At 59.0% G+C, this 67,971-nt stretch overlaps 9 non-coding genes across 9 annotated transcripts; all 9 read left to right on the top strand.

Moving 5' to 3' along the window:
• The first annotated feature begins 29,984 nt into the window (after positions 1 to 29,984).
• On the top strand, positions 29,985 to 30,058 carry TRNAN-GUU (transfer RNA asparagine (anticodon GUU)). The gene has a single exon. It is a non-coding gene; the product is annotated as a tRNA-Asn (tRNA).
• A 3,549-nt stretch (positions 30,059 to 33,607) lies between these two features.
• On the top strand, positions 33,608 to 33,681 carry TRNAN-GUU (transfer RNA asparagine (anticodon GUU)). The gene has a single exon. It is a non-coding gene; the product is annotated as a tRNA-Asn (tRNA).
• A 3,537-nt stretch (positions 33,682 to 37,218) lies between these two features.
• TRNAN-GUU (transfer RNA asparagine (anticodon GUU)) lies at positions 37,219 to 37,292 on the top strand. The gene has a single exon. It is a non-coding gene; the product is annotated as a tRNA-Asn (tRNA).
• A 3,549-nt stretch (positions 37,293 to 40,841) lies between these two features.
• TRNAN-GUU (transfer RNA asparagine (anticodon GUU)) lies at positions 40,842 to 40,915 on the top strand. Its single transcript has one exon. It is a non-coding gene; the product is annotated as a tRNA-Asn (tRNA).
• A 3,549-nt stretch (positions 40,916 to 44,464) lies between these two features.
• On the top strand, positions 44,465 to 44,538 carry TRNAN-GUU (transfer RNA asparagine (anticodon GUU)). Its single transcript has one exon. It is a non-coding gene; the product is annotated as a tRNA-Asn (tRNA).
• A 3,537-nt stretch (positions 44,539 to 48,075) lies between these two features.
• TRNAN-GUU (transfer RNA asparagine (anticodon GUU)) lies at positions 48,076 to 48,149 on the top strand. The gene has a single exon. It is a non-coding gene; the product is annotated as a tRNA-Asn (tRNA).
• Positions 48,150 to 51,686: 3,537 nt separating this feature from the next.
• TRNAN-GUU (transfer RNA asparagine (anticodon GUU)) lies at positions 51,687 to 51,760 on the top strand. The gene has a single exon. It is a non-coding gene; the product is annotated as a tRNA-Asn (tRNA).
• Positions 51,761 to 62,531: 10,771 nt separating this feature from the next.
• Positions 62,532 to 62,605, top strand: TRNAN-GUU (transfer RNA asparagine (anticodon GUU)). Its single transcript has one exon. It is a non-coding gene; the product is annotated as a tRNA-Asn (tRNA).
• A 3,546-nt stretch (positions 62,606 to 66,151) lies between these two features.
• TRNAN-GUU (transfer RNA asparagine (anticodon GUU)) lies at positions 66,152 to 66,225 on the top strand. Its single transcript has one exon. It is a non-coding gene; the product is annotated as a tRNA-Asn (tRNA).
• Positions 66,226 to 67,971: the final 1,746 nt, after the last annotated feature.

Here is a 67,971-nt window from a genome sequence, read left to right as displayed (position 1 = left end):
TCAGGACCAATGGCACGCAAATGAATGGCATTGGACAGGCGGGGCGAAAGAGCCCACCAATCGAGCCGATGGTGGCGTGCCCTTGGCATGCCAAAGGAGCCCTGATGGAAAATGGGCAGAAAGAGGGCCTGTGCTTCCCCTTTCTGGCCTCGAGCTCCCAGAGCCTCCCTCCTTGGTGCACTCCCTGTGCAGCCGCTCCCCCTTCTGCGTGGAAAAAGGGGATGAGGCAGCTCTCTTGCTTCACGACGCTTGAGGAGACGGAGACGGCGACGGAGACGGAGAGGGAGACGGGAGGCCTTCATCTCTCACGGGTGCGCTTGACTTGTGGGCAAGCAGCCACACCACTTCAGGGCCTCGGGCAGTGCTTGACAAGCTGTGTCCCGCCGGTCACAAGCCGCCCCCTGGGCTTCCACGCGCGTCCCATCAGACCTTCTCTTTCCAATTGCCCATGCGCAGGATGGCCAGAGTCCACTGGTTTCCGTCAACCTCCTCTTTCTTCCCACCTTTCTTAGGCAAGCGACACGCACGTAAAGCAAGGACACGTCGAGAGAGATGCACGTTCCTTGCGCACCACGCTGAGGCTGAGAGCCGTGTGCTCCCTCCGCCTCCATTCTAGGGGCTGCTATGGAAGAATGGGCACACCCCACAAGTCCTCAGGAGGCAAGGGCATTGAGCAAAAGTAGCCTCTGGCAGGAGACCACCTGGCTTCAAAGCCTCTTGTGGCTCACGCAGACGAAGGAGGGTCACTCCCGCGTCCTGTTTGCTCGCCTGCAGTGCCCAGCGCTGGGGCAAGAGTCTTGGCCGCCTGTGGGCTTCAGCCTGAATCAAAAGGCCACGAGAGGCAGGGCTAGCAGAGAATGGTTTCGATCCATCGACCTCTGGGTTATGGGCCCAGCACGCTCCCGCTGCGCCACTCTGCTCAGCGCAGGGGCTGGGGCCCAGCGGGCAGCCTGGTGCTTCTCCTGCACCGATTGCCTGACGGCAAGGCGAGCACTGTGCTCGGAGGTGGCGCAAGCTGCCCGCAGGTGTCTCTGTGGCGCAATGGGTCAGCGCGTTCGGCTGTTAACCGAAAGGATGGTGGTTCGAGCCCACCCGGAGGCGGCGCGGTTAGGTGCCTGATGCTGTCTGCCCCTGTCTTACTGCAACCCCCCTCCTTTTGCCGCCGCCGCCACCACCACCAGCCTTCCCTTCTGGCCTCTTCCCCAGAAGAGCATGCTGGGCCAGTCCTTCACCATCTAAACTGCACAGCGTTCTTCAGATAAAAGAGCGGGAGAAAAGGTCGACAGTCAAACGGTTCCAGCCAACAAATGAGAGACCCCAATTGCAAGGATTTTGGTGCAGGCTTGTAGAACAGACAGAGTAAACAGCCCGCTTGCTAAACAGGTCTCTGACCTCCTCCTCCTCCTCCTCCTCCTCATTTAGCGTGGCTCCGAAGATCTTTTGGGCTCAGTTGAGAGCACAGAGCTTCCACGAGACAGGAGCTGGAATGAAGAGCAATGTGGAAGCCCAGACAGGGCCTTCCTCCAGCTCTCGAGCTCGTGTGGAGGGAACTGCCTCGTTTTCCTTGTGTGAAAGGAGGTTCCACGAAGGAGTTTCTCCACGCATGACACAGTCCTTCGGAGCGAGCAGCCATTGTTTACATGCTCATCTCAACGTTCCCAGCAAAATTCCTCAGAAGGGGACTGGCACCTCTGGAGGCCTTTGCCAGTCGCTTGAGCAGCAGGCTTGTGCAAAGAAAAAGTCAGCCAAGCCCTGCCAAGTCGGCCGGAAGCAAACCTTTGAAGCGCTTGTCCGCAGCCAAAACTCAGAACTTCAGCTCCAAAAATGAGACGTGCCTGGAAGGAGTGGCAAGAAAGTCAGCAAATCGTCAGGCTCTTTCCTCTCCCGCTTCCTTCAGCCACTTGGTCCAAGATTTGGTGCAGACAGAGGAGTTGCGGCAACGATGTGTCTCTCCCTGTGACAATCGAAGAACGTCATCCCTGTCTCATGCCTTGCCAGGGAAGCGCGGCCATGCCGCCCAAGCCTGAGTCCCCTCCCGGCTGAGCCAGCGCACAGCCAGGCGGGCCAAGGGCAGAGTGAAGGGGGCGCCACATCCCGTGCCCCTCAGGGCCAAGCAGAGCTGCCTAGCACCCCAAGAGCCAGTGACAAGACACAAGAAAGCAAGCGCATCCGACTGCAAGAACAAGACGACGAGTGCCCTAACCGGCCATGTACCCGAGGGGCTGACAAGGATACCGAAGGCGAGATGGAGAGCGCAGCGCGAGGAACTGCTGGCGGACGAGCAAGCGGGACTCGGGAAAGATAGAAGGAGCAGACAGCCGATATGGCAAGCGAGCCTGAGAGCGCAGAGAGCTGGACGAAAGGACCGGCACGTCGACAGTCGCCTCGTCCCTTCTCGGAAGGCGTTTGACAGGAGAGATGAGAAAGTCACTCGTCAGGTGTTGGGGTCGTCCGGAGTGGACGGCAGACTGATACGGTTGCTGGAGGATACGGAGGAGGGTGAGGCGGCAGCGGCGAGCATGCGCGCAGAGATGGGAAGTTGGTTTAGAAGGAGGAGAGGTACGAGAGAAGGCGCTCCCCTAGCGCCGTGCGAGTTCATCACGCCCCCTCGAGAGAGCGATGGACAAGATCAAGGAAGAGGGAGAAGGGCTATCTGTGCAGGTCAAGAAAAACACCAAGTTGCGGTCGGCGGGTGAGGTAGTCATCGTGGAAGAAGATGAAGAGAAGCTAGGGAGAAGGGTGCAGGCGCTAAGCGGGGAAGGGAAAGGGCACGGGCCCATTCTGACCATCGCTTGGTAATTGGCGATAAGGAAATAGGGAGGAAGATCAGCGGCGAGGGGCTCGAAGGAGACAACGTAGAGAAGTTCACGCATCCGGCTAGGGGCGTAACGTATGATGTGGACTGGAAGAAGAAACTAGCGCCTAGGAGCGTGAAAGCAAGAGCGAGTTTGAAGGCGACGGATCAGATCTGGCAAAGCGAAAGGCAGAAAGCGGAGCGCTCAGCAGCATGTTGTCCGTCTGGGAGAGGTGGGTGAAAAGGCAAGTTTCAGCGAGAAGGTTCGTGGCGTTGGAGAGGAGTTGTTGGAGCAGGATGCTGAGAATAGGCTGGGCGCAGAAGGTCACCAAGGAGGAATTGTATGGGAAGATTCAGCCCAAAGGGAATCTGCTCCAGAAGGTTCCCCCAGTGGAAGTTCCAGGTCTCCGGGCTTATTTGCCAGAGGAAGGACGACTTGAAAAATGGAGAGCCCGGTATTGGGCATAACGGTGGGTTCGAATAGGAGAGGCAGAGCCCAGAGAGAACAGGGAGCCGATGGATCAGCTTGGCACGGAGCTCGTCTACAGCAAGCAGGGCGCTCCACGCTCGAGAGGGAAAGATGGAAGGCGCTAGTGAGACGGGCATTGGACAGCAACGGGCGCTGAGCCCATGGTTGATGAGGACGATGGCAAGAGCCTCCCTGGTGTGTTCCCTCAGCAGGGGCCCGCCCACCTTTCTGGGCAGGAAAAGAGAGCCGGCAACCAGTGATGCTTCGGGCCGGCCAGGGAGCCAGGAGGCTGCGACCTCTCGCACATCAGCCCTTGACTTTCCAGCAGGCCATCACGGGCACGTGTCAGGACCAATGGCACGCAAATGAATGGCATTGGAGAGGCGGGGCGAAAGAGCCCACCAATCGAGCCGATGGTGGCGTGCCCTTGGCATGCCAAAGGAGCCCTGATGGAAAATGGGCAGAAAGAGGGCCTGTGCTTCCCCTTTCTGGCCTCGAGCTCCCAGAGCCTCCCTCCTTGGTGCACTCCCTGTGCAGCCGCTCCCCCTTCTGCGTGGGAAAAGGGGATGAGGAAGCTCTCTTGCTTCACGACGCTTGAGGAGACGGAGACGGAGACGGAGACGGAGACGGCGACGGAGACGGAGAGGGAGACGGGAGGCCTTCATCTCTCACGGGTGCGCTTGACTTGTGGGCAAGCAGCCACACCACTTCAGGGCCTCGGGCAGTGCTTGACAAGCTGTGTCCCGCCGGTCACAGGCCGCCCCCTGGGCTTCCACGCGCGTCCCATCAGACCTTCTCTTTCCAATTGCCCATGCGCAGGATGGCCAGAGTCCACTGGTTTCCGTCAACCTCCTCTTTCTTCCCACCTTTCTTAGGCAAGCGACACGCACGTAAAGCAAGGACACGTCGAGAGAGATGCACGTTCCTTGCGCACCACGCTGAGGCTGAGAGCCGTGTGCTCCCTCCGCCTCCATTCTAGGGGCTGCTATGGAAGAATGGGCACACCCCACAAGTCCTCAGGAGGCAAGGGCATTGAGCAAAAGTAGCCTCTGGCAGGAGACCACCTGGCTTCAAAGCCTCTTGTGGCTCACGCAGACGAAGGAGGGTCACTCCCGCGTCCTGTTTGCTCGCCTGCAGTGCCCAGCGCTGGGGCAAGAGTCTTGGCCGCCTGTGGGCTTCAGCCTGAATCAAAAGGCCACGAGAGGCAGGGCTAGCAGAGAATGGTTTCGATCCATCGACCTCTGGGTTATGGGCCCAGCACGCTCCCGCTGCGCCACTCTGCTCAGCGCAGTGGCTGGGGCCCAGCGGGCAGCCTGGTGCTTCTCCTGCACCGATTGCCTGACGGCAAGGCGAGCACTGTGCTCGGAGGTGGCGCAAGCTGCCCGCAGGTGTCTCTGTGGCGCAATGGGTCAGCGCGTTCGGCTGTTAACCGAAAGGATGGTGGTTCGAGCCCACCCGGAAGCGGAGCGGTTAGGTGCCTGACGCTGTCTGCCCCTGTCTTACTGCAACCCCCCTCCTTTTGCCGCCACCACCACCACCAGCCTTCCCTTCTGGCCTCTTCCCCAGAAGAGCATGCTGGGCCAGTCCTTCACCATCTAAACTGCACAGCGTTCTTCAGATAAAAGAGCGGGAGAAAAGGTCGACAGTCAAACGCTTCCAGCCAACAAATGAGAGACCCCAATTGCAAGGATTTTGGTGCAGGCTTGTAGAACAGACAGAGTAAACAGCCCGCTTGCTAAACAGGTCTCTGACCTCCTCCTCCTCCTCCTCCTCCTCATTTAGCGTGGCTCCGAAGATCTTTTGGGCTCAGTTGAGAGCACAGAGCTTCCACGAGACAGGAGCTGGAATGAAGAGCAATGTGGAAGCCCAGACAGGGCCTTCCTCCAGCTCTCGAGCTCGTGTGGAGGGAACTGCCTCGTTTTCCTTGTGTGAAAGGAGGTTCCACGAAGGAGTTTCTCCACGCATGACACAGTCCTTCGGAGCGAGCAGCCATTGTTTACATGCTCATCTCAACGTTCCCAGCAAAATTCCTCAGAAGGGGACTGGCACCTCTGGAGGCCTTTGCCAGTCGCTTGAGCAGCAGGCTTGTGCAAAGAAAAAGTCAGCCAAGCCCTGCCAAGTCGGCCGGAAGCAAACCTTTGAAGCGCTTGTCCGCAGCCAAAACTCAGAACTTCAGCTCCAAAAATGAGACGTGCCTGGAAGGAGTGGCAAGAAAGTCAGCAAATCGTCAGGCTCTTTCCTCTCCCGCTTCCTTCAGCCACTTGGTCCAAGATTTGGTGCAGACAGAGGAGTTGCGGCAACGATGTGTCTCTCCCTGTGACAATCGAAGAACGTCATCCCTGTCTCATGCCTTGCCAGGGAAGCGCGGCCATGCCGCCCAAGCCTGAGTCCCCTCCCGGCTGAGCCAGCGCACAGCCAGGCGGGCCAAGGGCAGAGTGAAGGGGGCGCCACATCCCGTGCCCCTCAGGGCCAAGCAGAGCTGCCTAGCACCCCAAGAGCCAGTGACAAGACACAAGAAAGCAAGCGCATCCGACTGCAAGAACAAGACGACGAGTGCCCTAACCGGCCATGTACCCGAGGGGCTGACAAGGATACCGAAGGCGAGATGGAGAGCGCAGCGCGAGGAACTGCTGGCGGACGAGCAAGCGGGACTCGGGAAAGATAGAAGGAGCAGACAGCCGATATGGCAAGCGAGCCTGAGAGCGCAGAGAGCTGGACGAAAGGACCGGCACGTCGACAGTCGCCTCGTCCCTTCTCGGAAGGCGTTTGACAGGAGAGATGAGAAAGTCACTCGTCAGGTGTTGGGGTCGTCCGGAGTGGACGGCAGACTGATACGGTTGCTGGAGGATACGGAGGAGGGTGAGGCGGCAGCGGCGAGCATGCGCGCAGAGATGGGAAGTTGGTTTAGAAGGAGGAGAGGTACGAGAGAAGGCGCTCCCCTAGCGCCGTGCGAGTTCATCACGCCCCCTCGAGAGAGCGATGGACAAGATCAAGGAAGAGGGAGAAGGGCTATCTGTGCAGGTCAAGAAAAACACCAAGTTGCGGTCGGCGGGTGAGGTAGTCATCGTGGAAGAAGATGAAGAGAAGCTAGGGAGAAGGGTGCAGGCGCTAAGCGGGGAAGGGAAAGGGCACGGGCCCATTCTGACCATCGCTTGGTAATTGGCGATAAGGAAATAGGGAGGAAGATCAGCGGCGAGGGGCTCGAAGGAGACAACGTAGAGAAGTTCACGCATCCGGCTAGGGGCGTAACGTATGATGTGGACTGGAAGAAGAAACTAGCGCCTAGGAGCGTGAAAGCAAGAGCGAGTTTGAAGGCGACGGATCAGATCTGGCAAAGCGAAAGGCAGAAAGCGGAGCGCTCAGCAGCATGTTGTCCGTCTGGGAGAGGTGGGTGAAAAGGCAAGTTTCAGCGAGAAGGTTCGTGGCGTTGGAGAGGAGTTGTTGGAGCAGGATGCTGAGAATAGGCTGGGCGCAGAAGGTCACCAAGGAGGAATTGTATGGGAAGATTCAGCCCAAAGGGAATCTGCTCCAGAAGGTTCCCCCAGTGGAAGTTCCAGGTCTCCGGGCTTATTTGCCAGAGGAAGGACGACTTGAAAAATGGAGAGCCCGGTATTGGGCATAACGGTGGGTTCGAATAGGAGAGGCAGAGCCCAGAGAGAACAGGGAGCCGATGGATCAGCTTGGCACGGAGCTCGTCTACAGCAAGCAGGGCGCTCCACGCTCGAGAGGGAAAGATGGAAGGCGCTAGTGAGACGGGCATTGGACACCAACGGGCGCTGAGCCCATGGTTGATGAGGACGATGGCAAGAGCCTCCCTGGTGTGTTCCCTCAGCAGGGGCCCGCCCACCTTTCTGGGCAGGAAAAGAGAGCCGGCAACCAGTGATGCTTCGGGCCGGCCAGGGAGCCAGGAGGCTGCGACCTCTCGCACATCAGCCCTTGACTTTCCAGCAGGCCATCACGGGCACGTGTCAGGACCAATGGCACGCAAATGAATGGCATTGGACAGGCGGGGCGAAAGAGCCCACCAATCGAGCCGATGGTGGCGTGCCCTTGGCATGCCAAAGGAGCCCTGATGGAAAATGGGCAGAAAGAGGGCCTGTGCTTCCCCTTTCTGGCCTCGAGCTCCCAGAGCCTCCCTCCTTGGTGCACTCCCTGTGCAGCCGCTCCCCCTTCTGCGTGGGAAAAGGGGATGAGGAAGCTCTCTTGCTTCACGACGCTTGAGGAGACGGAGACGGAGACGGCGACGGAGACGGAGAGGGAGACGGGAGGCCTTCATCTCTCACGGGTGCGCTTGACTTGTGGGCAAGCAGCCACACCACTTCAGGGCCTCGGGCAGTGCTTGACAAGCTGTGTCCCGCCGGTCACAGGCCGCCCCCTGGGCTTCCACGCGCGTCCCATCAGACCTTCTCTTTCCAATTGCCCATGCGCAGGATGGCCAGAGTCCACTGGTTTCCGTCAACCTCCTCTTTCTTCCCACCTTTCTTAGGCAAGCGACACGCACGTAAAGCAAGGACACGTCGAGAGAGATGCACGTTCCTTGCGCACCACGCTGAGGCTGAGAGCCGTGTGCTCCCTCCGCCTCCATTCTAGGGGCTGCTATGGAAGAATGGGCACACCCCACAAGTCCTCAGGAGGCAAGGGCATTGAGCAAAAGTAGCCTCTGGCAGGAGACCACCTGGCTTCAAAGCCTCTTGTGGCTCACGCAGACGAAGGAGGGTCACTCCCGCGTCCTGTTTGCTCGCCTGCAGTGCCCAGCGCTGGGGCAAGAGTCTTGGCCGCCTGTGGGCTTCAGCCTGAATCAAAAGGCCACGAGAGGCAGGGCTAGCAGAGAATGGTTTCGATCCATCGACCTCTGGGTTATGGGCCCAGCACGCTCCCGCTGCGCCACTCTGCTCAGCGCAGGGGCAGGGGCCCAGCGGGCAGCCTGGTGCTTCTCCTGCACCGATTGCCTGACGGCAAGGCGAGCACTGTGCTCGGAGGTGGCGCAAGCTGCCCGCAGGTGTCTCTGTGGCGCAATGGGTCAGCGCGTTCGGCTGTTAACCGAAAGGATGGTGGTTCGAGCCCACCCGGAGGCGGCGCGGTTAGGTGCCTGACGCTGTCTGCCCCTGTCTTACTGCAACCCCCCTCCTTTTGCCGCCGCCACCACCACCAGCCTTCCCTTCTGGCCTCTTCCCCAGAAGAGCATGCTGGGCCAGTCCTTCACCATCTAAACTGCACAGCGTTCTTCAGATAAAAGAGCGGGAGAAAAGGTCGACAGTCAAACGCTTCCAGCCAACAAATGAGAGACCCCAATTGCAAGGATTTTGGTGCAGGCTTGTAGAACAGACAGAGTAAACAGCCCGCTTGCTAAACAGGTCTCTGACCTCCTCCTCCTCCTCCTCCTCCTCCTCCTCATTTAGCGTGGCTCCGAAGATCTTTTGGGCTCAGTTGAGAGCACAGAGCTTCCACGAGACAGGAGCTGGAATGAAGAGCAATGTGGAAGCCCAGACAGGGCCTTCCTCCAGCTCTCGAGCTCGTGTGGAGGGAACTGCCTCGTTTTCCTTGTGTGAAAGGAGGTTCCACGAAGGAGTTTCTCCACGCATGACACAGTCCTTCGGAGCGAGCAGCCATTGTTTACATGCTCATCTCAACGTTCCCAGCAAAATTCCTCAGAAGGGGACTGGCACCTCTGGAGGCCTTTGCCAGTCGCTTGAGCAGCAGGCTTGTGCAAAGAAAAAGTCAGCCAAGCCCTGCCAAGTCGGCCGGAAGCAAACCTTTGAAGCGCTTGTCCGCAGCCAAAACTCAGAACTTCAGCTCCAAAAATGAGACGTGCCTGGAAGGAGTGGCAAGAAAGTCAGCAAATCGTCAGGCTCTTTCCTCTCCCGCTTCCTTCAGCCACTTGGTCCAAGATTTGGTGCAGACAGAGGAGTTGCGGCAACGATGTGTCTCTCCCTGTGACAATCGAAGAACGTCATCCCTGTCTCATGCCTTGCCAGGGAAGCGCGGCCATGCCGCCCAAGCCTGAGTCCCCTCCCGGCTGAGCCAGCGCACAGCCAGGCGGGCCAAGGGCAGAGTGAAGGGGGCGCCACATCCCGTGCCCCTCAGGGCCAAGCAGAGCTGCCTAGCACCCCAAGAGCCAGTGACAAGACACAAGAAAGCAAGCGCATCCGACTGCAAGAACAAGACGACGAGTGCCCTAACCGGCCATGTACCCGAGGGGCTGACAAGGATACCGAAGGCGAGATGGAGAGCGCAGCGCGAGGAACTGCTGGCGGACGAGCAAGCGGGACTCGGGAAAGATAGAAGGAGCAGACAGCCGATATGGCAAGCGAGCCTGAGAGCGCAGAGAGCTGGACGAAAGGACCGGCACGTCGACAGTCGCCTCGTCCCTTCTCGGAAGGCGTTTGACAGGAGAGATGAGAAAGTCACTCGTCAGGTGTTGGGGTCGTCCGGAGTGGACGGCAGACTGATACGGTTGCTGGAGGATACGGAGGAGGGTGAGGCGGCAGCGGCGAGCATGCGCGCAGAGATGGGAAGTTGGTTTAGAAGGAGGAGAGGTACGAGAGAAGGCGCTCCCCTAGCGCCGTGCGAGTTCATCACGCCCCCTCGAGAGAGCGATGGACAAGATCAAGGAAGAGGGAGAAGGGCTATCTGTGCAGGTCAAGAAAAACACCAAGTTGCGGTCGGCGGGTGAGGTAGTCATCGTGGAAGAAGATGAAGAGAAGCTAGGGAGAAGGGTGCAGGCGCTAAGCGGGGAAGGGAAAGGGCACGGGCCCATTCTGACCATCGCTTGGTAATTGGCGATAAGGAAATAGGGAGGAAGATCAGCGGCGAGGGGCTCGAAGGAGACAACGTAGAGAAGTTCACGCATCCGGCTAGGGGCGGAACGTATGATGTGGACTGGAAGAAGAAACTAGCGCCTAGGAGCGTGAAAGCAAGAGCGAGTTTGAAGGCGACGGATCAGATCTGGCAAAGCGAAAGGCAGAAAGCGGAGCGCTCAGCAGCATGTTGTCCGTCTGGGAGAGGTGGGTGAAAAGGCAAGTTTCAGCGAGAAGGTTCGTGGCGTTGGAGAGGAGTTGTTGGAGCAGGATGCTGAGAATAGGCTGGGCGCAGAAGGTCACCAAGGAGGAATTGTATGGGAAGATTCAGCCCAAAGGGAATCTGCTCCAGAAGGTTCCCCCAGTGGAAGTTCCAGGTCTCCGGGCTTATTTGCCAGAGGAAGGACGACTTGAAAAATGGAGAGCCCGGTATTGGGCATAACGGTGGGTTCGAATAGGAGAGGCAGAGCCCAGAGAGAACAGGGAGCCGATGGATCAGCTTGGCACGGAGCTCGTCTACAGCAAGCAGGGCGCTCCACGCTCGAGAGGGAAAGATGGAAGGCGCTAGTGAGACGGGCATTGGACACCAACGGGCGCTGAGCCCATGGTTGATGAGGACGATGGCAAGAGCCTCCCTGGTGTGTTCCCTCAGCAGGGGCCCGCCCACCTTTCTGGGCAGGAAAAGAGAGCCGGCAACCAGTGATGCTTCGGGCCGGCCAGGGAGCCAGGAGGCTGCGACCTCTCGCACATCAGCCCTTGACTTTCCAGCAGGCCATCACGGGCACGTGTCAGGACCAATGGCACGCAAATGAATGGCATTGGACAGGCGGGGCGAAAGAGCCCACCAATCGAGCCGATGGTGGCGTGCCCTTGGCATGCCAAAGGAGCCCTGATGGAAAATGGGCAGAAAGAGGGCCTGTGCTTCCCCTTTCTGGCCTCGAGCTCCCAGAGCCTCCCTCCTTGGTGCACTCCCTGTGCAGCCGCTCCCCCTTCTGCGTGGGAAAAGGGGATGAGGAAGCTCTCTTGCTTCACGACGCTTGAGGAGACGGAGACGGAGACGGCGACGGAGACGGAGAGGGAGACGGGAGGCCTTCATCTCTCACGGGTGCGCTTGACTTGTGGGCAAGCAGCCACACCACTTCAGGGCCTCGGGCAGTGCTTGACAAGCTGTGTCCCGCCGGTCACAGGCCGCCCCCTGGGCTTCCACGCGCGTCCCATCAGACCTTCTCTTTCCAATTGCCCATGCGCAGGATGGCCAGAGTCCACTGGTTTCCGTCAACCTCCTCTTTCTTCCCACCTTTCTTAGGCAAGCGACACGCACGTAAAGCAAGGACACGTCGAGAGAGATGCACGTTCCTTGCGCACCACGCTGAGGCTGAGAGCCGTGTGCTCCCTCCGCCTCCATTCTAGGGGCTGCTATGGAAGAATGGGCACACCCCACAAGTCCTCAGGAGGCAAGGGCATTGAGCAAAAGTAGCCTCTGGCAGGAGACCACCTGGCTTCAAAGCCTCTTGTGGCTCACGCAGACGAAGGAGGGTCACTCCCGCGTCCTGTTTGCTCGCCTGCAGTGCCCAGCGCTGGGGCAAGAGTCTTGGCCGCCTGTGGGCTTCAGCCTGAATCAAAAGGCCACGAGAGGCAGGGCTAGCAGAGAATGGTTTCGATCCATCGACCTCTGGGTTATGGGCCCAGCACGCTCCCGCTGCGCCACTCTGCTCAGCGCAGGGGCAGGGGCCCAGCGGGCAGCCTGGTGCTTCTCCTGCACCGATTGCCTGACGGCAAGGCGAGCACTGTGCTCGGAGGTGGCGCAAGCTGCCCGCAGGTGTCTCTGTGGCGCAATGGGTCAGCGCGTTCGGCTGTTAACTGAAAGGATGGTGGTTCGAGCCCACCCGGAGGCGGCGCGGTTAGGTGCCTGACGCTGTCTGCCCCTGTCTTACTGCAACCCCCCTCCTTTTGCCGCCGCCACCACCACCAGCCTTCCCTTCTGGCCTCTTCCCCAGAAGAGCATGCTGGGCCAGTCCTTCACCATCTAAACTGCACAGCGTTCTTCAGATAAAAGAGCGGGAGAAAAGGTCGACAGTCAAACGCTTCCAGCCAACAAATGAGAGACCCCAATTGCAAGGATTTTGGTGCAGGCTTGTAGAACAGACAGAGTAAACAGCCCGCTTGCTAAACAGGTCTCTGACCTCCTCCTCCTCCTCCTCCTCCTCCTCCTCATTTAGCGTGGCTCCGAAGATCTTTTGGGCTCAGTTGAGAGCACAGAGCTTCCACGAGACAGGAGCTGGAATGAAGAGCAATGTGGAAGCCCAGACAGGGCCTTCCTCCAGCTCTCGAGCTCGTGTGGAGGGAACTGCCTCGTTTTCCTTGTGTGAAAGGAGGTTCCACGAAGGAGTTTCTCCACGCATGACACAGTCCTTCGGAGCGAGCAGCCATTGTTTACATGCTCATCTCAACGTTCCCAGCAAAATTCCTCAGAAGGGGACTGGCACCTCTGGAGGCCTTTGCCAGTCGCTTGAGCAGCAGGCTTGTGCAAAGAAAAAGTCAGCCAAGCCCTGCCAAGTCGGCCGGAAGCAAACCTTTGAAGCGCTTGTCCGCAGCCAAAACTCAGAACTTCAGCTCCAAAAATGAGACGTGCCTGGAAGGAGTGGCAAGAAAGTCAGCAAATCGTCAGGCTCTTTCCTCTCCCGCTTCCTTCAGCCACTTGGTCCAAGATTTGGTGCAGACAGAGGAGTTGCGGCAACGATGTGTCTCTCCCTGTGACAATCGAAGAACGTCATCCCTGTCTCATGCCTTGCCAGGGAAGCGCGGCCATGCCGCCCAAGCCTGAGTCCCCTCCCGGCTGAGCCAGCGCACAGCCAGGCGGGCCAAGGGCAGAGTGAAGGGGGCGCCACATCCCGTGCCCCTCAGGGCCAAGCAGAGCTGCCTAGCACCCCAAGAGCCAGTGACAAGACACAAGAAAGCAAGCGCATCCGACTGCAAGAACAAGACGACGAGTGCCCTAACCGGCCATGTACCCGAGGGGCTGACAAGGATACCGAAGGCGAGATGGAGAGCGCAGCGCGAGGAACTGCTGGCGGACGAGCAAGCGGGACTCGGGAAAGATAGAAGGAGCAGACAGCCGATATGGCAAGCGAGCCTGAGAGCGCAGAGAGCTGGACGAAAGGACCGGCACGTCGACAGTCGCCTCGTCCCTTCTCGGAAGGCGTTTGACAGGAGAGATGAGAAAGTCACTCGTCAGGTGTTGGGGTCGTCCGGAGTGGACGGCAGACTGATACGGTTGCTGGAGGATACGGAGGAGGGTGAGGCGGCAGCGGCGAGCATGCGCGCAGAGATGGGAAGTTGGTTTAGAAGGAGGAGAGGTACGAGAGAAGGCGCTCCCCTAGCGCCGTGCGAGTTCATCACGCCCCCTCGAGAGAGCGATGGACAAGATCAAGGAAGAGGGAGAAGGGCTATCTGTGCAGGTCAAGAAAAACACCAAGTTGCGGTCGGCGGGTGAGGTAGTCATCGTGGAAGAAGATGAAGAGAAGCTAGGGAGAAGGGTGCAGGCGCTAAGCGGGGAAGGGAAAGGGCACGGGCCCATTCTGACCATCGCTTGGTAATTGGCGATAAGGAAATAGGGAGGAAGATCAGCGGCGAGGGGCTCGAAGGAGACAACGTAGAGAAGTTCACGCATCCGGCTAGGGGCGGAACGTATGATGTGGACTGGAAGAAGAAACTAGCGCCTAGGAGCGTGAAAGCAAGAGCGAGTTTGAAGGCGACGGATCAGATCTGGCAAAGCGAAAGGCAGAAAGCGGAGCGCTCAGCAGCATGTTGTCCGTCTGGGAGAGGTGGGTGAAAAGGCAAGTTTCAGCGAGAAGGTTCGTGGCGTTGGAGAGGAGTTGTTGGAGCAGGATGCTGAGAATAGGCTGGGCGCAGAAGGTCACCAAGGAGGAATTGTATGGGAAGATTCAGCCCAAAGGGAATCTGCTCCAGAAGGTTCCCCCAGTGGAAGTTCCAGGTCTCCGGGCTTATTTGCCAGAGGAAGGACGACTTGAAAAATGGAGAGCCCGGTATTGGGCATAACGGTGGGTTCGAATAGGAGAGGCAGAGCCCAGAGAGAACAGGGAGCCGATGGATCAGCTTGGCACGGAGCTCGTCTACAGCAAGCAGGGCGCTCCACGCTCGAGAGGGAAAGATGGAAGGCGCTAGTGAGACGGGCATTGGACACCAACGGGCGCTGAGCCCATGGTTGATGAGGACGATGGCAAGAGCCTCCCTGGTGTGTTCCCTCAGCAGGGGCCCGCCCACCTTTCTGGGCAGGAAAAGAGAGCCGGCAACCAGTGATGCTTCGGGCCGGCCAGGGAGCCAGGAGGCTGCGACCTCTCGCACATCAGCCCTTGACTTTCCAGCAGGCCATCACGGGCACGTGTCAGGACCAATGGCACGCAAATGAATGGCATTGGAGAGGCGGGGCGAAAGAGCCCACCAATCGAGCCGATGGTGGCGTGCCCTTGGCATGCCAAAGGAGCCCTGATGGAAAATGGGCAGAAAGAGGGCCTGTGCTTCCCCTTTCTGGCTTCGAGCTCCCAGAGCCTCCCTCCTTGGTGCACTCCCTGTGCAGCCGCTCCCCCTTCTGCGTGGGAAAAGGGGATGAGGAAGCTCTCTTGCTTCACGACGCTTGAGGAGACGGAGACGGAGACGGCGACGGAGACGGAGAGGGAGACGGGAGGCCTTCATCTCTCACGGGTGCGCTTGACTTGTGGGCAAGCAGCCACACCACTTCAGGGCCTCGGGCAGTGCTTGACAAGCTGTGTCCCGCCGGTCACAGGCCGCCCCCTGGGCTTCCACGCGCGTCCCATCAGACCTTCTCTTTCCAATTGCCCATGCGCAGGATGGCCAGAGTCCACTGGTTTCCGTCAACCTCCTCTTTCTTCCCACCTTTCTTAGGCAAGCGACACGCACGTAAAGCAAGGACACGTCGAGAGAGATGCACGTTCCTTGCGCACCACGCTGAGGCTGAGAGCCGTGTGCTCCCTCCGCCTCCATTCTAGGGGCTGCTATGGAAGAATGGGCACACCCCACAAGTCCTCAGGAGGCAAGGGCATTGAGCAAAAGTAGCCTCTGGCAGGAGACCACCTGGCTTCAAAGCCTCTTGTGGCTCACGCAGACGAAGGAGGGTCACTCCCGCGTCCTGTTTGCTCGCCTGCAGTGCCCAGCGCTGGGGCAAGAGTCTTCGCCGCCTGTGGGCTTCAGCCTGAATCAAAAGGCCACGAGAGGCAGGGCTAGCAGAGAATGGTTTCGATCCATCGACCTCTGGGTTATGGGCCCAGCACGCTCCCGCTGCGCCACTCTGCTCAGCGCAGGGGCAGGGGCCCAGCGGGCAGCCTGGTGCTTCTCCTGCACCGATTGCCTGACGGCAAGGCGAGCACTGTGCTCGGAGGTGGCGCAAGCTGCCCGCAGGTGTCTCTGTGGCGCAATGGGTCAGCGCGTTCGGCTGTTAACCGAAAGGATGGTGGTTCGAGCCCACCCGGAGGCGGCGCGGTTAGGTGCCTGACGCTGTCTGCCCCTGTCTTACTGCAACCCCCCTCCTTTTGCCGCCGCCACCACCACCAGCCTTCCCTTCTGGCCTCTTCCCCAGAAGAGCATGCTGGGCCAGTCCTTCACCATCTAAACTGCACAGCGTTCTTCAGATAAAAGAGCGGGAGAAAAGGTCGACAGTCAAACGCTTCCAGCCAACAAATGAGAGACCCCAATTGCAAGGATTTTGGTGCAGGCTTGTAGAACAGACAGAGTAAACAGCCCGCTTGCTAAACAGGTCTCTGACCTCCTCCTCCTCCTCCTCCTCCTCCTCCTCATTTAGCGTGGCTCCGAAGATCTTTTGGGCTCAGTTGAGAGCACAGAGCTTCCACGAGACAGGAGCTGGAATGAAGAGCAATGTGGAAGCCCAGACAGGGCCTTCCTCCAGCTCTCGAGCTCGTGTGGAGGGAACTGCCTCGTTTTCCTTGTGTGAAAGGAGGTTCCACGAAGGAGTTTCTCCACGCATGACACAGTCCTTCGGAGCGAGCAGCCATTGTTTACATGCTCATCTCAACGTTCCCAGCAAAATTCCTCAGAAGGGGACTGGCACCTCTGGAGGCCTTTGCCAGTCGCTTGAGCAGCAGGCTTGTGCAAAGAAAAAGTCAGCCAAGCCCTGCCAAGTCGGCCGGAAGCAAACCTTTGAAGCGCTTGTCCGCAGCCAAAACTCAGAACTTCAGCTCCAAAAATGAGACGTGCCTGGAAGGAGTGGCAAGAAAGTCAGCAAATCGTCAGGCTCTTTCCTCTCCCGCTTCCTTCAGCCACTTGGTCCAAGATTTGGTGCAGACAGAGGAGTTGCGGCAACGATGTGTCTCTCCCTGTGACAATCGAAGAACGTCATCCCTGTCTCATGCCTTGCCAGGGAAGCGCGGCCATGCCGCCCAAGCCTGAGTCCCCTCCCGGCTGAGCCAGCGCACAGCCAGGCGGGCCAAGGGCAGAGTGAAGGGGGCGCCACATCCCGTGCCCCTCAGGGCCAAGCAGAGCTGCCTAGCACCCCAAGAGCCAGTGACAAGACACAAGAAAGCAAGCGCATCCGACTGCAAGAACAAGACGACGAGTGCCCTAACCGGCCATGTACCCGAGGGGCTGACAAGGATACCGAAGGCGAGATGGAGAGCGCAGCGCGAGGAACTGCTGGCGGACGAGCAAGCGGGACTCGGGAAAGATAGAAGGAGCAGACAGCCGATATGGCAAGCGAGCCTGAGAGCGCAGAGAGCTGGACGAAAGGACCGGCACGTCGACAGTCGCCTCGTCCCTTCTCGGAAGGCGTTTGACAGGAGAGATGAGAAAGTCACTCGTCAGGTGTTGGGGTCGTCCGGAGTGGACGGCAGACTGATACGGTTGCTGGAGGATACGGAGGAGGGTGAGGCGGCAGCGGCGAGCATGCGCGCAGAGATGGGAAGTTGGTTTAGAAGGAGGAGAGGTACGAGAGAAGGCGCTCCCCTAGCGCCGTGCGAGTTCATCACGCCCCCTCGAGAGAGCGATGGACAAGATCAAGGAAGAGGGAGAAGGGCTATCTGTGCAGGTCAAGAAAAACACCAAGTTGCGGTCGGCGGGTGAGGTAGTCATCGTGGAAGAAGATGAAGAGAAGCTAGGGAGAAGGGTGCAGGCGCTAAGCGGGGAAGGGAAAGGGCACGGGCCCATTCTGACCATCGCTTGGTAATTGGCGATAAGGAAATAGGGAGGAAGATCAGCGGCGAGGGGCTCGAAGGAGACAACGTAGAGAAGTTCACGCATCCGGCTAGGGGCGGAACGTATGATGTGGACTGGAAGAAGAAACTAGCGCCTAGGAGCGTGAAAGCAAGAGCGAGTTTGAAGGCGACGGATCAGATCTGGCAAAGCGAAAGGCAGAAAGCGGAGCGCTCAGCAGCATGTTGTCCGTCTGGGAGAGGTGGGTGAAAAGGCAAGTTTCAGCGAGAAGGTTCGTGGCGTTGGAGAGGAGTTGTTGGAGCAGGATGCTGAGAATATGCTGGGCGCAGAAGGTCACCAAGGAGGAATTGTATGGGAAGATTCAGCCCAAAGGGAATCTGCTCCAGAAGGTTCCCCCAGTGGAAGTTCCAGGTCTCCGGGCTTATTTGCCAGAGGAAGGACGACTTGAAAAATGGAGAGCCCGGTATTGGGCATAACGGTGGGTTCGAATAGGAGAGGCAGAGCCCAGAGAGAACAGGGAGCCGATGGATCAGCTTGGCACGGAGCTCGTCTACAGCAAGCAGGGCGCTCCACGCTCGAGAGGGAAAGATGGAAGGCGCTAGTGAGACGGGCATTGGACACCAACGGGCGCTGAGCCCATGGTTGATGAGGACGATGGCAAGAGCCTCCCTGGTGTGTTCCCTCAGCAGGGGCCCGCCCACCTTTCTGGGCAGGAAAAGAGAGCCGGCAACCAGTGATGCTTCGGGCCGGCCAGGGAGCCAGGAGGCTGCGACCTCTCGCACATCAGCCCTTGACTTTCCAGCAGGCCATCACGGGCACGTGTCAGGACCAATGGCACGCAAATGAATGGCATTGGAGAGGCGGGGCGAAAGAGCCCACCAATCGAGCCGATGGTGGCGTGCCCTTGGCATGCCAAAGGAGCCCTGATGGAAAATGGGCAGAAAGAGGGCCTGTGCTTCCCCTTTCTGGCCTCGAGCTCCCAGAGCCTCCCTCCTTGGTGCACTCCCTGTGCAGCCGCTCCCCCTTCTGCGTGGGAAAAGGGGATGAGGAAGCTCTCTTGCTTCACGACGCTTGAGGAGACGGAGACGGAGACGGAGACGGCGACGGAGACGGAGAGGGAGACGGGAGGCCTTCATCTCTCACGGGTGCGCTTGACTTGTGGGCAAGCAGCCACACCACTTCAGGGCCTCGGGCAGTGCTTGACAAGCTGTGTCCCGCCGGTCACAGGCCGCCCCCTGGGCTTCCACGCGCGTCCCATCAGACCTTCTCTTTCCAATTGCCCATGCGCAGGATGGCCAGAGTCCACTGGTTTCCGTCAACCTCCTCTTTCTTCCCACCTTTCTTAGGCAAGCGACACGCACGTAAAGCAAGGACACGTCGAGAGAGATGCACGTTCCTTGCGCACCACGCTGAGGCTGAGAGCCGTGTGCTCCCTCCGCCTCCATTCTAGGGGCTGCTATGGAAGAATGGGCACACCCCACAAGTCCTCAGGAGGCAAGGGCATTGAGCAAAAGTAGCCTCTGGCAGGAGACCACCTGGCTTCAAAGCCTCTTGTGGCTCACGCAGACGAAGGAGGGTCACTCCCGCGTCCTGTTTGCTCGCCTGCAGTGCCCAGCGCTGGGGCAAGAGTCTTGGCCGCCTGTGGGCTTCAGCCTGAATCAAAAGGCCACGAGAGGCAGGGCTAGCAGAGAATGGTTTCGATCCATCGACCTCTGGGTTATGGGCCCAGCACGCTCCCGCTGCGCCACTCTGCTCAGCGCAGGGGCAGGGGCCCAGCGGGCAGCCTGGTGCTTCTCCTGCACCGATTGCCTGACGGCAAGGCGAGCACTGTGCTCGGAGGTGGCGCAAGCTGCCCGCAGGTGTCTCTGTGGCGCAATGGGTCAGCGCGTTCGGCTGTTAACCGAAAGGATGGTGGTTCGAGCCCACCCGGAGGCGGCGCGGTTAGGTGCCTGATGCTGTCTGCCCCTGTCTTACTGCAACCCCCCTCCTTTTGCCGCCGCCACCACCACCAGCCTTCCCTTCTGGCCTCTTCCCCAGAAGAGCATGCTGGGCCAGTCCTTCACCATCTAAACTGCACAGCGTTCTTCAGATAAAAGAGCGGGAGAAAAGGTCGACAGTCAAACGCTTCCAGCCAACAAATGAGAGACCCCAATTGCAAGGATTTTGGTGCAGGCTTGTAGAACAGACAGAGTAAACAGCCCGCTTGCTAAACAGGTCTCTGACCTCCTCCTCCTCCTCCTCCTCCTCCTCCTCATTTAGCGTGGCTCCGAAGATCTTTTGGGCTCAGTTGAGAGCACAGAGCTTCCACGAGACAGGAGCTGGAATGAAGAGCAATGTGGAAGCCCAGACAGGGCCTTCCTCCAGCTCTCGAGCTCGTGTGGAGGGAACTGCCTCGTTTTCCTTGTGTGAAAGGAGGTTCCACGAAGGAGTTTCTCCACGCATGACACAGTCCTTCGGAGCGAGCAGCCATTGTTTACATGCTCATCTCAACGTTCCCAGCAAAATTCCTCAGAAGGGGACTGGCACCTCTGGAGGCCTTTGCCAGTCGCTTGAGCAGCAGGCTTGTGCAAAGAAAAAGTCAGCCAAGCCCTGCCAAGTCGGCCGGAAGCAAACCTTTGAAGCGCTTGTCCGCAGCCAAAACTCAGAACTTCAGCTCCAAAAATGAGACGTGCCTGGAAGGAGTGGCAAGAAAGTCAGCAAATCGTCAGGCTCTTTCCTCTCCCGCTTCCTTCAGCCACTTGGTCCAAGATTTGGTGCAGACAGAGGAGTTGCGGCAACGATGTGTCTCTCCCTGTGACAATCGAAGAACGTCATCCCTGTCTCATGCCTTGCCAGGGAAGCGCGGCCATGCTGCCCAAGCCTGAGTCCCCTCCCGGCTGAGCCAGCGCACAGCCAGGCGGGCCAAGGGCAGAGTGAAGGGGGCGCCACATCCCGTGCCCCTCAGGGCCAAGCAGAGCTGCCTAGCACCCCAAGAGCCAGTGACAAGACACAAGAAAGCAAGCGCATCCGACTGCAAGAACAAGACGACGAGTGCCCTAACCGGCCATGTACCCGAGGGGCTGACAAGGATACCGAAGGCGAGATGGAGAGCGCAGCGCGAGGAACTGCTGGCGGACGAGCAAGCGGGACTCGGGAAAGATAGAAGGAGCAGACAGCCGATATGGCAAGCGAGCCTGAGAGCGCAGAGAGCTGGACGAAAGGACCGGCACGTCGACAGTCGCCTCGTCCCTTCTCGGAAGGCGTTTGACAGGAGAGATGAGAAAGTCACTCGTCAGGTGTTGGGGTCGTCCGGAGTGGACGGCAGACTGATACGGTTGCTGGAGGATACGGAGGAGGGTGAGGCGGCAGCGGCGAGCATGCGCGCAGAGATGGGAAGTTGGTTTAGAAGGAGGAGAGGTACGAGAGAAGGCGCTCCCCTAGCGCCGTGCGAGTTCATCACGCCCCCTCGAGAGAGCGATGGACAAGATCAAGGAAGAGGGAGAAGGGCTATCTGTGCAGGTCAAGAAAAACACCAAGTTGCGGTCGGCGGGTGAGGTAGTCATCGTGGAAGAAGATGAAGAGAAGCTAGGGAGAAGGGTGCAGGCGCTAAGCGGGGAAGGGAAAGGGCACGGGCCCATTCTGACCATCGCTTGGTAATTGGCGATAAGGAAATAGGGAGGAAGATCAGCGGCGAGGGGCTCGAAGGAGACAACGTAGAGAAGTTCACGCATCCGGCTAGGGGCGGAACGTATGATGTGGACTGGAAGAAGAAACTAGCGCCTAGGAGCGTGAAAGCAAGAGCGAGTTTGAAGGCGACGGATCAGATCTGGCAAAGCGAAAGGCAGAAAGCGGAGCGCTCAGCAGCATGTTGTCCGTCTGGGAGAGGTGGGTGAAAAGGCAAGTTTCAGCGAGAAGGTTCGTGGCGTTGGAGAGGAGTTGTTGGAGCAGGATGCTGAGAATAGGCTGGGCGCAGAAGGTCACCAAGGAGGAATTGTATGGGAAGATTCAGCCCAAAGGGAATCTGCTCCAGAAGGTTCCCCCAGTGGAAGTTCCAGGTCTCCGGGCTTATTTGCCAGAGGAAGGACGACTTGAAAAATGGAGAGCCCGGTATTGGGCATAACGGTGGGTTCGAATAGGAGAGGCAGAGCCCAGAGAGAACAGGGAGCCGATGGATCAGCTTGGCACGGAGCTCGTCTACAGCAAGCAGGGCGCTCCACGCTCGAGAGGGAAAGATGGAAGGCGCTAGTGAGACGGGCATTGGACACCAACGGGCGCTGAGCCCATGGTTGATGAGGACGATGGCAAGAGCCTCCCTGGTGTGTTCCCTCAGCAGGGGCCCGCCCACCTTTCTGGGCAGGAAAAGAGAGCCGGCAACCAGTGATGCTTCGGGCCGGCCAGGGAGCCAGGAGGCTGCGACCTCTCGCACATCAGCCCTTGACTTTCCAGCAGGCCATCACGGGCACGTGTCAGGACCAATGGCACGCAAATGAATGGCATTGGACAGGCGGGGCGAAAGAGCCCACCAATCGAGCCGATGGTGGCGTGCCCTTGGCATGCCAAAGGAGCCCTGATGGAAAATGGGCAGAAAGAGGGCCTGTGCTTCCCCTTTCTGGCCTCGAGCTCCCAGAGCCTCCCTCCTTGGTGCACTCCCTGTGCAGCCGCTCCCCCTTCTGCGTGGGAAAAGGGGATGAGGAAGCTCTCTTGCTTCACGACGCTTGAGGAGACGGAGACGGAGACGGCGACGGAGACGGAGAGGGAGACGGGAGGCCTTCATCTCTCACGGGTGCGCTTGACTTGTGGGCAAGCAGCCACACCACTTCAGGGCCTCGGGCAGTGCTTGACAAGCTGTGTCCCGCCGGTCACAGGCCGCCCCCTGGGCTTCCACGCGCGTCCCATCAGACCTTCTCTTTCCAATTGCCCATGCGCAGGATGGCCAGAGTCCACTGGTTTCCGTCAACCTCCTCTTTCTTCCCACCTTTCTTAGGCAAGCGACACGCACGTAAAGCAAGGACACGTCGAGAGAGATGCACGTTCCTTGCGCACCACGCTGAGGCTGAGAGCCGTGTGCTCCCTCCGCCTCCATTCTAGGGGCTGCTATGGAAGAATGGGCACACCCCACAAGTCCTCAGGAGGCAAGGGCATTGAGCAAAAGTAGCCTCTGGCAGGAGACCACCTGGCTTCAAAGCCTCTTGTGGCTCACGCAGACGAAGGAGGGTCACTCCCGCGTCCTGTTTGCTCGCCTGCAGTGCCCAGCGCTGGGGCAAGAGTCTTGGCCGCCTGTGGGCTTCAGCCTGAATCAAAAGGCCACGAGAGGCAGGGCTAGCAGAGAATGGTTTCGATCCATCGACCTCTGGGTTATGGGCCCAGCACGCTCCCGCTGCGCCACTCTGCTCAGCGCATGGGCTCGGGCCCAGCGGGCAGCCTGGTGCTTCTCCTGCACCGATTGCCTGACGGCAAGGCGAGCACTGTGCTCGGAGGTGGCGCAAGCTGCCCGCAGGTGTCTCTGTGGCGCAATGGGTCAGCGCGTTCGGCTGTTAACCGAAAGGATGGTGGTTCGAGCCCACCCGGAAGCGGCGCGGTTAGGTGCCTGACGCTGTCTGCCCCTGTCTTACTGCAACCCCCCTCCTTTTGCCGCCGCCACCACCACCAGCCTTCCCTTCTGGCCTCTTCCCCAGAAGAGCATGCTGGGCCAGTCCTTCACCATCTAAACTGCACAGCGTTCTTCAGATAAAAGAGCGGGAGAAAAGGTCGACAGTCAAACGCTTCCAGCCAACAAATGAGAGACCCCAATTGCAAGGATTTTGGTGCAGGCTTGTAGAACAGACAGAGTAAACAGCCCGCTTGCTAAACAGGTCTCTGACCTCCTCCTCCTCCTCCTCCTCCTCCTCCTCATTTAGCGTGGCTCCGAAGATCTTTTGGGCTCAGTTGAGAGCACAGAGCTTCCACGAGACAGGAGCTGGAATGAAGAGCAATGTGGAAGCCCAGACAGGGCCTTCCTCCAGCTCTCGAGCTCGTGTGGAGGGAACTGCCTCGTTTTCCTTGTGTGAAAGGAGGTTCCACGAAGGAGTTTCTCCACGCATGACACAGTCCTTCGGAGCGAGCAGCCATTGTTTACATGCTCATCTCAACGTTCCCAGCAAAATTCCTCAGAAGGGGACTGGCACCTCTGGAGGCCTTTGCCAGTCGCTTGAGCAGCAGGCTTGTGCAAAGAAAAAGTCAGCCAAGCCCTGCCAAGTCGGCCGGAAGCAAACCTTTGAAGCGCTTGTCCGCAGCCAAAACTCAGAACTTCAGCTCCAAAAATGAGACGTGCCTGGAAGGAGTGGCAAGAAAGTCAGCAAATCGTCAGGCTCTTTCCTCTCCCGCTTCCTTCAGCCACTTGGTCCAAGATTTGGTGCAGACAGAGGAGTTGCGGCAACGATGTGTCTCTCCCTGTGACAATCGAAGAACGTCATCCCTGTCTCATGCCTTGCCAGGGAAGCGCGGCCATGCCGCCCAAGCCTGAGTCCCCTCCCGGCTGAGCCAGCGCACAGCCAGGCGGGCCAAGGGCAGAGTGAAGGGGGCGCCACATCCCGTGCCCCTCAGGGCCAAGCAGAGCTGCCTAGCACCCCAAGAGCCAGTGACAAGACACAAGAAAGCAAGCGCATCCGACTGCAAGAACAAGACGACGAGTGCCCTAACCGGCCATGTACCCGAGGGGCTGACAAGGATACCGAAGGCGAGATGGAGAGCGCAGCGCGAGGAACTGCTGGCGGACGAGCAAGCGGGACTCGGGAAAGATAGAAGGAGCAGACAGCCGATATGGCAAGCGAGCCTGAGAGCGCAGAGAGCTGGACGAAAGGACCGGCACGTCGACAGTCGCCTCGTCCCTTCTCGGAAGGCGTTTGACAGGAGAGATGAGAAAGTCACTCGTCAGGTGTTGGGGTCGTCCGGAGTGGACGGCAGACTGATACGGTTGCTGGAGGATACGGAGGAGGGTGAGGCGGCAGCGGCGAGCATGCGCGCAGAGATGGGAAGTTGGTTTAGAAGGAGGAGAGGTACGAGAGAAGGCGCTCCCCTAGCGCCGTGCGAGTTCATCACGCCCCCTCGAGAGAGCGATGGACAAGATCAAGGAAGAGGGAGAAGGGCTATCTGTGCAGGTCAAGAAAAACACCAAGTTGCGGTCGGCGGGTGAGGTAGTCATCGTGGAAGAAGATGAAGAGAAGCTAGGGAGAAGGGTGCAGGCGCTAAGCGGGGAAGGGAAAGGGCACGGGCCCATTCTGACCATCGCTTGGTAATTGGCGATAAGGAAATAGGGAGGAAGATCAGCGGCGAGGGGCTCGAAGGAGACAACGTAGAGAAGTTCACGCATCCGGCTAGGGGCGTAACGTATGATGTGGACTGGAAGAAGAAACTAGCGCCTAGGAGCGTGAAAGCAAGAGCGAGTTTGAAGGCGACGGATCAGATCTGGCAAAGCGAAAGGCAGAAAGCGGAGCGCTCAGCAGCATGTTGTCCGTCTGGGAGAGGTGGGTGAAAAGGCAAGTTTCAGCGAGAAGGTTCGTGGCGTTGGAGAGGAGTTGTTGGAGCAGGATGCTGAGAATAGGCTGGGCGCAGAAGGTCACCAAGGAGGAATTGTATGGGAAGATTCAGCCCAAAGGGAATCTGCTCCAGAAGGTTCCCCCAGTGGAAGTTCCAGGTCTCCGGGCTTATTTGCCAGAGGAAGGACGACTTGAAAAATGGAGAGCCCGGTATTGGGCATAACGGTGGGTTCGAATAGGAGAGGCAGAGCCCAGAGAGAACAGGGAGCCGATGGATCAGCTTGGCACGGAGCTCGTCTACAGCAAGCAGGGCGCTCCACGCTCGAGAGGGAAAGATGGAAGGCGCTAGTGAGACGGGCATTGGACACCAACGGGCGCTGAGCCCATGGTTGATGAGGACGATGGCAAGAGCCTCCCTGGTGTGTTCCCTCAGCAGGGGCCCGCCCACCTTTCTGGGCAGGAAAAGAGAGCCGGCAACCAGTGATGCTTCGGGCCGGCCAGGGAGCCAGGAGGCTGCGACCTCTCGCACATCAGCCCTTGACTTTCCAGCAGGCCATCACGGGCACGTGTCAGGACCAATGGCACGCAAATGAATGGCATTGGACAGGCGGGGCGAAAGAGCCCACCAATCGAGCCGATGGTGGCGTGCCCTTGGCATGCCAAAGGAGCCCTGATGGAAAATGGGCAGAAAGAGGGCCTGTGCTTCCCCTTTCTGGCCTCGAGCTCCCAGAGCCTCCCTCCTTGGTGCACTCCCTGTGCAGCCGCTCCCCCTTCTGCGTGGGAAAAGGGGATGAGGAAGCTCTCTTGCTTCACGACGCTTGAGGAGACGGAGACGGAGACGGAGACGGCGACGGAGACGGAGAGGGAGACGGGAGGCCTTCATCTCTCACGGGTGCGCTTGACTTGTGGGCAAGCAGCCACACCACTTCAGGGCCTCGGGCAGTGCTTGACAAGCTGTGTCCCGCCGGTCACAGGCCGCCCCCTGGGCTTCCACGCGCGTCCCATCAGACCTTCTCTTTCCAATTGCCCATGCGCAGGATGGCCAGAGTCCACTGGTTTCCGTCAACCTCCTCTTTCTTCCCACCTTTCTTAGGCAAGCGACACGCACGTAAAGCAAGGACACGTCGAGAGAGATGCACGTTCCTTGCGCACCACGCTGAGGCTGAGAGCCGTGTGCTCCCTCCGCCTCCATTCTAGGGGCTGCTATGGAAGAATGGGCACACCCCACAAGTCCTCAGGAGGCAAGGGCATTGAGCAAAAGTAGCCTCTGGCAGGAGACCACCTGGCTTCAAAGCCTCTTGTGGCTCACGCAGACGAAGGAGGGTCACTCCCGCGTCCTGTTTGCTCGCCTGCAGTGCCCAGCGCTGGGGCAAGAGTCTTGGCCGCCTGTGGGCTTCAGCCTGAATCAAAAGGCCACGAGAGGCAGGGCTAGCAGAGAATGGTTTCGATCCATCGACCTCTGGGTTATGGGCCCAGCACGCTCCCGCTGCGCCACTCTGCTCAGCGCAGAGGCAGGGGCCCAGCGGGCAGCCTGGTGCTTCTCCTGCACCGATTGCCTGACGGCAAGGCGAGCACTGTGCTCGGAGGTGGCGCAAGCTGCCCGCAGGTGTCTCTGTGGCGCAATGGGTCAGCGCGTTCGGCTGTTAACCGAAAGGATGGTGGTTCGAGCCCACCCGGAGGCGGCGCGGTTAGGTGCCTGACGCTGTCTGCCCCTGTCTTACTGCAACCCCCCTCCTTTTGCCGCCGCCACCACCACCAGCCTTCCCTTCTGGCCTCTTCCCCAGAAGAGCATGCTGGGCCAGTCCTTCACCATCTAAACTGCACAGCGTTCTTCAGATAAAAGAGCGGGAGAAAAGGTCGACAGTCAAACGCTTCCAGCCAACAAATGAGAGACCCCAATTGCAAGGATTTTGGTGCAGGCTTGTAGAACAGACAGAGTAAACAGCCCGCTTGCTAAACAGGTCTCTGACCTCCTCCTCCTCCTCCTCCTCCTCCTCCTCATTTAGCGTGGCTCCGAAGATCTTTTGGGCTCAGTTGAGAGCACAGAGCTTCCACGAGACAGGAGCTGGAATGAAGAGCAATGTGGAAGCCCAGACAGGGCCTTCCTCCAGCTCTCGAGCTCGTGTGGAGGGAACTGCCTCGTTTTCCTTGTGTGAAAGGAGGTTCCACGAAGGAGTTTCTCCACGCATGACACAGTCCTTCGGAGCGAGCAGCCATTGTTTACATGCTCATCTCAACGTTCCCAGCAAAATTCCTCAGAAGGGGACTGGCACCTCTGGAGGCCTTTGCCAGTCGCTTGAGCAGCAGGCTTGTGCAAAGAAAAAGTCAGCCAAGCCCTGCCAAGTCGGCCGGAAGCAAACCTTTGAAGCGCTTGTCCGCAGCCAAAACTCAGAACTTCAGCTCCAAAAATGAGACGTGCCTGGAAGGAGTGGCAAGAAAGTCAGCAAATCGTCAGGCTCTTTCCTCTCCCGCTTCCTTCAGCCACTTGGTCCAAGATTTGGTGCAGACAGAGGAGTTGCGGCAACGATGTGTCTCTCCCTGTGACAATCGAAGAACGTCATCCCTGTCTCATGCCTTGCCAGGGAAGCGCGGCCATGCCGCCCAAGCCTGAGTCCCCTCCCGGCTGAGCCAGCGCACAGCCAGGCGGGCCAAGGGCAGAGTGAAGGGGGCGCCACATCCCGTGCCCCTCAGGGCCAAGCAGAGCTGCCTAGCACCCCAAGAGCCAGTGACAAGACACAAGAAAGCAAGCGCATCCGACTGCAAGAACAAGACGACGAGTGCCCTAACCGGCCATGTACCCGAGGGGCTGACAAGGATACCGAAGGCGAGATGGAGAGCGCAGCGCGAGGAACTGCTGGCGGACGAGCAAGCGGGACTCGGGAAAGATAGAAGGAGCAGACAGCCGATATGGCAAGCGAGCCTGAGAGCGCAGAGAGCTGGACGAAAGGACCGGCACGTCGACAGTCGCCTCGTCCCTTCTCGGAAGGCGTTTGACAGGAGAGATGAGAAAGTCACTCGTCAGGTGTTGGGGTCGTCCGGAGTGGACGGCAGACTGATACGGTTGCTGGAGGATACGGAGGAGGGTGAGGCGGCAGCGGCGAGCATGCGCGCAGAGATGGGAAGTTGGTTTAGAAGGAGGAGAGGTACGAGAGAAGGCGCTCCCCTAGCGCCGTGCGAGTTCATCACGCCCCCTCGAGAGAGCGATGGACAAGATCAAGGAAGAGGGAGAAGGGCTATCTGTGCAGGTCAAGAAAAACACCAAGTTGCGGTCGGCGGGTGAGGTAGTCATCGTGGAAGAAGATGAAGAGAAGCTAGGGAGAAGGGTGCAGGCGCTAAGCGGGGAAGGGAAAGGGCACGGGCCCATTCTGACCATCGCTTGGTAATTGGCGATAAGGAAATAGGGAGGAAGATCAGCGGCGAGGGGCTCGAAGGAGACAACGTAGAGAAGTTCACGCATCCGGCTAGGGGCGTAACGTATGATGTGGACTGGAAGAAGAAACTAGCGCCTAGGAGCGTGAAAGCAAGAGCGAGTTTGAAGGCGACGGATCAGATCTGGCAAAGCGAAAGGCAGAAAGCGGAGCGCTCAGCAGCATGTTGTCCGTCTGGGAGAGGTGGGTGAAAAGGCAAGTTTCAGCGAGAAGGTTCGTGGCGTTGGAGAGGAGTTGTTGGAGCAGGATGCTGAGAATAGGCTGGGCGCAGAAGGTCACCAAGGAGGAATTGTATGGGAAGATTCAGCCCAAAGGGAATCTGCTCCAGAAGGTTCCCCCAGTGGAAGTTCCAGGTCTCCGGGCTTATTTGCCAGAGGAAGGACGACTTGAAAAATGGAGAGCCCGGTATTGGGCATAACGGTGGGTTCGAATAGGAGAGGCAGAGCCCAGAGAGAACAGGGAGCCGATGGATCAGCTTGGCACGGAGCTCGTCTACAGCAAGCAGGGCGCTCCACGCTCGAGAGGGAAAGATGGAAGGCGCTAGTGAGACGGGCATTGGACACCAACGGGCGCTGAGCCCATGGTTGATGAGGACGATGGCAAGAGCCTCCCTGGTGTGTTCCCTCAGCAGGGGCCCGCCCACCTTTCTGGGCAGGAAAAGAGAGCCGGCAACCAGTGATGCTTCGGGCCGGCCAGGGAGCCAGGAGGCTGCGACCTCTCGCACATCAGCCCTTGACTTTCCAGCAGGCCATCACGGGCACGTGTCAGGACCAATGGCACGCAAATGAATGGCATTGGAGAGGCGGGGCGAAAGAGCCCACCAATCGAGCCGATGGTGGCGTGCCCTTGGCATGCCAAAGGAGCCCTGATGGAAAATGGGCAGAAAGAGGGCCTGTGCTTCCCCTTTCTGGCCTCGAGCTCCCAGAGCCTCCCTCCTTGGTGCACTCCCTGTGCAGCCGCTCCCCCTTCTGCGTGGGAAAAGGGGATGAGGAAGCTCTCTTGCTTCACGACGCTTGAGGAGACGGAGACGGAGACGGAGACGGCGACGGAGACGGAGAGGGAGACGGGAGGCCTTCATCTCTCACGGGTGCGCTTGACTTGTGGGCAAGCAGCCACACCACTTCAGGGCCTCGGGCAGTGCTTGACAAGCTGTGTCCCGCCGGTCACAGGCCGCCCCCTGGGCTTCCACGCGCGTCCCATCAGACCTTCTCTTTCCAATTGCCCATGCGCAGGATGGCCAGAGTCCACTGGTTTCCGTCAACCTCCTCTTTCTTCCCACCTTTCTTAGGCAAGCGACACGCACGTAAAGCAAGGACACGTCGAGAGAGATGCACGTTCCTTGCGCACCACGCTGAGGCTGAGAGCCGTGTGCTCCCTCCGCCTCCATTCTAGGGGCTGCTATGGAAGAATGGGCACACCCCACAAGTCCTCAGGAGGCAAGGGCATTGAGCAAAAGTAGCCTCTGGCAGGAGACCACCTGGCTTCAAAGCCTCTTGTGGCTCACGCAGACGAAGGAGGGTCACTCCCGCGTCCTGTTTGCTCGCCTGCAGTGCCCAGCGCTGGGGCAAGAGTCTTGGCCGCCTGTGGGCTTCAGCCTGAATCAAAAGGCCACGAGAGGCAGGGCTAGCAGAGAATGGTTTCGATCCATCGACCTCTGGGTTATGGGCCCAGCACGCTCCCGCTGCGCCACTCTGCTCAGCGCAGGGGCAGGGGCCCAGCGGGCAGCCTGGTGCTTCTCCTGCACCGATTGCCTGACGGCAAGGCGAGCACTGTGCTCGGAGGTGGCGCAAGCTGCCCGCAGGTGTCTCTGTGGCGCAATGGGTCAGCGCGTTCGGCTGTTAACCGAAAGGATGGTGGTTCGAGCCCACCCGGAGGCGGCGCGGTTAGGTGCCTGACGCTGTCTGCCCCTGTCTTACTGCAACCCCCCTCCTTTTGCCGCCGCCACCACCACCAGCCTTCCCTTCTGGCCTCTTCCCCAGAAGAGCATGCTGGGCCAGTCCTTCACCATCTAAACTGCACAGCGTTCTTCAGATAAAAGAGCGGGAGAAAAGGTCGACAGTCAAACGCTTCCAGCCAACAAATGAGAGACCCCAATTGCAAGGATTTTGGTGCAGGCTTGTAGAACAGACAGAGTAAACAGCCCGCTTGCTAAACAGGTCTCTGACCTCCTCCTCCTCCTCCTCCTCCTCCTCCTCATTTAGCGTGGCTCCGAAGATCTTTTGGGCTCAGTTGAGAGCACAGAGCTTCCACGAGACAGGAGCTGGAATGAAGAGCAATGTGGAAGCCCAGACAGGGCCTTCCTCCAGCTCTCGAGCTCGTGTGGAGGGAACTGCCTCGTTTTCCTTGTGTGAAAGGAGGTTCCACGAAGGAGTTTCTCCACGCATGACACAGTCCTTCGGAGCGAGCAGCCATTGTTTACATGCTCATCTCAACGTTCCCAGCAAAATTCCTCAGAAGGGGACTGGCACCTCTGGAGGCCTTTGCCAGTCGCTTGAGCAGCAGGCTTGTGCAAAGAAAAAGTCAGCCAAGCCCTGCCAAGTCGGCCGGAAGCAAACCTTTGAAGCGCTTGTCCGCAGCCAAAACTCAGAACTTCAGCTCCAAAAATGAGACGTGCCTGGAAGGAGTGGCAAGAAAGTCAGCAAATCGTCAGGCTCTTTCCTCTCCCGCTTCCTTCAGCCACTTGGTCCAAGATTTGGTGCAGACAGAGGAGTTGCGGCAACGATGTGTCTCTCCCTGTGACAATCGAAGAACGTCATCCCTGTCTCATGCCTTGCCAGGGAAGCGCGGCCATGCCGCCCAAGCCTGAGTCCCCTCCCGGCTGAGCCAGCGCACAGCCAGGCGGGCCAAGGGCAGAGTGAAGGGGGCGCCACATCCCGTGCCCCTCAGGGCCAAGCAGAGCTGCCTAGCACCCCAAGAGCCAGTGACAAGACACAAGAAAGCAAGCGCATCCGACTGCAAGAACAAGACGACGAGTGCCCTAACCGGCCATGTACCCGAGGGGCTGACAAGGATACCGAAGGCGAGATGGAGAGCGCAGCGCGAGGAACTGCTGGCGGACGAGCAAGCGGGACTCGGGAAAGATAGAAGGAGCAGACAGCCGATATGGCAAGCGAGCCTGAGAGCGCAGAGAGCTGGACGAAAGGACCGGCACGTCGACAGTCGCCTCGTCCCTTCTCGGAAGGCGTTTGACAGGAGAGATGAGAAAGTCACTCGTCAGGTGTTGGGGTCGTCCGGAGTGGACGGCAGACTGATACGGTTGCTGGAGGATACGGAGGAGGGTGAGGCGGCAGCGGCGAGCATGCGCGCAGAGATGGGAAGTTGGTTTAGAAGGAGGAGAGGTACGAGAGAAGGCGCTCCCCTAGCGCCGTGCGAGTTCATCACGCCCCCTCGAGAGAGCGATGGACAAGATCAAGGAAGAGGGAGAAGGGCTATCTGTGCAGGTCAAGAAAAACACCAAGTTGCGGTCGGCGGGTGAGGTAGTCATCGTGGAAGAAGATGAAGAGAAGCTAGGGAGAAGGGTGCAGGCGCTAAGCGGGGAAGGGAAAGGGCACGGGCCCATTCTGACCATCGCTTGGTAATTGGCGATAAGGAAATAGGGAGGAAGATCAGCGGCGAGGGGCTCGAAGGAGACAACGTAGAGAAGTTCACGCATCCGGCTAGGGGCGTAACGTATGATGTGGACTGGAAGAAGAAACTAGCGCCTAGGAGCGTGAAAGCAAGAGCGAGTTTGAAGGCGACGGATCAGATCTGGCAAAGCGAAAGGCAGAAAGCGGAGCGCTCAGCAGCATGTTGTCCGTCTGGGAGAGGTGGGTGAAAAGGCAAGTTTCAGCGAGAAGGTTCGTGGCGTTGGAGAGGAGTTGTTGGAGCAGGATGCTGAGAATAGGCTGGGCGCAGAAGGTCACCAAGGAGGAATTGTATGGGAAGATTCAGCCCAAAGGGAATCTGCTCCAGAAGGTTCCCCCAGTGGAAGTTCCAGGTCTCCGGGCTTATTTGCCAGAGGAAGGACGACTTGAAAAATGGAGAGCCCGGTATTGGGCATAACGGTGGGTTCGAATAGGAGAGGCAGAGCCCAGAGAGAACAGGGAGCCGATGGATCAGCTTGGCACGGAGCTCGTCTACAGCAAGCAGGGCGCTCCACGCTCGAGAGGGAAAGATGGAAGGCGCTAGTGAGACGGGCATTGGACACCAACGGGCGCTGAGCCCATGGTTGATGAGGACGATGGCAAGAGCCTCCCTGGTGTGTTCCCTCAGCAGGGGCCCGCCCACCTTTCTGGGCAGGAAAAGAGAGCCGGCAACCAGTGATGCTTCGGGCCGGCCAGGGAGCCAGGAGGCTGCGACCTCTCGCACATCAGCCCTTGACTTTCCAGCAGGCCATCACGGGCACGTGTCAGGACCAATGGCACGCAAATGAATGGCATTGGAGAGGCGGGGCGAAAGAGCCCACCAATCGAGCCGATGGTGGCGTGCCCTTGGCATGCCAAAGGAGCCCTGATGGAAAATGGGCAGAAAGAGGGCCTGTGCTTCCCCTTTCTGGCCTCGAGCTCCCAGAGCCTCCCTCCTTGGTGCACTCCCTGTGCAGCCGCTCCCCCTTCTGCGTGGGAAAAGGGGATGAGGAAGCTCTCTTGCTTCACGACGCTTGAGGAGACGGAGACGGAGACGGAGACGGCGACGGAGACGGAGAGGGAGACGGGAGGCCTTCATCTCTCACGGGTGCGCTTGACTTGTGGGCAAGCAGCCACACCACTTCAGGGCCTCGGGCAGTGCTTGACAAGCTGTGTCCCGCCGGTCACAGGCCGCCCCCTGGGCTTCCACGCGCGTCCCATCAGACCTTCTCTTTCCAATTGCCCATGCGCAGGATGGCCAGAGTCCACTGGTTTCCGTCAACCTCCTCTTTCTTCCCACCTTTCTTAGGCAAGCGACACGCACGTAAAGCAAGGACACGTCGAGAGAGATGCACGTTCCTTGCGCACCACGCTGAGGCTGAGAGCCGTGTGCTCCCTCCGCCTCCATTCTAGGGGCTGCTATGGAAGAATGGGCACACCCCACAAGTCCTCAGGAGGCAAGGGCATTGAGCAAAAGTAGCCTCTGGCAGGAGACCACCTGGCTTCAAAGCCTCTTGTGGCTCACGCAGACGAAGGAGGGTCACTCCCGCGTCCTGTTTGCTCGCCTGCAGTGCCCAGCGCTGGGGCAAGAGTCTTGGCCGCCTGTGGGCTTCAGCCTGAATCAAAAGGCCACGAGAGGCAGGGCTAGCAGAGAATGGTTTCGATCCATCGACCTCTGGGTTATGGGCCCAGCACGCTCCCGCTGCGTCACTCTGCTCAGCGCAGAGGCTGGGGCCCAGCGGGCAGCCTGGTGCTTCTCCTGCACCGATTGCCTGACGGCAAGGCGAGCACTGTGCTCGGAGGTGGAGCAAAATTCCCGCAGGTGTCTCTGTGGCGCAATGGGTCAGCGCGTTCGGCTGTTAACCGAAAGGATGGTGGTTCGAGCCCACCCGGAGGCGGCGCGGTTAGGTGCCTGATGCTGTCTGCCCCTGTCTTACTGCAACCCCCTTCCTTTTGCCGCCGCCACCACCACCAGCCTTCCCTTCTGGCCTCTTCCCCAGAAGAGCATGCTGGGCCAGTCCTTCACCATCTAAACTGCACAGCGTTCTTCAGATAAAAGAGCGGGAGAAAAGGTCGACAGTCAAACGCTTCCAGCCAACAAATGAGAGACCCCAATTGCAAGGATTTTGGTGCAGGCTTGTAGAACAGACAGAGTAAACAGCCCGCTTGCTAAACAGGTCTCTGACCTCCTCCTCCTCCTCCTCATTTAGCGTGGCTCCGAAGATCTTTTGGGCTCAGTTGAGAGCACAGAGCTTCCACGAGACAGGAGCTGGAATGAAGAGCAATGTGGAAGCCCAGACAGGGCCTTCCTCCAGCTCTCGAGCTCGTGTGGAGGGAACTGCCTCGTTTTCCTTGTGTGAAAGGAGGTTCCACGAAGGAGTTTCTCCACGCATGACACAGTCCTTCGGAGCGAGCAGCCATTGTTTACATGCTCATCTCAACGTTCCCAGCAAAATTCCTCAGAAGGGGACTGGCACCTCTGGAGGCCTTTGCCAGTCGCTTGAGCAGCAGGCTTGTGCAAAGAAAAAGTCAGCCAAGCCCTGCCAAGTCGGCCGGAAGCAAACCTTTGAAGCGCTTGTCCGCAGCCAAAACTCAGAACTTCAGCTCCAAAAATGAGACGTGCCTGGAAGGAGTGGCAAGAAAGTCAGCAAATCGTCAGGCTCTTTCCTCTCCCGCTTCCTTCAGCCACTTGGTCCAAGATTTGGTGCAGACAGAGGAGTTGCGGCAATGATGTGTCTCTCCCTGTGACAATCGAAGAACGTCATCCCTGTCTCATGCCTTGCCAGGGAAGCGCGGCCATGCCGCCCAAGCCTGAGTCCCCTCCCGGCTGAGCCAGCGCACAGCCAGGCGGGCCAAGGGCAGAGTGAAGGGGGCGCCACATCCCGTGCCCCTCAGGGCCAAGCAGAGCTGCCTAGCACCCCAAGAGCCAGTGACAAGACACAAGAAAGCAAGCGCATCCGACTGCAAGAACAAGACGACGAGTGCCCTAACCGGCCATGTACCCGAGGGGCTGACAAGGATACCGAAGGCGAGATGGAGAGCGCAGCGCGAGGAACTGCTGGCGGACGAGCAAGCGGGACTCGGGAAAGATAGAAGGAGCAGACAGCCGATATGGCAAGCGAGCCTGAGAGCGCAGAGAGCTGGACGAAAGGACCGGCACGTCGACAGTCGCCTCGTCCCTTCTCGGAAGGCGTTTGACAGGAGAGATGAGAAAGTCACTCGTCAGGTGTTGGGGTCGTCCGGAGTGGACGGCAGACTGATACGGTTGCTGGAGGATACGGAGGAGGGTGAGGCGGCAGCGGCGAGCATGCGCGCAGAGATGGGAAGTTGGTTTAGAAGGAGGAGAGGTACGAGAGAAGGCGCTCCCCTAGCGCCGTGCGAGTTCATCACGCCCCCTCGAGAGAGCGATGGACAAGATCAAGGAAGAGGGAGAAGGGCTATCTGTGCAGGTCAAGAAAAACACCAAGTTGCGGTCGGCGGGTGAGGTAGTCATCGTGGAAGAAGATGAAGAGAAGCTAGGGAGAAGGGTGCAGGCGCTAAGCGGGGAAGGGAAAGGGCACGGGCCCATTCTGACCATCGCTTGGTAATTGGCGATAAGGAAATAGGGAGGAAGATCAGCGGCGAGGGGCTCGAAGGAGACAACGTAGAGAAGTTCACGCATCCGGCTAGGGGCGGAACGTATGATGTGGACTGGAAGAAGAAACTAGCGCCTAGGAGCGTGAAAGCAAGAGCGAGTTTGAAGGCGACGGATCAGATCTGGCAAAGCGAAAGGCAGAAAGCGGAGCGCTCAGCAGCATGTTGTCCGTCTGGGAGAGGTGGGTGAAAAGGCAAGTTTCAGCGAGAAGGTTCGTGGCGTTGGAGAGGAGTTGTTGGAGCAGGATGCTGAGAATAGGCTGGGCGCAGAAGGTCACCAAGGAGGAATTGTATGGGAAGATTCAGCCCAAAGGGAATCTGCTCCAGAAGGTTCCCCCAGTGGAAGTTCCAGGTCTCCGGGCTTATTTGCCAGAGGAAGGACGACTTGAAAAATGGAGAGCCCGGTATTGGGCATAACGGTGGGTTCGAATAGGAGAGGCAGAGCCCAGAGAGAACAGGGAGCCGATGGATCAGCTTGGCACGGAGCTCGTCTACAGCAAGCAGGGCGCTCCACGCTCGAGAGGGAAAGATGGAAGGCGCTAGTGAGACGGGCATTGGACACCAACGGGCGCTGAGCCCATGGTTGATGAGGACGATGGCAAGAGCCTCCCTGGTGTGTTCCCTCAGCAGGGGCCCGCCCACCTTTCTGGGCAGGAAAAGAGAGCCGGCAACCAGTGATGCTTCGGGCCGGCCAGGGAGCCAGGAGGCTGCGACCTCTCGCACATCAGCCCTTGACTTTCCAGCAGGCCATCACGGGCACGTGTCAGGACCAATGGCACGCAAATGAATGGCATTGGACAGGCGGGGCGAAAGAGCCCACCAATCGAGCCGATGGTGGCGTGCCCTTGGCATGCCAAAGGAGCCCTGATGGAAAATGGGCAGAAAGAGGGCCTGTGCTTCCCCTTTCTGGCCTCGAGCTCCCAGAGCCTCCCTCCTTGGTGCACTCCCTGTGCAGCCGCTCCCCCTTTTGCGTGGGAAAAGGGGATGAGGAAGCTCTCTTGCTTCACGACGCTTGAGGAGACGGAGACGGAGACGGAGACGGCGACGGAGACGGAGAGGGAGACGGGAGGCCTTCATCTCTCACGGGTGCGCTTGACTTGTGGGCAAGCAGCCACACCACTTCAGGGCCTCGGGCAGTGCTTGACAAGCTGTGTCCCGCCGGTCACAGGCCGCCCCCTGGGCTTCCACGCGCGTCCCATCAGACCTTCTCTTTCCAATTGCCCATGCGCAGGATGGCCAGAGTCCACTGGTTTCCGTCAACCTCCTCTTTCTTCCCACCTTTCTTAGGCAAGCGACACGCACGTAAAGCAAGGACACGTCGAGAGAGATGCACGTTCCTTGCGCACCACGCTGAGGCTGAGAGCCGTGTGCTCCCTCCGCCTCCATTCTAGGGGCTGCTATGGAAGAATGGGCACACCCCACAAGTCCTCAGGAGGCAAGGGCATTGAGCAAAAGTAGCCTCTGGCAGGAGACCACCTGGCTTCAAAGCCTCTTGTGGCTCACGCAGACGAAGGAGGGTCACTCCCGCGTCCTGTTTGCTCGCCTGCAGTGCCCAGCGCTGGGGCAAGAGTCTTGGCCGCCTGTGGGCTTCAGCCTGAATCAAAAGGCCACGAGAGGCAGGGCTAGCAGAGAATGGTTTCGATCCATCGACCTCTGGGTTATGGGCCCAGCACGCTCCCGCTGCGTCACTCTGCTCAGCGCAGGGGCAGGGGCCCAGCGGGCAGCCTGGTGCTTCTCCTGCACCGATTGCCTGACGGCAAGGCGAGCACTGTGCTCGGAGGTGGCGCAAGCTGCCCGCAGGTGTCTCTGTGGCGCAATGGGTCAGCGCGTTCGGCTGTTAACCGAAAGGATGGTGGTTCGAGCCCACCCGGAGGCGGCGCGGTTAGGTGCCTGACGCTGTCTGCCCCTGTCTTACTGCAACCCCCCTCCTTTTGCCGCCGCCACCACCACCAGCCTTCCCTTCTGGCCTCTTCCCCAGAAGAGCATGCTGGGCCAGTCCTTCACCATCTAAACTGCACAGCGTTCTTCAGATAAAAGAGCGGGAGAAAAGGTCGACAGTCAAACGCTTCCAGCCAACAAATGAGAGACCCCAATTGCAAGGATTTTGGTGCAGGCTTGTAGAACAGACAGAGTAAACAGCCCGCTTGCTAAACAGGTCTCTGACCTCCTCCTCCTCCTCCTCCTCCTCCTCCTCATTTAGCGTGGCTCCGAAGATCTTTTGGGCTCAGTTGAGAGCACAGAGCTTCCACGAGACAGGAGCTGGAATGAAGAGCAATGTGGAAGCCCAGACAGGGCCTTCCTCCAGCTCTCGAGCTCGTGTGGAGGGAACTGCCTCGTTTTCCTTGTGTGAAAGGAGGTTCCACGAAGGAGTTTCTCCACGCATGACACAGTCCTTCGGAGCGAGCAGCCATTGTTTACATGCTCATCTCAACGTTCCCAGCAAAATTCCTCAGAAGGGGACTGGCACCTCTGGAGGCCTTTGCCAGTCGCTTGAGCAGCAGGCTTGTGCAAAGAAAAAGTCAGCCAAGCCCTGCCAAGTCGGCCGGAAGCAAACCTTTGAAGCGCTTGTCCGCAGCCAAAACTCAGAACTTCAGCTCCAAAAATGAGACGTGCCTGGAAGGAGTGGCAAGAAAGTCAGCAAATCGTCAGGCTCTTTCCTCTCCCGCTTCCTTCAGCCACTTGGTCCAAGATTTGGTGCAGACAGAGGAGTTGCGGCAACGATGTGTCTCTCCCTGTGACAATCGAAGAACGTCATCCCTGTCTCATGCCTTGCCAGGGAAGCGCGGCCATGCCGCCCAAGCCTGAGTCCCCTCCCGGCTGAGCCAGCGCACAGCCAGGCGGGCCAAGGGCAGAGTGAAGGGGGCGCCACATCCCGTGCCCCTCAGGGCCAAGCAGAGCTGCCTAGCACCCCAAGAGCCAGTGACAAGACACAAGAAAGCAAGCGCATCCGACTGCAAGAACAAGACGACGAGTGCCCTAACCGGCCATGTACCCGAGGGGCTGACAAGGATACCGAAGGCGAGATGGAGAGCGCAGCGCGAGGAACTGCTGGCGGACGAGCAAGCGGGACTCGGGAAAGATAGAAGGAGCAGACAGCCGATATGGCAAGCGAGCCTGAGAGCGCAGAGAGCTGGACGAAAGGACCGGCACGTCGACAGTCGCCTCGTCCCTTCTCGGAAGGCGTTTGACAGGAGAGATGAGAAAGTCACTCGTCAGGTGTTGGGGTCGTCCGGAGTGGACGGCAGACTGATACGGTTGCTGGAGGATACGGAGGAGGGTGAGGCGGCAGCGGCGAGCATGCGCGCAGAGATGGGAAGTTGGTTTAGAAGGAGGAGAGGTACGAGAGAAGGCGCTCCCCTAGCGCCGTGCGAGTTCATCACGCCCCCTCGAGAGAGCGATGGACAAGATCAAGGAAGAGGGAGAAGGGCTATCTGTGCAGGTCAAGAAAAACACCAAGTTGCGGTCGGCGGGTGAGGTAGTCATCGTGGAAGAAGATGAAGAGAAGCTAGGGAGAAGGGTGCAGGCGCTAAGCGGGGAAGGGAAAGGGCACGGGCCCATTCTGACCATCGCTTGGTAATTGGCGATAAGGAAATAGGGAGGAAGATCAGCGGCGAGGGGCTCGAAGGAGACAACGTAGAGAAGTTCACGCATCCGGCTAGGGGCGGAACGTATGATGTGGACTGGAAGAAGAAACTAGCGCCTAGGAGCGTGAAAGCAAGAGCGAGTTTGAAGGCGACGGATCAGATCTGGCAAAGCGAAAGGCAGAAAGCGGAGCGCTCAGCAGCATGTTGTCCGTCTGGGAGAGGTGGGTGAAAAGGCAAGTTTCAGCGAGAAGGTTCGTGGCGTTGGAGAGGAGTTGTTGGAGCAGGATGCTGAGAATAGGCTGGGCGCAGAAGGTCACCAAGGAGGAATTGTATGGGAAGATTCAGCCCAAAGGGAATCTGCTCCAGAAGGTTCCCCCAGTGGAAGTTCCAGGTCTCCGGGCTTATTTGCCAGAGGAAGGACGACTTGAAAAATGGAGAGCCCGGTATTGGGCATAACGGTGGGTTCGAATAGGAGAGGCAGAGCCCAGAGAGAACAGGGAGCCGATGGATCAGCTTGGCACGGAGCTCGTCTACAGCAAGCAGGGCGCTCCACGCTCGAGAGGGAAAGATGGAAGGCGCTAGTGAGACGGGCATTGGACACCAACGGGCGCTGAGCCCATGGTTGATGAGGACGATGGCAAGAGCCTCCCTGGTGTGTTCCCTCAGCAGGGGCCCGCCCACCTTTCTGGGCAGGAAAAGAGAGCCGGCAACCAGTGATGCTTCGGGCCGGCCAGGGAGCCAGGAGGCTGCGACCTCTCGCACATCAGCCCTTGACTTTCCAGCAGGCCATCACGGGCACGTGTCAGGACCAATGGCACGCAAATGAATGGCATTGGACAGGCGGGGCGAAAGAGCCCACCAATCGAGCCGATGGTGGCGTGCCCTTGGCATGCCAAAGGAGCCCTGATGGAAAATGGGCAGAAAGAGGGCCTGTGCTTCCCCTTTCTGGCCTCGAGCTCCCAGAGCCTCCCTCCTTGGTGCACTCCCTGTGCAGCCGCTCCCCCTTCTGCGTGGGAAAAGGGGATGAGGAAGCTCTCTTGCTTCACGACGCTTGAGGAGACGGAGACGGAGACGGAGACGGCGACGGAGACGGAGAGGGAGACGGGAGGCCTTCATCTCTCACGGGTGCGCTTGACTTGTGGGCAAGCAGCCACACCACTTCAGGGCCTCGGGCAGTGCTTGACAAGCTGTGTCCCGCCGGTCACAGGCCGCCCCCTGGGCTTCCACGCGCGTCCCATCAGACCTTCTCTTTCCAATTGCCCATGCGCAGGATGGCCAGAGTCCACTGGTTTCCGTCAACCTCCTCTTTCTTCCCACCTTTCTTAGGCAAGCGACACGCACGTAAAGCAAGGACACGTCGAGAGAGATGCACGTTCCTTGCGCACCACGCTGAGGCTGAGAGCCGTGTGCTCCCTCCGCCTCCATTCTAGGGGCTGCTATGGAAGAATGGGCACACCCCACAAGTCCTCAGGAGGCAAGGGCATTGAGCAAAAGTAGCCTCTGGCAGGAGACCACCTGGCTTCAAAGCCTCTTGTGGCTCACGCAGACGAAGGAGGGTCACTCCCGCGTCCTGTTTGCTCGCCTGCAGTGCCCAGCGCTGGGGCAAGAGTCTTGGCCGCCTGTGGGCTTCAGCCTGAATCAAAAGGCCACGAGAGGCAGGGCTAGCAGAGAATGGTTTCGATCCATCGACCTCTGGGTTATGGGCCCAGCACGCTCCCGCTGCGCCACTCTGCTCAGTGCAGGGGCAGGGGCCCAGCGGGCAGCCTGGTGCTTCTCCTGCACCGATTGCCTGACGGCAAGGCGAGCACTGTGCTCGGAGGTGGCGCAAGCTGCCCGCAGGTGTCTCTGTGGCGCAATGGGTCAGCGCGTTCGGCTGTTAACCGAAAGGATGGTGGTTCGAGCCCACCCGGAGGCGGCGCGGTTAGGTGCCTGATGCTGTCTGCCCCTGTCTTACTGCAACCCCCCTCCTTTTGCCGCCGCCACCACCACCAGCCTTCCCTTCTGGCCTCTTCCCCAGAAGAGCATGCTGGGCCAGTCCTTCACCATCTAAACTGCACAGCGTTCTTCAGATAAAAGAGCGGGAGAAAAGGTCGACAGTCAAACGCTTCCAGCCAACAAATGAGAGACCCCAATTGCAAGGATTTTGGTGCAGGCTTGTAGAACAGACAGAGTAAACAGCCCGCTTGCTAAACAGGTCTCTGACCTCCTCCTCCTCCTCCTCCTCCTCCTCCTCATTTAGCGTGGCTCCGAAGATCTTTTGGGCTCAGTTGAGAGCACAGAGCTTCCACGAGACAGGAGCTGGAATGAAGAGCAATGTGGAAGCCCAGACAGGGCCTTCCTCCAGCTCTCGAGCTCGTGTGGAGGGAACTGCCTCGTTTTCCTTGTGTGAAAGGAGGTTCCACGAAGGAGTTTCTCCACGCATGACACAGTCCTTCGGAGCGAGCAGCCATTGTTTACATGCTCATCTCAACGTTCCCAGCAAAATTCCTCAGAAGGGGACTGGCACCTCTGGAGGCCTTTGCCAGTCGCTTGAGCAGCAGGCTTGTGCAAAGAAAAAGTCAGCCAAGCCCTGCCAAGTCGGCCGGAAGCAAACCTTTGAAGCGCTTGTCCGCAGCCAAAACTCAGAACTTCAGCTCCAAAAATGAGACGTGCCTGGAAGGAGTGGCAAGAAAGTCAGCAAATCGTCAGGCTCTTTCCTCTCCCGCTTCCTTCAGCCACTTGGTCCAAGATTTGGTGCAGACAGAGGAGTTGCGGCAACGATGTGTCTCTCCCTGTGACAATCGAAGAACGTCATCCCTGTCTCATGCCTTGCCAGGGAAGCGCGGCCATGCCGCCCAAGCCTGAGTCCCCTCCCGGCTGAGCCAGCGCACAGCCAGGCGGGCCAAGGGCAGAGTGAAGGGGGCGCCACATCCCGTGCCCCTCAGGGCCAAGCAGAGCTGCCTAGCACCCCAAGAGCCAGTGACAAGACACAAGAAAGCAAGCGCATCCGACTGCAAGAACAAGACGACGAGTGCCCTAACCGGCCATGTACCCGAGGGGCTGACAAGGATACCGAAGGCGAGATGGAGAGCGCAGCGCGAGGAACTGCTGGCGGACGAGCAAGCGGGACTCGGGAAAGATAGAAGGAGCAGACAGCCGATATGGCAAGCGAGCCTGAGAGCGCAGAGAGCTGGACGAAAGGACCGGCACGTCGACAGTCGCCTCGTCCCTTCTCGGAAGGCGTTTGACAGGAGAGATGAGAAAGTCACTCGTCAGGTGTTGGGGTCGTCCGGAGTGGACGGCAGACTGATACGGTTGCTGGAGGATACGGAGGAGGGTGAGGCGGCAGCGGCGAGCATGCGCGCAGAGATGGGAAGTTGGTTTAGAAGGAGGAGAGGTACGAGAGAAGGCGCTCCCCTAGCGCCGTGCGAGTTCATCACGCCCCCTCGAGAGAGCGATGGACAAGATCAAGGAAGAGGGAGAAGGGCTATCTGTGCAGGTCAAGAAAAACACCAAGTTGCGGTCGGCGGGTGAGGTAGTCATCGTGGAAGAAGATGAAGAGAAGCTAGGGAGAAGGGTGCAGGCGCTAAGCGGGGAAGGGAAAGGGCACGGGCCCATTCTGACCATCGCTTGGTAATTGGCGATAAGGAAATAGGGAGGAAGATCAGCGGCGAGGGGCTCGAAGGAGACAACGTAGAGAAGTTCACGCATCCGGCTAGGGGCGTAACGTATGATGTGGACTGGAAGAAGAAACTAGCGCCTAGGAGCGTGAAAGCAAGAGCGAGTTTGAAGGCGACGGATCAGATCTGGCAAAGCGAAAGGCAGAAAGCGGAGCGCTCAGCAGCATGTTGTCCGTCTGGGAGAGGTGGGTGAAAAGGCAAGTTTCAGCGAGAAGGTTCGTGGCGTTGGAGAGGAGTTGTTGGAGCAGGATGCTGAGAATAGGCTGGGCGCAGAAGGTCACCAAGGAGGAATTGTATGGGAAGATTCAGCCCAAAGGGAATCTGCTCCAGAAGGTTCCCCCAGTGGAAGTTCCAGGTCTCCGGGCTTATTTGCCAGAGGAAGGACGACTTGAAAAATGGAGAGCCCGGTATTGGGCATAACGGTGGGTTCGAATAGGAGAGGCAGAGCCCAGAGAGAACAGGGAGCCGATGGATCAGCTTGGCACGGAGCTCGTCTACAGCAAGCAGGGCGCTCCACGCTCGAGAGGGAAAGATGGAAGGCGCTAGTGAGACGGGCATTGGACACCAACGGGCGCTGAGCCCATGGTTGATGAGGACGATGGCAAGAGCCTCCCTGGTGTGTTCCCTCAGCAGGGGCCCGCCCACCTTTCTGGGCAGGAAAAGAGAGCCGGCAACCAGTGATGCTTCGGGCCGGCCAGGGAGCCAGGAGGCTGCGACCTCTCGCACATCAGCCCTTGACTTTCCAGCAGGCCATCACGGGCACGTGTCAGGACCAATGGCACGCAAATGAATGGCATTGGACAGGCGGGGCGAAAGAGCCCACCAATCGAGCCGATGGTGGCGTGCCCTTGGCATGCCAAAGGAGCCCTGATGGAAAATGGGCAGAAAGAGGGCCTGTGCTTCCCCTTTCTGGCCTCGAGCTCCCAGAGCCTCCCTCCTTGGTGCACTCCCTGTGCAGCCGCTCCCCCTTCTGCGTGGGAAAAGGGGATGAGGAAGCTCTCTTGCTTCACGACGCTTGAGGAGACGGAGACGGAGACGGAGACGGCGACGGAGACGGAGAGGGAGACGGGAGGCCTTCATCTCTCACGGGTGCGCTTGACTTGTGGGCAAGCAGCCACACCACTTCAGGGCCTCGGGCAGTGCTTGACAAGCTGTGTCCCGCCGGTCACAGGCCGCCCCCTGGGCTTCCACGCGCGTCCCATCAGACCTTCTCTTTCCAATTGCCCATGCGCAGGATGGCCAGAGTCCACTGGTTTCCGTCAACCTCCTCTTTCTTCCCACCTTTCTTAGGCAAGCGACACGCACGTAAAGCAAGGACACGTCGAGAGAGATGCACGTTCCTTGCGCACCACGCTGAGGCTGAGAGCCGTGTGCTCCCTCCGCCTCCATTCTAGGGGCTGCTATGGAAGAATGGGCACACCCCACAAGTCCTCAGGAGGCAAGGGCATTGAGCAAAAGTAGCCTCTGGCAGGAGACCACCTGGCTTCAAAGCCTCTTGTGGCTCACGCAGACGAAGGAGGGTCACTCCCGCGTCCTGTTTGCTCGCCTGCAGTGCCCAGCGCTGGGGCAAGAGTCTTGGCCGCCTGTGGGCTTCAGCCTGAATCAAAAGGCCACGAGAGGCAGGGCTAGCAGAGAATGGTTTCGATCCATCGACCTCTGGGTTATGGGCCCAGCACGCTCCCGCTGCGTCACTCTGCTCAGCGCAGAGGCTGGGGCCCAGCGGGCAGCCTGGTGCTTCTCCTGCACCGATTGCCTGACGGCAAGGCGAGCACTGTGCTCGGAGGTGGAGCAAAATTCCCGCAGGTGTCTCTGTGGCGCAATGGGTCAGCGCGTTCGGCTGTTAACCGAAAGGATGGTGGTTCGAGCCCACCCGGAGGCGGCGCGGTTAGGTGCCTGATGCTGTCTGCCCCTGTCTTACTGCAACCCCCTTCCTTTTGCCGCCGCCACCACCACCAGCCTTCCCTTCTGGCCTCTTCCCCAGAAGAGCATGCTGGGCCAGTCCTTCACCATCTAAACTGCACAGCGTTCTTCAGATAAAAGAGCGGGAGAAAAGGTCGACAGTCAAACGCTTCCAGCCAACAAATGAGAGACCCCAATTGCAAGGATTTTGGTGCAGGCTTGTAGAACAGACAGAGTAAACAGCCCGCTTGCTAAACAGGTCTCTGACCTCCTCCTCCTCCTCCTCATTTAGCGTGGCTCCGAAGATCTTTTGGGCTCAGTTGAGAGCACAGAGCTTCCACGAGACAGGAGCTGGAATGAAGAGCAATGTGGAAGCCCAGACAGGGCCTTCCTCCAGCTCTCGAGCTCGTGTGGAGGGAACTGCCTCGTTTTCCTTGTGTGAAAGGAGGTTCCACGAAGGAGTTTCTCCACGCATGACACAGTCCTTCGGAGCGAGCAGCCATTGTTTACATGCTCATCTCAACGTTCCCAGCAAAATTCCTCAGAAGGGGACTGGCACCTCTGGAGGCCTTTGCCAGTCGCTTGAGCAGCAGGCTTGTGCAAAGAAAAAGTCAGCCAAGCCCTGCCAAGTCGGCCGGAAGCAAACCTTTGAAGCGCTTGTCCGCAGCCAAAACTCAGAACTTCAGCTCCAAAAATGAGACGTGCCTGGAAGGAGTGGCAAGAAAGTCAGCAAATCGTCAGGCTCTTTCCTCTCCCGCTTCCTTCAGCCACTTGGTCCAAGATTTGGTGCAGACAGAGGAGTTGCGGCAATGATGTGTCTCTCCCTGTGACAATCGAAGAACGTCATCCCTGTCTCATGCCTTGCCAGGGAAGCGCGGCCATGCCGCCCAAGCCTGAGTCCCCTCCCGGCTGAGCCAGCGCACAGCCAGGCGGGCCAAGGGCAGAGTGAAGGGGGCGCCACATCCCGTGCCCCTCAGGGCCAAGCAGAGCTGCCTAGCACCCCAAGAGCCAGTGACAAGACACAAGAAAGCAAGCGCATCCGACTGCAAGAACAAGACGACGAGTGCCCTAACCGGCCATGTACCCGAGGGGCTGACAAGGATACCGAAGGCGAGATGGAGAGCGCAGCGCGAGGAACTGCTGGCGGACGAGCAAGCGGGACTCGGGAAAGATAGAAGGAGCAGACAGCCGATATGGCAAGCGAGCCTGAGAGCGCAGAGAGCTGGACGAAAGGACCGGCACGTCGACAGTCGCCTCGTCCCTTCTCGGAAGGCGTTTGACAGGAGAGATGAGAAAGTCACTCGTCAGGTGTTGGGGTCGTCCGGAGTGGACGGCAGACTGATACGGTTGCTGGAGGATACGGAGGAGGGTGAGGCGGCAGCGGCGAGCATGCGCGCAGAGATGGGAAGTTGGTTTAGAAGGAGGAGAGGTACGAGAGAAGGCGCTCCCCTAGCGCCGTGCGAGTTCATCACGCCCCCTCGAGAGAGCGATGGACAAGATCAAGGAAGAGGGAGAAGGGCTATCTGTGCAGGTCAAGAAAAACACCAAGTTGCGGTCGGCGGGTGAGGTAGTCATCGTGGAAGAAGATGAAGAGAAGCTAGGGAGAAGGGTGCAGGCGCTAAGCGGGGAAGGGAAAGGGCACGGGCCCATTCTGACCATCGCTTGGTAATTGGCGATAAGGAAATAGGGAGGAAGATCAGCGGCGAGGGGCTCGAAGGAGACAACGTAGAGAAGTTCACGCATCCGGCTAGGGGCGTAACGTATGATGTGGACTGGAAGAAGAAACTAGCGCCTAGGAGCGTGAAAGCAAGAGCGAGTTTGAAGGCGACGGATCAGATCTGGCAAAGCGAAAGGCAGAAAGCGGAGCGCTCAGCAGCATGTTGTCCGTCTGGGAGAGGTGGGTGAAAAGGCAAGTTTCAGCGAGAAGGTTCGTGGCGTTGGAGAGGAGTTGTTGGAGCAGGATGCTGAGAATAGGCTGGGCGCAGAAGGTCACCAAGGAGGAATTGTATGGGAAGATTCAGCCCAAAGGGAATCTGCTCCAGAAGGTTCCCCCAGTGGAAGTTCCAGGTCTCCGGGCTTATTTGCCAGAGGAAGGACGACTTGAAAAATGGAGAGCCCGGTATTGGGCATAACGGTGGGTTCGAATAGGAGAGGCAGAGCCCAGAGAGAACAGGGAGCCGATGGATCAGCTTGGCACGGAGCTCGTCTACAGCAAGCAGGGCGCTCCACGCTCGAGAGGGAAAGATGGAAGGCGCTAGTGAGACGGGCATTGGACACCAACGGGCGCTGAGCCCATGGTTGATGAGGACGATGGCAAGAGCCTCCCTGGTGTGTTCCCTCAGCAGGGGCCCGCCCACCTTTCTGGGCAGGAAAAGAGAGCCGGCAACCAGTGATGCTTCGGGCCGGCCAGGGAGCCAGGAGGCTGCGACCTCTCGCACATCAGCCCTTGACTTTCCAGCAGGCCATCACGGGCACGTGTCAGGACCAATGGCACGCAAATGAATGGCATTGGACAGGCGGGGCGAAAGAGCCCACCAATCGAGCCGATGGTGGCGTGCCCTTGGCATGCCAAAGGAGCCCTGATGGAAAATGGGCAGAAAGAGGGCCTGTGCTTCCCCTTTCTGGCCTCGAGCTCCCAGAGCCTCCCTCCTTGGTGCACTCCCTGTGCAGCCGCTCCCCCTTCTGCGTGGGAAAAGGGGATGAGGAAGCTCTCTTGCTTCACGACGCTTGAGGAGACGGAGACGGAGACGGAGACGGCGACGGAGACGGAGAGGGAGACGGGAGGCCTTCATCTCTCACGGGTGCGCTTGACTTGTGGGCAAGCAGCCACACCACTTCAGGGCCTCGGGCAGTGCTTGACAAGCTGTGTCCCGCCGGTCACAGGCCGCCCCCTGGGCTTCCACGCGCGTCCCATCAGACCTTCTCTTTCCAATTGCCCATGCGCAGGATGGCCAGAGTCCACTGGTTTCCGTCAACCTCCTCTTTCTTCCCACCTTTCTTAGGCAAGCGACACGCACGTAAAGCAAGGACACGTCGAGAGAGATGCACGTTCCTTGCGCACCACGCTGAGGCTGAGAGCCGTGTGCTCCCTCCGCCTCCATTCTAGGGGCTGCTATGGAAGAATGGGCACACCCCACAAGTCCTCAGGAGGCAAGGGCATTGAGCAAAAGTAGCCTCTGGCAGGAGACCACCTGGCTTCAAAGCCTCTTGTGGCTCACGCAGACGAAGGAGGGTCACTCCCGCGTCCTGTTTGCTCGCCTGCAGTGCCCAGCGCTGGGGCAAGAGTCTTGGCCGCCTGTGGGCTTCAGCCTGAATCAAAAGGCCACGAGAGGCAGGGCTAGCAGAGAATGGTTTCGATCCATCGACCTCTGGGTTATGGGCCCAGCACGCTCCCGCTGCGTCACTCTGCTCAGCGCAGAGGCTGGGGCCCAGCGGGCAGCCTGGTGCTTCTCCTGCACCGATTGCCTGACGGCAAGGCGAGCACTGTGCTCGGAGGTGGAGCAAAATTCCCGCAGGTGTCTCTGTGGCGCAATGGGTCAGCGCGTTCGGCTGTTAACCGAAAGGATGGTGGTTCGAGCCCACCCGGAGGCGGCGCGGTTAGGTGCCTGATGCTGTCTGCCCCTGTCTTACTGCAACCCCCTTCCTTTTGCCGCCGCCACCACCACCAGCCTTCCCTTCTGGCCTCTTCCCCAGAAGAGCATGCTGGGCCAGTCCTTCACCATCTAAACTGCACAGCGTTCTTCAGATAAAAGAGCGGGAGAAAAGGTCGACAGTCAAACGCTTCCAGCCAACAAATGAGAGACCCCAATTGCAAGGATTTTGGTGCAGGCTTGTAGAACAGACAGAGTAAACAGCCCGCTTGCTAAACAGGTCTCTGACCTCCTCCTCCTCCTCCTCATTTAGCGTGGCTCCGAAGATCTTTTGGGCTCAGTTGAGAGCACAGAGCTTCCACGAGACAGGAGCTGGAATGAAGAGCAATGTGGAAGCCCAGACAGGGCCTTCCTCCAGCTCTCGAGCTCGTGTGGAGGGAACTGCCTCGTTTTCCTTGTGTGAAAGGAGGTTCCACGAAGGAGTTTCTCCACGCATGACACAGTCCTTCGGAGCGAGCAGCCATTGTTTACATGCTCATCTCAACGTTCCCAGCAAAATTCCTCAGAAGGGGACTGGCACCTCTGGAGGCCTTTGCCAGTCGCTTGAGCAGCAGGCTTGTGCAAAGAAAAAGTCAGCCAAGCCCTGCCAAGTCGGCCGGAAGCAAACCTTTGAAGCGCTTGTCCGCAGCCAAAACTCAGAACTTCAGCTCCAAAAATGAGACGTGCCTGGAAGGAGTGGCAAGAAAGTCAGCAAATCGTCAGGCTCTTTCCTCTCCCGCTTCCTTCAGCCACTTGGTCCAAGATTTGGTGCAGACAGAGGAGTTGCGGCAATGATGTGTCTCTCCCTGTGACAATCGAAGAACGTCATCCCTGTCTCATGCCTTGCCAGGGAAGCGCGGCCATGCCGCCCAAGCCTGAGTCCCCTCCCGGCTGAGCCAGCGCACAGCCAGGCGGGCCAAGGGCAGAGTGAAGGGGGCGCCACATCCCGTGCCCCTCAGGGCCAAGCAGAGCTGCCTAGCACCCCAAGAGCCAGTGACAAGACACAAGAAAGCAAGCGCATCCGACTGCAAGAACAAGACGACGAGTGCCCTAACCGGCCATGTACCCGAGGGGCTGACAAGGATACCGAAGGCGAGATGGAGAGCGCAGCGCGAGGAACTGCTGGCGGACGAGCAAGCGGGACTCGGGAAAGATAGAAGGAGCAGACAGCCGATATGGCAAGCGAGCCTGAGAGCGCAGAGAGCTGGACGAAAGGACCGGCACGTCGACAGTCGCCTCGTCCCTTCTCGGAAGGCGTTTGACAGGAGAGATGAGAAAGTCACTCGTCAGGTGTTGGGGTCGTCCGGAGTGGACGGCAGACTGATACGGTTGCTGGAGGATACGGAGGAGGGTGAGGCGGCAGCGGCGAGCATGCGCGCAGAGATGGGAAGTTGGTTTAGAAGGAGGAGAGGTACGAGAGAAGGCGCTCCCCTAGCGCCGTGCGAGTTCATCACGCCCCCTCGAGAGAGCGATGGACAAGATCAAGGAAGAGGGAGAAGGGCTATCTGTGCAGGTCAAGAAAAACACCAAGTTGCGGTCGGCGGGTGAGGTAGTCATCGTGGAAGAAGATGAAGAGAAGCTAGGGAGAAGGGTGCAGGCGCTAAGCGGGGAAGGGAAAGGGCACGGGCCCATTCTGACCATCGCTTGGTAATTGGCGATAAGGAAATAGGGAGGAAGATCAGCGGCGAGGGGCTCGAAGGAGACAACGTAGAGAAGTTCACGCATCCGGCTAGGGGCGGAACGTATGATGTGGACTGGAAGAAGAAACTAGCGCCTAGGAGCGTGAAAGCAAGAGCGAGTTTGAAGGCGACGGATCAGATCTGGCAAAGCGAAAGGCAGAAAGCGGAGCGCTCAGCAGCATGTTGTCCGTCTGGGAGAGGTGGGTGAAAAGGCAAGTTTCAGCGAGAAGGTTCGTGGCGTTGGAGAGGAGTTGTTGGAGCAGGATGCTGAGAATAGGCTGGGCGCAGAAGGTCACCAAGGAGGAATTGTATGGGAAGATTCAGCCCAAAGGGAATCTGCTCCAGAAGGTTCCCCCAGTGGAAGTTCCAGGTCTCCGGGCTTATTTGCCAGAGGAAGGACGACTTGAAAAATGGAGAGCCCGGTATTGGGCATAACGGTGGGTTCGAATAGGAGAGGCAGAGCCCAGAGAGAACAGGGAGCCGATGGATCAGCTTGGCACGGAGCTCGTCTACAGCAAGCAGGGCGCTCCACGCTCGAGAGGGAAAGATGGAAGGCGCTAGTGAGACGGGCATTGGACACCAACGGGCGCTGAGCCCATGGTTGATGAGGACGATGGCAAGAGCCTCCCTGGTGTGTTCCCTCAGCAGGGGCCCGCCCACCTTTCTGGGCAGGAAAAGAGAGCCGGCAACCAGTGATGCTTCGGGCCGGCCAGGGAGCCAGGAGGCTGCGACCTCTCGCACATCAGCCCTTGACTTTCCAGCAGGCCATCACGGGCACGTGTCAGGACCAATGGCACGCAAATGAATGGCATTGGACAGGCGGGGCGAAAGAGCCCACCAATCGAGCCGATGGTGGCGTGCCCTTGGCATGCCAAAGGAGCCCTGATGGAAAATGGGCAGAAAGAGGGCCTGTGCTTCCCCTTTCTGGCCTCGAGCTCCCAGAGCCTCCCTCCTTGGTGCACTCCCTGTGCAGCCGCTCCCCCTTCTGCGTGGGAAAAGGGGATGAGGAAGCTCTCTTGCTTCACGACGCTTGAGGAGACGGAGACGGAGACGGAGACGGCGACGGAGACGGAGAGGGAGACGGGAGGCCTTCATCTCTCACGGGTGCGCTTGACTTGTGGGCAAGCAGCCACACCACTTCAGGGCCTCGGGCAGTGCTTGACAAGCTGTGTCCCGCCGGTCACAGGCCGCCCCCTGGGCTTCCACGCGCGTCCCATCAGACCTTCTCTTTCCAATTGCCCATGCGCAGGATGGCCAGAGTCCACTGGTTTCCGTCAACCTCCTCTTTCTTCCCACCTTTCTTAGGCAAGCGACACGCACGTAAAGCAAGGACACGTCGAGAGAGATGCACGTTCCTTGCGCACCACGCTGAGGCTGAGAGCCGTGTGCTCCCTCCGCCTCCATTCTAGGGGCTGCTATGGAAGAATGGGCACACCCCACAAGTCCTCAGGAGGCAAGGGCATTGAGCAAAAGTAGCCTCTGGCAGGAGACCACCTGGCTTCAAAGCCTCTTGTGGCTCACGCAGACGAAGGAGGGTCACTCCCGCGTCCTGTTTGCTCGCCTGCAGTGCCCAGCGCTGGGGCAAGAGTCTTGGCCGCCTGTGGGCTTCAGCCTGAATCAAAAGGCCACGAGAGGCAGGGCTAGCAGAGAATGGTTTCGATCCATCGACCTCTGGGTTATGGGCCCAGCACGCTCCCGCTGCGCCACTCTGCTCAGCGCAGGGGCAGGGGCCCAGCGGGCAGCCTGGTGCTTCTCCTGCACCGATTGCCTGACGGCAAGGCGAGCACTGTGCTCGGAGGTGGCGCAAGCTGCCCGCAGGTGTCTCTGTGGCGCAATGGGTCAGCGCGTTCGGCTGTTAACCGAAAGGATGGTGGTTCGAGCCCACCCGGAGGCGGCGCGGTTAGGTGCCTGATGCTGTCTGCCCCTGTCTTACTGCAACCCCCCTCCTTTTGCCGCCGCCACCACCACCAGCCTTCCCTTCTGGCCTCTTCCCCAGAAGAGCATGCTGGGCCAGTCCTTCACCATCTAAACTGCACAGCGTTCTTCAGATAAAAGAGCGGGAGAAAAGGTCGACAGTCAAACGCTTCCAGCCAACAAATGAGAGACCCCAATTGCAAGGATTTTGGTGCAGGCTTGTAGAACAGACAGAGTAAACAGCCCGCTTGCTAAACAGGTCTCTGACCTCCTCCTCCTCCTCCTCCTCCTCCTCCTCATTTAGCGTGGCTCCGAAGATCTTTTGGGCTCAGTTGAGAGCACAGAGCTTCCACGAGACAGGAGCTGGAATGAAGAGCAATGTGGAAGCCCAGACAGGGCCTTCCTCCAGCTCTCGAGCTCGTGTGGAGGGAACTGCCTCGTTTTCCTTGTGTGAAAGGAGGTTCCACGAAGGAGTTTCTCCACGCATGACACAGTCCTTCGGAGCGAGCAGCCATTGTTTACATGCTCATCTCAACGTTCCCAGCAAAATTCCTCAGAAGGGGACTGGCACCTCTGGAGGCCTTTGCCAGTCGCTTGAGCAGCAGGCTTGTGCAAAGAAAAAGTCAGCCAAGCCCTGCCAAGTCGGCCGGAAGCAAACCTTTGAAGCGCTTGTCCGCAGCCAAAACTCAGAACTTCAGCTCCAAAAATGAGACGTGCCTGGAAGGAGTGGCAAGAAAGTCAGCAAATCGTCAGGCTCTTTCCTCTCCCGCTTCCTTCAGCCACTTGGTCCAAGATTTGGTGCAGACAGAGGAGTTGCGGCAACGATGTGTCTCTCCCTGTGACAATCGAAGAACGTCATCCCTGTCTCATGCCTTGCCAGGGAAGCGCGGCCATGCCGCCCAAGCCTGAGTCCCCTCCCGGCTGAGCCAGCGCACAGCCAGGCGGGCCAAGGGCAGAGTGAAGGGGGCGCCACATCCCGTGCCCCTCAGGGCCAAGCAGAGCTGCCTAGCACCCCAAGAGCCAGTGACAAGACACAAGAAAGCAAGCGCATCCGACTGCAAGAACAAGACGACGAGTGCCCTAACCGGCCATGTACCCGAGGGGCTGACAAGGATACCGAAGGCGAGATGGAGAGCGCAGCGCGAGGAACTGCTGGCGGACGAGCAAGCGGGACTCGGGAAAGATAGAAGGAGCAGACAGCCGATATGGCAAGCGAGCCTGAGAGCGCAGAGAGCTGGACGAAAGGACCGGCACGTCGACAGTCGCCTCGTCCCTTCTCGGAAGGCGTTTGACAGGAGAGATGAGAAAGTCACTCGTCAGGTGTTGGGGTCGTCCGGAGTGGACGGCAGACTGATACGGTTGCTGGAGGATACGGAGGAGGGTGAGGCGGCAGCGGCGAGCATGCGCGCAGAGATGGGAAGTTGGTTTAGAAGGAGGAGAGGTACGAGAGAAGGCGCTCCCCTAGCGCCGTGCGAGTTCATCACGCCCCCTCGAGAGAGCGATGGACAAGATCAAGGAAGAGGGAGAAGGGCTATCTGTGCAGGTCAAGAAAAACACCAAGTTGCGGTCGGCGGGTGAGGTAGTCATCGTGGAAGAAGATGAAGAGAAGCTAGGGAGAAGGGTGCAGGCGCTAAGCGGGGAAGGGAAAGGGCACGGGCCCATTCTGACCATCGCTTGGTAATTGGCGATAAGGAAATAGGGAGGAAGATCAGCGGCGAGGGGCTCGAAGGAGACAACGTAGAGAAGTTCACGCATCCGGCTAGGGGCGTAACGTATGATGTGGACTGGAAGAAGAAACTAGCGCCTAGGAGCGTGAAAGCAAGAGCGAGTTTGAAGGCGACGGATCAGATCTGGCAAAGCGAAAGGCAGAAAGCGGAGCGCTCAGCAGCATGTTGTCCGTCTGGGAGAGGTGGGTGAAAAGGCAAGTTTCAGCGAGAAGGTTCGTGGCGTTGGAGAGGAGTTGTTGGAGCAGGATGCTGAGAATAGGCTGGGCGCAGAAGGTCACCAAGGAGGAATTGTATGGGAAGATTCAGCCCAAAGGGAATCTGCTCCAGAAGGTTCCCCCAGTGGAAGTTCCAGGTCTCCGGGCTTATTTGCCAGAGGAAGGACGACTTGAAAAATGGAGAGCCCGGTATTGGGCATAACGGTGGGTTCGAATAGGAGAGGCAGAGCCCAGAGAGAACAGGGAGCCGATGGATCAGCTTGGCACGGAGCTCGTCTACAGCAAGCAGGGCGCTCCACGCTCGAGAGGGAAAGATGGAAGGCGCTAGTGAGACGGGCATTGGACACCAACGGGCGCTGAGCCCATGGTTGATGAGGACGATGGCAAGAGCCTCCCTGGTGTGTTCCCTCAGCAGGGGCCCGCCCACCTTTCTGGGCAGGAAAAGAGAGCCGGCAACCAGTGATGCTTCGGGCCGGCCAGGGAGCCAGGAGGCTGCGACCTCTCGCACATCAGCCCTTGACTTTCCAGCAGGCCATCACGGGCACGTGTCAGGACCAATGGCACGCAAATGAATGGCATTGGACAGGCGGGGCGAAAGAGCCCACCAATCGAGCCGATGGTGGCGTGCCCTTGGCATGCCAAAGGAGCCCTGATGGAAAATGGGCAGAAAGAGGGCCTGTGCTTCCCCTTTCTGGCCTCGAGCTCCCAGAGCCTCCCTCCTTGGTGCACTCCCTGTGCAGCCGCTCCCCCTTCTGCGTGGGAAAAGGGGATGAGGAAGCTCTCTTGCTTCACGACGCTTGAGGAGACGGAGACGGAGACGGCGACGGAGACGGAGAGGGAGACGGGAGGCCTTCATCTCTCACGGGTGCGCTTGACTTGTGGGCAAGCAGCCACACCACTTCAGGGCCTCGGGCAGTGCTTGACAAGCTGTGTCCCGCCGGTCACAGGCCGCCCCCTGGGCTTCCACGCGCGTCCCATCAGACCTTCTCTTTCCAATTGCCCATGCGCAGGATGGCCAGAGTCCACTGGTTTCCGTCAACCTCCTCTTTCTTCCCACCTTTCTTAGGCAAGCGACACGCACGTAAAGCAAGGACACGTCGAGAGAGATGCACGTTCCTTGCGCACCACGCTGAGGCTGAGAGCCGTGTGCTCCCTCCGCCTCCATTCTAGGGGCTGCTATGGAAGAATGGGCACACCCCACAAGTCCTCAGGAGGCAAGGGCATTGAGCAAAAGTAGCCTCTGGCAGGAGACCACCTGGCTTCAAAGCCTCTTGTGGCTCACGCAGACGAAGGAGGGTCACTCCCGCGTCCTGTTTGCTCGCCTGCAGTGCCCAGCGCTGGGGCAAGAGTCTTGGCCGCCTGTGGGCTTCAGCCTGAATCAAAAGGCCACGAGAGGCAGGGCTAGCAGAGAATGGTTTCGATCCATCGACCTCTGGGTTATGGGCCCAGCACGCTCCTGCTGCGCCACTCTGCTCAGTGCAGGGGCTGGGGCCCAGCGGGCAGCCTGGTGCTTCTCCTGCACCGATTGCCTGACGGCAAGGCGAGCACTGTGCTCGGAGGTGGCGCAAGCTGCCCGCAGGTGTCTCTGTGGCGCAATGGGTCAGCGCCTTCGGCTGTTAACCGAAAGGATGGTGGTTCGAGCCCACCCGGAGGCGGCGCGGTTAGGTGCCTGATGCTGTCTGCCCCTGTCTTACTGCAACCCCCCTCCTTTTGCCACCACCACCAGCCTTCCCTTCTGGCCTCTTCCCCAGAAGAGCATGCTGGGCCAGTCCTTCACCATCTAAACTGCACAGCGTTCTTCAGATAAAAGAGCGGGAGAAAAGGTCGACAGTCAAACGGTTCCAGCCAACAAATGAGAGACCCCAATTGCAAGGATTTTGGTGCAGGCTTGTAGAACAGACAGAGTAAACAGTCCGCTTGCTAAACAGGTCTCTGACCTCCTCCTCCTCCTCCTCCTCCTCATTTAGCGTGGCTCCGAAGATCTTTTGGGCTCAGTTGAGAGCACAGAGCTTCCACGAGACAGGAGCTGGAATGAAGAGCAATGTGGAAGCCCAGACAGGGCCTTCCTCCAGCTCTCGAGCTCGTGTGGGGGGAACTGCCTCGTTTTCCTTGTGTGAAAGGAGGTTCCACGAAGGAGTTTCTCCACGCATGACACAGTCCTTCGGAGCGAGCAGCCATTGTTTACATGCTCATCTCAACGTTCCCAGCAAAATTCCTCAGAAGGGGACTGGCACCTCTGGAGGCCTTTGCCAGTCGCTTGAGCAGCAGGCTTGTGCAAAGAAAAAGTCAGCCAAGCCCTGCCAAGTCGGCCGGAAGCAAACCTTTGAAGCGCTTGTCCGCAGCCAAAACTCAGAACTTCAGCTCCAAAAATGAGACGTGCCTGGAAGGAGTGGCAAGAAAGTCAGCAAATCGTCAGGCTCTTTCCTCTCCCGCTTCCTTCAGCCACTTGGTCCAAGATTTGGTGCAGACAGAGGAGTTGCGGCAACGATGTGTCTCTCCCTGTGACAATCGAAGAACGTCATCCCTGTCTCATGCCTTGCCAGGGAAGCGCGGCCATGCCGCCCAAGCCTGAGTCCCCTCCCGGCTGAGCCAGCGCACAGCCAGGCGGGCCAAGGACAGAGTGAAGGGGGCGCCACATCCCGTGCCCCTCAGGGCCAAGCAGAGCTGCCTAGCACCCCAAGAGCCAGTGACAAGACACAAGAAAGCAAGCGCATCCGACTGCAAGAACAAGACGACGAGTGCCCTAACCGGCCATGTACCCGAGGGGCTGACAAGGATACCGAAGGCGAGATGGAGAGCGCAGCGCGAGGAACTGCTGGCGGACGAGCAAGCGGGACTCGGGAAAGATAGAAGGAGCAGACAGCCGATATGGCAAGCGAGCCTGAGAGCGCAGAGAGCTGGACGAAAGGACCGGCACGTCGACAGTCGCCTCGTCCCTTCTCGGAAGGCGTTTGACAGGAGAGATGAGAAAGTCACTCGTCAGGTGTTGGGGTCGTCCGGAGTGGACGGCAGACTGATACGGTTGCTGGAGGATACGGAGGAGGGTGAGGCGGCAGCGGCGAGCATGCGCGCAGAGATGGGAAGTTGGTTTAGAAGGAGGAGAGGTACGAGAGAAGGCGCTCCCCTAGCGCCGTGCGAGTTCATCACGCCCCCTCGAGAGAGCGATGGACAAGATCAAGGAAGAGGGAGAAGGGCTATCTGTGCAGGTCAAGAAAAACACCAAGTTGCGGTCGGCGGGTGAGGTAGTCATCGTGGAAGAAGATGAAGAGAAGCTAGGGAGAAGGGTGCAGGCGCTAAGCGGGGAAGGGAAAGGGCACGGGCCCATTCTGACCATCGCTTGGTAATTGGCGATAAGGAAATAGGGAGGAAGATCAGCGGCGAGGGGCTCGAAGGAGACAACGTAGAGAAGTTCACGCATCCGGCTAGGGGCGTAACGTATGATGTGGACTGGAAGAAGAAACTAGCGCCTAGGAGCGTGAAAGCAAGAGCGAGTTTGAAGGCGACGGATCAGATCTGGCAAAGCGAAAGGCAGAAAGCGGAGCGCTCAGCAGCATGTTGTCCGTCTGGGAGAGGTGGGTGAAAAGGCAAGTTTCAGCGAGAAGGTTCGTGGCGTTGGAGAGGAGTTGTTGGAGCAGGATGCTGAGAATAGGCTGGGCGCAGAAGGTCACCAAGGAGGAATTGTATGGGAAGATTCAGCCCAAAGGGAATCTGCTCCAGAAGGTTCCCCCAGTGGAAGTTCCAGGTCTCCGGGCTTATTTGCCAGAGGAAGGACGACTTGAAAAATGGAGAGCCCGGTATTGGGCATAACGGTGGGTTCGAATAGGAGAGGCAGAGCCCAGAGAGAACAGGGAGCCGATGGATCAGCTTGGCACGGAGCTCGTCTACAGCAAGCAGGGCGCTCCACGCTCGAGAGGGAAAGATGGAAGGCGCTAGTGAGACGGGCATTGGACACCAACGGGCGCTGAGCCCATGGTTGATGAGGACGATGGCAAGAGCCTCCCTGGTGTGTTCCCTCAGCAGGGGCCCGCCCACCTTTCTGGGCAGGAAAAGAGAGCCGGCAACCAGTGATGCTTCGGGCCGGCCAGGGAGCCAGGAGGCTGCGACCTCTCGCACATCAGCCCTTGACTTTCCAGCAGGCCATCACGGGCACGTGTCAGGACCAATGGCACGCAAATGAATGGCATTGGACAGGCGGGGCGAAAGAGCCCACCAATCGAGCCGATGGTGGCGTGCCCTTGGCATGCCAAAGGAGCCCTGATGGAAAATGGGCAGAAAGAGGGCCTGTGCTTCCCCTTTCTGGCCTCGAGCTCCCAGAGCCTCCCTCCTTGGTGCACTCCCTGTGCAGCCGCTCCCCCTTCTGCGTGGGAAAAGGGGATGAGGAAGCTCTCTTGCTTCACGACGCTTGAGGAGACGGAGACGGAGACGGAGACGGCGACGGAGACGGAGAGGGAGACGGGAGGCCTTCATCTCTCACGGGTGCGCTTGACTTGTGGGCAAGCAGCCACACCACTTCAGGGCCTCGGGCAGTGCTTGACAAGCTGTGTCCCGCCGGTCACAGGCCGCCCCCTGGGCTTCCACGCGCGTCCCATCAGACCTTCTCTTTCCAATTGCCCATGCGCAGGATGGCCAGAGTCCACTGGTTTCCGTCAACCTCCTCTTTCTTCCCACCTTTCTTAGGCAAGCGACACGCACGTAAAGCAAGGACACGTCGAGAGAGATGCACGTTCCTTGCGCACCACGCTGAGGCTGAGAGCCGTGTGCTCCCTCCGCCTCCATTCTAGGGGCTGCTATGGAAGAATGGGCACACCCCACAAGTCCTCAGGAGGCAAGGGCATTGAGCAAAAGTAGCCTCTGGCAGGAGACCACCTGGCTTCAAAGCCTCTTGTGGCTCACGCAGACGAAGGAGGGTCACTCCCGCGTCCTGTTTGCTCGCCTGCAGTGCCCAGCGCTGGGGCAAGAGTCTTGGCCGCCTGTGGGCTTCAGCCTGAATCAAAAGGCCACGAGAGGCAGGGCTAGCAGAGAATGGTTTCGATCCATCGACCTCTGGGTTATGGGCCCAGCACGCTCCTGCTGCGCCACTCTGCTCAGCGCAGGGGCTGGGGCCCAGCGGGCAGCCTGGTGCTTCTCCTGCACCGATTGCCTGACGGCAAGGCGAGCACTGTGCTCGGAGGTGGCGCAAGCTGCCCGCAGGTGTCTCTGTGGCGCAATGGGTCAGCGCCTTCGGCTGTTAACCGAAAGGATGGTGGTTCGAGCCCACCCGGAGGCGGCGCGGTTAGGTGCCTGATGCTGTCTGTCCCTGTCTTACTGCAACCCCCCTCCTTTTGCCGCCGCCACCACCACCAGCCTTCCCTTCTGGCCTCTTCCCCAGAAGAGCATGCTGGGCCAGTCCTTCACCATCTAAACTGCACAGCGTTCTTCAGATAAAAGAGCGGGAGAAAAGGTCGACAGTCAAACGGTTCCAGCCAACAAATGAGAGACCCCAATTGCAAGGATTTTGGTGCAGGCTTGTAGAACAGACAGAGTAAACAGCCCGCTTGCTAAACAGGTCTCTGACCTCCTCCTCCTCCTCCTCCTCCTCATTTAGCGTGGCTCCGAAGATCTTTTGGGCTCAGTTGAGAGCACAGAGCTTCCACGAGACAGGAGCTGGAATGAAGAGCAATGTGGAAGCCCAGACAGGGCCTTCCTCCAGCTCTCGAGCTCGTGTGGAGGGAACTGCCTCGTTTTCCTTGTGTGAAAGGAGGTTCCACGAAGGAGTTTCTCCACGCATGACACAGTCCTTCGGAGCGAGCAGCCATTGTTTACATGCTCATCTCAACGTTCCCAGCAAAATTCCTCAGAAGGGGACTGGCACCTCTGGAGGCCTTTGCCAGTCGCTTGAGCAGCAGGCTTGTGCAAAGAAAAAGTCAGCCAAGCCCTGCCAAGTCGGCCGGAAGCAAACCTTTGAAGCGCTTGTCCGCAGCCAAAACTCAGAACTTCAGCTCCAAAAATGAGACGTGCCTGGAAGGAGTGGCAAGAAAGTCAGCAAATCGTCAGGCTCTTTCCTCTCCCGCTTCCTTCAGCCACTTGGTCCAAGATTTGGTGCAGACAGAGGAGTTGCGGCAACGATGTGTCTCTCCCTGTGACAATCGAAGAACGTCATCCCTGTCTCATGCCTTGCCAGGGAAGCGCGGCCATGCCGCCCAAGCCTGAGTCCCCTCCCGGCTGAGCCAGCGCACAGCCAGGCGGGCCAAGGGCAGAGTGAAGGGGGCGCCACATCCCGTGCCCCTCAGGGCCAAGCAGAGCTGCCTAGCACCCCAAGAGCCAGTGACAAGACACAAGAAAGCAAGCGCATCCGACTGCAAGAACAAGACGACGAGTGCCCTAACCGGCCATGTACCCGAGGGGCTGACAAGGATACCGAAGGCGAGATGGAGAGCGCAGCGCGAGGAACTGCTGGCGGACGAGCAAGCGGGACTCGGGAAAGATAGAAGGAGCAGACAGCCGATATGGCAAGCGAGCCTGAGAGCGCAGAGAGCTGGACGAAAGGACCGGCACGTCGACAGTCGCCTCGTCCCTTCTCGGAAGGCGTTTGACAGGAGAGATGAGAAAGTCACTCGTCAGGTGTTGGGGTCGTCCGGAGTGGACGGCAGACTGATACGGTTGCTGGAGGATACGGAGGAGGGTGAGGCGGCAGCGGCGAGCATGCGCGCAGAGATGGGAAGTTGGTTTAGAAGGAGGAGAGGTACGAGAGAAGGCGCTCCCCTAGCGCCGTGCGAGTTCATCACGCCCCCTCGAGAGAGCGATGGACAAGATCAAGGAAGAGGGAGAAGGGCTATCTGTGCAGGTCAAGAAAAACACCAAGTTGCGGTCGGCGGGTGAGGTAGTCATCGTGGAAGAAGATGAAGAGAAGCTAGGGAGAAGGGTGCAGGCGCTAAGCGGGGAAGGGAAAGGGCACGGGCCCATTCTGACCATCGCTTGGTAATTGGCGATAAGGAAATAGGGAGGAAGATCAGCGGCGAGGGGCTCGAAGGAGACAACGTAGAGAAGTTCACGCATCCGGCTAGGGGCGGAACGTATGATGTGGACTGGAAGAAGAAACTAGCGCCTAGGAGCGTGAAAGCAAGAGCGAGTTTGAAGGCGACGGATCAGATCTGGCAAAGCGAAAGGCAGAAAGCGGAGCGCTCAGCAGCATGTTGTCCGTCTGGGAGAGGTGGGTGAAAAGGCAAGTTTCAGCGAGAAGGTTCGTGGCGTTGGAGAGGAGTTGTTGGAGCAGGATGCTGAGAATAGGCTGGGCGCAGAAGGTCACCAAGGAGGAATTGTATGGGAAGATTCAGCCCAAAGGGAATCTGCTCCAGAAGGTTCCCCCAGTGGAAGTTCCAGGTCTCCGGGCTTATTTGCCAGAGGAAGGACGACTTGAAAAATGGAGAGCCCGGTATTGGGCATAACGGTGGGTTCGAATAGGAGAGGCAGAGCCCAGAGAGAACAGGGAGCCGATGGATCAGCTTGGCACGGAGCTCGTCTACAGCAAGCAGGGCGCTCCACGCTCGAGAGGGAAAGATGGAAGGCGCTAGTGAGACGGGCATTGGACACCAACGGGCGCTGAGCCCATGGTTGATGAGGACGATGGCAAGAGCCTCCCTGGTGTGTTCCCTCAGCAGGGGCCCGCCCACCTTTCTGGGCAGGAAAAGAGAGCCGGCAACCAGTGATGCTTCGGGCCGGCCAGGGAGCCAGGAGGCTGCGACCTCTCGCACATCAGCCCTTGACTTTCCAGCAGGCCATCACGGGCACGTGTCAGGACCAATGGCACGCAAATGAATGGCATTGGACAGGCGGGGCGAAAGAGCCCACCAATCGAGCCGATGGTGGCGTGCCCTTGGCATGCCAAAGGAGCCCTGATGGAAAATGGGCAGAAAGAGGGCCTGTGCTTCCCCTTTCTGGCCTCGAGCTCCCAGAGCCTCCCTCCTTGGTGCACTCCCTGTGCAGCCGCTCCCCCTTCTGCGTGGGAAAAGGGGATGAGGAAGCTCTCTTGCTTCACGACGCTTGAGGAGACGGAGACGGAGACGGAGACGGCGACGGAGACGGAGAGGGAGACGGGAGGCCTTCATCTCTCACGGGTGCGCTTGACTTGTGGGCAAGCAGCCACACCACTTCAGGGCCTCGGGCAGTGCTTGACAAGCTGTGTCCCGCCGGTCACAGGCCGCCCCCTGGGCTTCCACGCGCGTCCCATCAGACCTTCTCTTTCCAATTGCCCATGCGCAGGATGGCCAGAGTCCACTGGTTTCCGTCAACCTCCTCTTTCTTCCCACCTTTCTTAGGCAAGCGACACGCACGTAAAGCAAGGACACGTCGAGAGAGATGCACGTTCCTTGCGCACCACGCTGAGGCTGAGAGCCGTGTGCTCCCTCCGCCTCCATTCTAGGGGCTGCTATGGAAGAATGGGCACACCCCACAAGTCCTCAGGAGGCAAGGGCATTGAGCAAAAGTAGCCTCTGGCAGGAGACCACCTGGCTTCAAAGCCTCTTGTGGCTCACGCAGACGAAGGAGGGTCACTCCCGCGTCCTGTTTGCTCGCCTGCAGTGCCCAGCGCTGGGGCAAGAGTCTTGGCCGCCTGTGGGCTTCAGCCTGAATCAAAAGGCCACGAGAGGCAGGGCTAGCAGAGAATGGTTTCGATCCATCGACCTCTGGGTTATGGGCCCAGCACGCTCCCGCTGCGCCACTCTGCTTAGCGCAGGGGCAGGGGCCCAGCGGGCAGCCTGGTGCTTCTCCTGCACCGATTGCCTGACGGCAAGGCGAGCACTGTGCTCGGAGGTGGCGCAAGCTGCCCGCAGGTGTCTCTGTGGCGCAATGGGTCAGCGCGTTCGGCTGTTAACCGAAAGGATGGTGGTTCGAGCCCACCCGGAGGCGGCGCGGTTAGGTGCCTGATGCTGTCTGCCCCTGTCTTACTGCAACCCCCCTCCTTTTGCCGCCGCCGCCACCACCACCAGCCTTCCCTTCTGGCCTCTTCCCCAGAAGAGCATGCTGGGCCAGTCCTTCACCATCTAAACTGCACAGCGTTCTTCAGATAAAAGAGCGGGAGAAAAGGTCGACAGTCAAACGCTTCCAGCCAACAAATGAGAGACCCCAATTGCAAGGATTTTGGTGCAGGCTTGTAGAACAGACAGAGTAAACAGCCCGCTTGCTAAACAGGTCTCTGACCTCCTCCTCCTCCTCCTCCTCCTCATTTAGCGTGGCTCCGAAGATCTTTTGGGCTCAGTTGAGAGCACAGAGCTTCCACGAGACAGGAGCTGGAATGAAGAGCAATGTGGAAGCCCAGACAGGGCCTTCCTCCAGCTCTCGAGCTCGTGTGGAGGGAACTGCCTCGTTTTCCTTGTGTGAAAGGAGGTTCCACGAAGGAGTTTCTCCACGCATGACACAGTCCTTCGGAGCGAGCAGCCATTGTTTACATGCTCATCTCAACGTTCCCAGCAAAATTCCTCAGAAGGGGACTGGCACCTCTGGAGGCCTTTGCCAGTCGCTTGAGCAGCAGGCTTGTGCAAAGAAAAAGTCAGCCAAGCCCTGCCAAGTCGGCCGGAAGCAAACCTTTGAAGCGCTTGTCCGCAGCCAAAACTCAGAACTTCAGCTCCAAAAATGAGACGTGCCTGGAAGGAGTGGCAAGAAAGTCAGCAAATCGTCAGGCTCTTTCCTCTCCCGCTTCCTTCAGCCACTTGGTCCAAGATTTGGTGCAGACAGAGGAGTTGCGGCAACGATGTGTCTCTCCCTGTGACAATCGAAGAACGTCATCCCTGTCTCATGCCTTGCCAGGGAAGCGCGGCCATGCCGCCCAAGCCTGAGTCCCCTCCCGGCTGAGCCAGCGCACAGCCAGGCGGGCCAAGGGCAGAGTGAAGGGGGCGCCACATCCCGTGCCCCTCAGGGCCAAGCAGAGCTGCCTAGCACCCCAAGAGCCAGTGACAAGACACAAGAAAGCAAGCGCATCCGACTGCAAGAACAAGACGACGAGTGCCCTAACCGGCCATGTACCCGAGGGGCTGACAAGGATACCGAAGGCGAGATGGAGAGCGCAGCGCGAGGAACTGCTGGCGGACGAGCAAGCGGGACTCGGGAAAGATAGAAGGAGCAGACAGCCGATATGGCAAGCGAGCCTGAGAGCGCAGAGAGCTGGACGAAAGGACCGGCACGTCGACAGTCGCCTCGTCCCTTCTCGGAAGGCGTTTGACAGGAGAGATGAGAAAGTCACTCGTCAGGTGTTGGGGTCGTCCGGAGTGGACGGCAGACTGATACGGTTGCTGGAGGATACGGAGGAGGGTGAGGCGGCAGCGGCGAGCATGCGCGCAGAGATGGGAAGTTGGTTTAGAAGGAGGAGAGGTACGAGAGAAGGCGCTCCCCTAGCGCCGTGCGAGTTCATCACGCCCCCTCGAGAGAGCGATGGACAAGATCAAGGAAGAGGGAGAAGGGCTATCTGTGCAGGTCAAGAAAAACACCAAGTTGCGGTCGGCGGGTGAGGTAGTCATCGTGGAAGAAGATGAAGAGAAGCTAGGGAGAAGGGTGCAGGCGCTAAGCGGGGAAGGGAAAGGGCACGGGCCCATTCTGACCATCGCTTGGTAATTGGCGATAAGGAAATAGGGAGGAAGATCAGCGGCGAGGGGCTCGAAGGAGACAACGTAGAGAAGTTCACGCATCCGGCTAGGGGCGGAACGTATGATGTGGACTGGAAGAAGAAACTAGCGCCTAGGAGCGTGAAAGCAAGAGCGAGTTTGAAGGCGACGGATCAGATCTGGCAAAGCGAAAGGCAGAAAGCGGAGCGCTCAGCAGCATGTTGTCCGTCTGGGAGAGGTGGGTGAAAAGGCAAGTTTCAGCGAGAAGGTTCGTGGCGTTGGAGAGGAGTTGTTGGAGCAGGATGCTGAGAATAGGCTGGGCGCAGAAGGTCACCAAGGAGGAATTGTATGGGAAGATTCAGCCCAAAGGGAATCTGCTCCAGAAGGTTCCCCCAGTGGAAGTTCCAGGTCTCCGGGCTTATTTGCCAGAGGAAGGACGACTTGAAAAATGGAGAGCCCGGTATTGGGCATAACGGTGGGTTCGAATAGGAGAGGCAGAGCCCAGAGAGAACAGGGAGCCGATGGATCAGCTTGGCACGGAGCTCGTCTACAGCAAGCAGGGCGCTCCACGCTCGAGAGGGAAAGATGGAAGGCGCTAGTGAGACGGGCATTGGACACCAACGGGCGCTGAGCCCATGGTTGATGAGGACGATGGCAAGAGCCTCCCTGGTGTGTTCCCTCAGCAGGGGCCCGCCCACCTTTCTGGGCAGGAAAAGAGAGCCGGCAACCAGTGATGCTTCGGGCCGGCCAGGGAGCCAGGAGGCTGCGACCTCTCGCACATCAGCCCTTGACTTTCCAGCAGGCCATCACGGGCACGTGTCAGGACCAATGGCACGCAAATGAATGGCATTGGACAGGCGGGGCGAAAGAGCCCACCAATCGAGCCGATGGTGGCGTGCCCTTGGCATGCCAAAGGAGCCCTGATGGAAAATGGGCAGAAAGAGGGCCTGTGCTTCCCCTTTCTGGCCTCGAGCTCCCAGAGCCTCCCTCCTTGGTGCACTCCCTGTGCAGCCGCTCCCCCTTCTGCGTGGGAAAAGGGGATGAGGAAGCTCTCTTGCTTCACGACGCTTGAGGAGACGGAGACGGAGACGGAGACGGCGACGGAGACGGAGAGGGAGACGGGAGGCCTTCATCTCTCACGGGTGCGCTTGACTTGTGGGCAAGCAGCCACACCACTTCAGGGCCTCGGGCAGTGCTTGACAAGCTGTGTCCCGCCGGTCACAGGCCGCCCCCTGGGCTTCCACGCGCGTCCCATCAGACCTTCTCTTTCCAATTGCCCATGCGCAGGATGGCCAGAGTCCACTGGTTTCCGTCAACCTCCTCTTTCTTCCCACCTTTCTTAGGCAAGCGACACGCACGTAAAGCAAGGACACGTCGAGAGAGATGCACGTTCCTTGCGCACCACGCTGAGGCTGAGAGCCGTGTGCTCCCTCCGCCTCCATTCTAGGGGCTGCTATGGAAGAATGGGCACACCCCACAAGTCCTCAGGAGGCAAGGGCATTGAGCAAAAGTAGCCTCTGGCAGGAGACCACCTGGCTTCAAAGCCTCTTGTGGCTCACGCAGACGAAGGAGGGTCACTCCCGCGTCCTGTTTGCTCGCCTGCAGTGCCCAGCGCTGGGGCAAGAGTCTTGGCCGCCTGTGGGCTTCAGCCTGAATCAAAAGGCCACGAGAGGCAGGGCTAGCAGAGAATGGTTTCGATCCATCGACCTCTGGGTTATGGGCCCAGCACGCTCCCGCTGCGCCACTCTGCTTAGCGCAGGGGCAGGGGCCCAGCGGGCAGCCTGGTGCTTCTCCTGCACCGATTGCCTGACGGCAAGGCGAGCACTGTGCTCGGAGGTGGCGCAAGCTGCCCGCAGGTGTCTCTGTGGCGCAATGGGTCAGCGCGTTCGGCTGTTAACCGAAAGGATGGTGGTTCGAGCCCACCCGGAGGCGGCGCGGTTAGGTGCCTGATGCTGTCTGCCCCTGTCTTACTGCAACCCCCCTCCTTTTGCCGCCGCCGCCACCACCACCAGCCTTCCCTTCTGGCCTCTTCCCCAGAAGAGCATGCTGGGCCAGTCCTTCACCATCTAAACTGCACAGCGTTCTTCAGATAAAAGAGCGGGAGAAAAGGTCGACAGTCAAACGCTTCCAGCCAACAAATGAGAGACCCCAATTGCAAGGATTTTGGTGCAGGCTTGTAGAACAGACAGAGTAAACAGCCCGCTTGCTAAACAGGTCTCTGACCTCCTCCTCCTCCTCCTCCTCCTCATTTAGCGTGGCTCCGAAGATCTTTTGGGCTCAGTTGAGAGCACAGAGCTTCCACGAGACAGGAGCTGGAATGAAGAGCAATGTGGAAGCCCAGACAGGGCCTTCCTCCAGCTCTCGAGCTCGTGTGGAGGGAACTGCCTCGTTTTCCTTGTGTGAAAGGAGGTTCCACGAAGGAGTTTCTCCACGCATGACACAGTCCTTCGGAGCGAGCAGCCATTGTTTACATGCTCATCTCAACGTTCCCAGCAAAATTCCTCAGAAGGGGACTGGCACCTCTGGAGGCCTTTGCCAGTCGCTTGAGCAGCAGGCTTGTGCAAAGAAAAAGTCAGCCAAGCCCTGCCAAGTCGGCCGGAAGCAAACCTTTGAAGCGCTTGTCCGCAGCCAAAACTCAGAACTTCAGCTCCAAAAATGAGACGTGCCTGGAAGGAGTGGCAAGAAAGTCAGCAAATCGTCAGGCTCTTTCCTCTCCCGCTTCCTTCAGCCACTTGGTCCAAGATTTGGTGCAGACAGAGGAGTTGCGGCAACGATGTGTCTCTCCCTGTGACAATCGAAGAACGTCATCCCTGTCTCATGCCTTGCCAGGGAAGCGCGGCCATGCCGCCCAAGCCTGAGTCCCCTCCCGGCTGAGCCAGCGCACAGCCAGGCGGGCCAAGGGCAGAGTGAAGGGGGCGCCACATCCCGTGCCCCTCAGGGCCAAGCAGAGCTGCCTAGCACCCCAAGAGCCAGTGACAAGACACAAGAAAGCAAGCGCATCCGACTGCAAGAACAAGACGACGAGTGCCCTAACCGGCCATGTACCCGAGGGGCTGACAAGGATACCGAAGGCGAGATGGAGAGCGCAGCGCGAGGAACTGCTGGCGGACGAGCAAGCGGGACTCGGGAAAGATAGAAGGAGCAGACAGCCGATATGGCAAGCGAGCCTGAGAGCGCAGAGAGCTGGACGAAAGGACCGGCACGTCGACAGTCGCCTCGTCCCTTCTCGGAAGGCGTTTGACAGGAGAGATGAGAAAGTCACTCGTCAGGTGTTGGGGTCGTCCGGAGTGGACGGCAGACTGATACGGTTGCTGGAGGATACGGAGGAGGGTGAGGCGGCAGCGGCGAGCATGCGCGCAGAGATGGGAAGTTGGTTTAGAAGGAGGAGAGGTACGAGAGAAGGCGCTCCCCTAGCGCCGTGCGAGTTCATCACGCCCCCTCGAGAGAGCGATGGACAAGATCAAGGAAGAGGGAGAAGGGCTATCTGTGCAGGTCAAGAAAAACACCAAGTTGCGGTCGGCGGGTGAGGTAGTCATCGTGGAAGAAGATGAAGAGAAGCTAGGGAGAAGGGTGCAGGCGCTAAGCGGGGAAGGGAAAGGGCACGGGCCCATTCTGACCATCGCTTGGTAATTGGCGATAAGGAAATAGGGAGGAAGATCAGCGGCGAGGGGCTCGAAG

The sequence above is a fragment of the Carettochelys insculpta genome, unplaced genomic scaffold (assembly GCF_033958435.1).
Source record: "Carettochelys insculpta isolate YL-2023 unplaced genomic scaffold, ASM3395843v1 scaffold_0039, whole genome shotgun sequence".
Taxonomy (NCBI): domain Eukaryota; kingdom Metazoa; phylum Chordata; order Testudines; family Carettochelyidae; genus Carettochelys; species Carettochelys insculpta.
The sequence above is the reverse complement of the archived record's forward strand: the minus strand, read 5'-3'. Positions and strand labels throughout refer to the sequence as shown.